This window comes from Metopolophium dirhodum, chromosome 5 (assembly GCF_019925205.1).
Source record: "Metopolophium dirhodum isolate CAU chromosome 5, ASM1992520v1, whole genome shotgun sequence".
In the NCBI taxonomy this organism is placed as follows: Eukaryota; Metazoa; Arthropoda; class Insecta; order Hemiptera; family Aphididae; genus Metopolophium; species Metopolophium dirhodum.
In genome coordinates, this window is record NC_083564.1 from 30,557,264 (window position 1) to 30,629,352 (window position 72,089).

The following is a 72,089-nucleotide window of genomic DNA, read 5'->3' on the forward strand; positions in this document are numbered from 1 at the left end:
AGTACATATTATAAAAAACACTAAAATTACTCTAAAACTGCAAAGTAAAATGTATATACCTACAGAATTATTGTACTATAGTAGGTATATTATGATGTACCTAAGGTATTAAATAAGTAATATTTTCTCCGAACAATAAAAAATATGCAAAACTATGTAAGTGTTTCAGACGGCCAACTGTCCCAGAAACAGAATTAAACTAATTAGTTAATTTAAAATTTTTATGATAAAGTGTTGTCTTTAATTTATTAATAATTGGCTGACGAAATCTATTTTAAAATTATTTTTCCTGGTCGGTGTCAAATATTATTGACCAATATTATGTTCGTTGTTTTCCTGTTTCAATATTCTACAAAGACAAGTTTTTCCTACCACATACTTATCAGTATTATCACTAATCAATAATTTTATCAATTATTCATTCCGATTTGTATAACTTGATGGGTATTAGGTATTCAGTATTAATATGTTTGAATAATATGAATAGGTATAACACGGCGTGATAGATAGACTATTTTGCTACATATCTGTGTTGGAGTAATGTTTCCGTGCCCTAACAGTATTATTAGCAAGGCTGGGCATAAACGTGTTAAAAAGTTTAAACTTTAAGTAAAGTTAATTTCAACTTTTTAACTTAACTTTTTGAAATTTAATTTTTAATTGATATAAACTTAATAAATAACGAGTTAATTTTAATCAAATTTAAGTTACGGTGTTTTTTAATTAATTAAATAATAAATTATATAAGTAACACAATAAATTATTATTGATGATACATATTATATTGCGTAAACATTTACTTTTTATTATTTTAAACCATATGACTGGCTATTTATAAATAAAAAAAAACTGAAGTTATTAAGTTAATTGTATGTTTCCATATAACTTTTAACTCAACTGAATGTAAAAAAAAAAAAATAGGATAACTATTAACTATAAACTCTTTTAAATATTTTCTTTCATTTTAACTTACTTAATTAAAAATAATCATAACTTGCCCAGACATGATTATTAGAAATGAGAAACGTAATATTCCAAAAAATATAATATGTAATCTGCACGTTATATGACATGTAAAAGCATCAAATATAATTTTTTTTTCAAGATTAATTGAATACGTATTCTGAATATTATAAAACGTAAATACTTTTTACAAGTCTGGATTCAATTAGCGTTTTATAAATGAGTTCTGTGACTTTTTAAGCATACCTATATATGTTGAAATTTATTGTAAATTTCACTAGCTAATCTAATCATCTAATATTGAAGGTAGCCGAAATAAGAGTAAAATTGTATTAAACTACCTATAGTTAATACAAAAAATATAGATACATTGATAAACTGACAAATAATGACGGTTTTTTGATTGGAATTATTTCTCTAAAACAATTTAATGAATGATATGATTTCTATCGAACCATTGACATAAAATATGCATATAGGAATAGTATAGTTGAATTGGTAATAAATTATTCACAGCGTGTCTTATATGCATTTGTAATAAATGTAATGTGTTGATCTGGTAAAAATAATAATGTTTGATCGAATGATAATTATTATGTCATTTCCGGTCATTTAACTTTTGAGTCATAATTTTACCACCCTAGAGGGTATTATAATATGGTTCATGTCCTAAGCAACCACAGTAGCTTCAACACAATAGTTCGCATAACAAACATTTTAACTACAGACGCCGCCGTACTGTGAACATGTCTACATCTTTTGTAGTGGCCTTGAGGCCATTCTTAGTGATGTCAAAAACTTTGGGACTCATAAGCATTATGTATACATTCGATTCCGGGTTATTGTACAAAAACTCGAGCAATGCAATGCATTTTGTCTGCCTAGAACTGATTCGAACAACCGTGTTGGTAGGTTTTACGTACGTCTTCCACGTAAACAACACGTTTTACTTCCGAGAACTGGTATTGTTCAAATTTTGGACTACCATTTTCATGGCGAGGATTTACGAAATTTGGATCATCAGGTTAGATAGAACATACAATTGTTGCAATATTATTTATTTTTTATTGTTATATAGTTTATATTTTATTCTATTAAATACGTTAGTAGCTATTAATATTGCGCTATTTATACCTACATCGCTGGATAAAGTGTACAGTTTAGTTTTTTGTAACAGCATTATGGACTATAGACATGATACTCTAGTGAATTTCAAAATATTATATTCTTAAAAACTACGATTTATCTTGGAATACGGTTCCATTATAATATGGTATCCATATTATGTATTAAGTGACATAAATAAGATTAAATCCATACAATATCTTTTTTTAACTTTAATTTCTTTCGAGATAAATAATAATGAAATTAGTCATGATAATTTGCTTAATTATCTAAAAATGCACCTTCATTTATGTAGAAGAAAATGTATTGATATAAAATTAACTTAAATCTACTAAATAGTAAAACTGACTAGTATAAACGTTCCTCAAGTGTCTCTCCGTTCTTATCCTATGTTTAATACACCTATAATAATACTCACCTATATTGTGCACAGTCTCACAGAACTATAGTGGAAACTCGCCGGTTATTGGCATGCTGAAATGATGAAACAAAATTAACAATTTTGATCTTTTTCACGATTCTTCAACAGTTTTACGGTCTATAATATGTTGTAATACTTTTAATTTATAATACTATATTATTATGTATCTTATACTTTTAACCATACTAATGATATTTCCTTTGGTACTATTTAATTTATATAATTATTTTTACAATGTACCTACTATTATAGATATATTCTAATATTATTCGATCTGTACATGTTTGCCTTACGTTGGTATAATAATCGTTTTTTTAAACGCAACGTTAATTTTTAAAGTCATATGTATAACGCGTATTATAGTAAACGAAAAAAAAAACCATTTTGTTTGTAACTCGCCGAAATGGAATATTGTATTATATATACAAAATATACACTGTTATAGGTTGATCAACGGCATAATCAAATTCGACAGAAGACTCGGCGGACTCTCTCTGACGATATCGGGAAATCCCATGGCACGTTCGACGACGACGACGACGACAAAATACGGTTGGAATACATTTTTGGCAGCGTTACTAGCGTCGTACATCGGTCTGCAAATATTTTCAATGTGGCTGTGGCCTCCGGCAAGGCTGGACTTCGGCACCGTGGTGAAATATTTTTTCGAAATCCCTTGCGTGACGGAGTTCGTGGTTTTCGCCACGGGGTACTTCTATCTCCACAACTTAGGGTCGAGATTCGACACGCTGAATCGTTTCTGCGAGCAGTTGCCCGCCGGACTTGTCGCCGCCGCCGGCACGTGGACCCAATCCGAAATCACCGAGGCGATGGACAGAGTACGGTTGCTGCACTCCGAACTGTGCGACCTGTTGCGCGTCTTCGGCTTCGGCTACGGCGGGGTGCTGTTGTGCTATTTAATGTTTAATTTCTTCGATCTCCTGCGGAATTTTTACTACTTAATACACGTGTCCAGATATGATTCTTCGTCCAGTGCGAGTTCTTACAATAACACTCTAAACGTCATACTAACCGTTGCGTTCTGTTTACAAAACGTCGTCTTCGTAGTGTGCCTGCTAATTACCGTGGCTTGGATAAACGAAAAGGTAACGTCGCAATACCCGCGCCCAGTTATTGCGTCATTGATTACTGTCGACACGTAATTTATTATTATAAACGATTTTATTCCTATACGATAACGACAGAACGGTTCAATCGTACGATTATTTATTGCCTTTTTTAAGTATTACCCATACGAATATTAAAACGAAATATCCTATTAAATAAAGCGTAAAATACTTAACCTATAATGCACTTACCCTAACTGTCAGATATGTCAGAATGTATAATATATAGAAAAAGCACTGGTATGTATATAATAGGTAATATTATAAGCCCAAATTCATTAATATTTTAAATGTATTTATTCGTCGATCGTGATACTCGGTCATTGTTCAAACACAGAAGCTAATTTTTAAAGCCTGAAAATATTTGTAAGTATACCAACCTATATTATAGTAGTAAGTAGGTATCTAAAAGTCTAAAATATTGAAAACCTTATCAATAAACTAGATTTCATCTAGCTTGAGAGACCCCAGACCCTTATGTTAGCTTAGAGTAGATATATAATATTTTATCACAATTTTAATCAATCGTTTTTAGATTCTAAGTGGAGCGATGAATGTATTGATTTTACAATAATGTGTGTTCTTTTTTTTGTGTGTCTTTGTAGGTACTCGATAAGTAGTCAAAATAATGCTTTGATTTTCAACTTCAGTATCTTGTTCGATGGGAAAGTGAATATTGTTGGTGCATTGGGAAGGTCAAAATTTAAAATTCCTAAAATTTTTCAAAAGCGCCAGAAAAAAACAACATAGAAATTAAGGAAAAACGGGAATTTTTACGCAAAATCGATTTTGGTTTTTGGTGTAACTCTGAAACAAATGAACGTGTATATACATGACAATTTTCACTGTTCGTTTATAGTTACATTTCCAATTTTATTAGTCTTTCTATCTATGGATGTCAATAAAACTTTATTTGTTGGGTTAAAAAACTTGAAAATTGAATACAAGGCTCCTAATATTATATTGTTACTACGACATTTGGAAATATTAAAAATCCTTAGTCACAGTTTTTATTTATAAGCATTTAAAGTTCAAATCTTGACAAAATAAGGAAAAATCACAAAAATTAGCAAAATATTTTAAGTTGAGAATTCATAAAAATGTTTCTTTTTAAATCTAAGATTTGAAAATGTAATACAAGATTCCTCATAAGTTTGTCTACCTTTATCAAAAAAAAAATGTCTATAAACAAATCAAATTAAATTGTGTTCTGTTTAAGTAAAGTTTTTTTTTGTTATAGATAGAAAATTGTACGTTAAATATTCTATTAAAATGTTTAAATTTAGCTATAAAAAGAAAAACATTTATGAATTTCTATCTGAAAAATAATTTACAAAATTTAAATAATTTCTTATGGCTATAAACAGCTTAACAGGAGTCAACATTTTTGGTAAATGTTACCGTTTATGGAAAATGGTAATTTTAACATTTTGTGAAAATTTCAAGTATCTAAGATTATTCGTTTTTGAAAAAAAACACACATAGTAAAATAAAAACACACGTGTTAATAAATAAATTTTTTTTTTTATTGATCGTAAAGCACGGCAACTATGGCCAATTAGCTGTTTGTTTGTAGGGGAGCGAACTGTAGGTGTGACACGTGTGTGTAGTTTTGGCAGATTTTTTTAGTGGGTATCTGCCATGCCCGGGTGGGGGTTGGCGGCACTTATCTCCGGACACCGTGAATTGTCTGAAAAAATGACACCCGTAAACCGAGGTTTGAACCAGCGTCGGTGTACGTCACAACCGTCGCCTTAGTCCGCTCGGCCACTCCGTCCCCCTAAAATAAAAATTATATTATATTATACCATGTTTTGTTTTCAGAAAATTGAAATAATTTCATTTCTAAGATTAATACATATTTCAAAACTACCGATCGACACGAAGTTCCAAGTAAGAATGCTATTTTTGATCAGATTATAACACTGAAAATAATACTATACTTATAATTATGCTAAATGTATATATTATGAGAACTTTATTAATTCTTTGTTTTATTAGGTTAAAATGTTTATGAATCAATTATCAATTTTTGATTGGGATGAATTTTCAACTTTTGGATTTTTTCACATCAATTTGAGACTTATAATGTCAGTAAGTACAATTTATTAAGTAATTTATTAGTGCATAACGGTTTTATAACAGGAAATAATTTGAATAAATACCAGTTTTCACATTGGTTTAAGATGATCTAAATATTACTGTATTTACAACAAATGTGATATCAAATGTCTTAACACAAACTTTGTCAAAATCTTATCGATAATATGATAATGTTGTATAATTACAATTTCTGTCCATCAACATAAATTCTAGTAGAAAAAATACACATTATGTAAATGCAATTTTGTTATTATTTTATAACGGATCAATTCTGGAACAAATAATATACACATATTATATAGGTATATACATATAGATAAAAAAAATCGTATTATGGAGAATTTAAGTTACAAGTTGACGTATAGTAAGATAATATTGTTATAATTATTTTGTTTTTACAGATTTGTATATTACTCACGACAACGTTAGCCACGTCGGTACAAATGAAAGAACACCCATACGTGGTCAGATTTAACAACGCGTACCATTCATATTTACAATTCGAGTACAAAATGAGTTAGGTCTTAACCATATAGCATATTATTTGGCTTACACCAGATTCTTCTTATACACATATTATTTTAATTTGTTCAAATATTTTAAATCATATTCCTATTGAAACATTATAAGGCATGTACTCGTGTTTTTTTCGATATTGATACGTCATATATCACATAGATTAATTTATTGATTATTAATACTGTAAAGATTTAATATACCTACATACGCATATTTATGGCACCTATTATATTATTATTTTTTTGTAAATTAATTGAATTTGTGATAAGTGTTAATGAGGACATTGCCATGGTAACATTTGATTATTATACACCGTTTGAAACAACAAGGTAGAAATTACATTTAATGTATTGATGTCTACAGATTGTAATTATAAAAAGACAAAATATGCTATTTAGATTTCTATTAAACAACGAATGTGCACATTTGATCGATATAGCATAATATTTTAGTTGGGTCGATAAACCCACGTGTATCAAAAAGTGGATTTTAGCACCTTTTTTGTTATGATCCCACGCAGTGTTAACTTCAATATCTCTATACACGCTCATAAAGGCTAGTCCTTATAATCTGTCTTTTTCGGTCCTGTTTCTTAAAAAAGTTTTAGGCGTTTTACCCTCATACGGCACGTCTTATCCTTACGTTAAATAAAGCCTTCCCACAACAATATTTAAACATGGACGGGAACATCGTGAGCATAACTATCCTAGTTTTTACTGAAACCACTGTTACCGTTGGTACTTTAATTTAAAATTGCATTATAATATATTTAAATTTTTACAAATCGTTCATACAATTTACACGAATATAATAATATTAAATATATATATATATATACACACATAAACAAATACAAATACTATAATAATTATATTATAATGTGTTCGTAACATACGTGAACTATAGGTACTAAACATAAATAATATAACATAATACATTCATTAATTAATAGCAATAATAAAACAACATTGCTGATAATATGATTAAAAAATAATAATAATAAAAACGTAAAAGAAAATTAATTGTCTGGTATGCGTATGGTCCTTTTTTTTGTTCAACGACTTTTACGCAATAGGTTTATAATATTATAATAATATAATATCGAAAAACGAAGATTAATTATTTAATAATTGTAATAATATTAAATATATTATACACAAAAAGAATTACGTAAATAGTATTTCTATAAATAAATATCACAACATAAAAAAAAATTAAAGACATTTAATATACGAAGGTATTTTAAGTACTGTCAACAATATTACATAATAGTTTCATAGAACGACCTAGTTTCGTAAAGTAATATTATAATATTATATGGGCCGTTCGTTTAATTGTTAATTTTAATATAACTTAACATATTTTTCGTTTGTAAGAAGTAAATAACATAATACTGGTATGTGTAAATATTTTGCGAACGACAGTCGCCCCTTGCACTAAGTTTTGAAAAGTGACTTCGTTCGCGCGACAGTCGGTTTCGTTTTTGAAACGGAATGTTAATAATATTCTGATCGACATCTCCTCGCCCCCTTTACTTATATCATGCACTTAACGTGCATGTCCTATAACTTGATGATGGAAATCGGGTGCACCGCCGCGGCACTAGACGGTCTCTTTTTCGGCTCTTCCAACTGCTTCCGTCCCTCGACACTGTGCTTCATCCCGTAAAAGACGTATATGAACAGTCCGATCAGCAGCCAAATGCCGAAACGGATCCACGTGTGTATGTCGAGTTTCATCATCAGGTAAATGTTCAACAAGATGCTCATGCACGGTATGAGCGGCACCAGCGGGACCTGTGCAAACGGGACATGATCATTATTATATTAATTCAATTTTTGTGTTTATGTATATGAGACTATAGTTGGCTGTTTACGTAGGTATGTACCACTTAAAAGTTGTGGTCCACTATTACGCTGATCCGAATTTCAAATTTCTAATTGATAGGTTAACAACAAAATTCTTCGAAAAATGTTCTGATCTCGTATTCGTTATTAAATTAAAACCATAGGTTATTACAGGACACCGGTATAAGAGAGAAACGAGTAAAAAAAAATATTTTTGTAAAAGCGTAGTAGAATGAAAACATTGATAAAAATATATGTTATTATAATTATTACACAAGTAGAGATCAATAATGATGCATACCTTGAACGAAAGTTCTTTGGTCGATTGTGGCTGTCTGGCCAGTAACAGCAACAGAAGCAACAGCCCTATGGCCAAAATAGCGCTCGAGTACGCTGCGACGTCACTGCTGTTTTGGGTGCCTTCTTGTTGGACGGTGATGAAGCAGAACAGCGCCGACGTGCAAACTGCAAAATGACAAACGAATCGTTCAACAATATTATTATAATAATATTATAACCGTCGGCGGGAAATTCCGTTTAAATATACGTACTGAACCACATAGTAATGATCGTGGCCACGCTCTCGGTCTCTTCGTTGGCGTATTTGATGTTGGACAGGTTAAAGTACTTTACCACCGTCTTGACGACTATCTCAACGAATCCGCTGGTCTCCAATTCGTCGTTACCCTTGATCACGAACTCCACGTCTGAGTCGTTCTTGTACCGCAAGACCAGCACGCAAATACACACGATCGAGTACGCTAACAATGTGCCGATCGACATCATGTCGATCAGCTGTTCCAGGTTGAAAATCGCTGACATAATACCTGGCATAAACCAATCGCATAGGGTGAATATCGCACACGCCTATCATCGAAGGTGGGCATTAACTTGTTAAAAAGTTATTTTTTTTTGAACTTTTTAACTTAACTTATAAACTTATTTAGTTTAGTTGTTATTGTTGTAACTTGACTTTTTATTATCAATGTCGTGCAGTTAAGTTAATTTTCGTTTCGTGTCACGCAGAACCAACTAGACAATACTGAATAAACTATTTTTTTACACAGCGTAAACTTCTTGATAAATGTTTTTGTAAACCAAAATACTAGGGCAGATTATGACTTATATATTGTAACTTGAACAAAATGAACTTTTTTTTTAACTGAGTTAAGTTAAGTTTATTTTCTATCTCAACTTTAAACTCATCTAGTTAAATTTTTTTCGTTAATTTTTAACTTAATTGAAGGCAATTTAATTGAACTAACTTAACTTTCCACAGTTAATTATTTTCATTAACTTTCCCACCTTTACCTATCATAATATATCACACAGTAGTAATTTTATTATAATGTTTACCCGCGAGCAGGCCCGACAGCAAGGTGGCCAATAGAGGTGTCTGATATTTTGGGTGAATGTCGGAGAACATGTTGAACAGGAGACCGTCGCAGGACATGGCGTACAGAATCCTCGGCAACGGGAACATGGTCCCGATGAGACTGTAAAATACGTGGTTTTTCGTGAGTAAAATTGGATTAAGTTTCTAGATTAACGTGTGCCTACCTGGTGAACAGTGCGAATATAGCACCAGAAGAAACAACCCATTTGATAGTCGTCCAGCCGAGATGATCGTAGACGTACGGGAACGGTGCGTCGGCGTCCTATAATGTGCGAAATGTCAAGTTACAAACGGTTTGAAGTTAAAATATGCCAACTTTGTTCGTCATTTTGTTACAAATCAAAACATCGATATGAATTGTTGACGGTTATCTTTGGACAACACTTTTTCAATTTATATTTCAATAAATAAAATAAAAATAAATATCCCATTATTCTTATGAGATAAAAAAAAGAATATACATATATAGTAGGGCGTGAAAAAATTAAGAAAATAGGTGTATTATAATACAGATGAGGTACCTACCTAGTATATACCTACTTGCCATATAATATACATATTTCGTTATTTTGAAAATAATGGGTAAACAATAAATTATAAGGGGGGGACGAGGTGGCCGAGTGGTCTAACGCGACGGATTCGGCACAGCTGGTCCGAGTTCGATCCTCGACCACTGGGCGGCATTTTTCTCCGTGCAAGTCACGGTGTCCGGAGAACAAGTGCCGCCATCCCCCCACCCCGGGGCACGGCAGAAACCTACGGGTGCCCCATTAGAAATTCTGCCAAACACAACACACACGTGTACCAACCTACCCAATATAAAACCTACCAAACCTACCCAATATAAAACCTACAGTGCCCTCCCCACACCCAATGGCCTATGTTGCCGCGGGTTACCCAATAAAAAAAAAAAAAATAAATAAATTATAACTAACAATGATTTAGTAAATATACCTTATAAAAATATACCTATCTTGTATCTAGCTAATTTACGATGTATAACTCAACAAAATCAAACTCAGATAATATCATGGACGTCAATAAGCCGTCTTCAAACAATTATAATATAAAATATCGATAAAATATGTGTTTTACATATTGTATATTTTACTTACGAAATATCATACTTGTATGACGTCCTAATACTGGTTTTAAATATTAAAAAAAATTGTTTTGGGTTATACCACATACTATAATATGACGGGAGAATTTTGTTTTTGAAAACAATGATATATAATGGTAATTTCACCTGTTTATAATACGGCCACATCAGAGTTAACACCGAACTGATACAGCAGTATGCGAACGTTATGATGGACAACGACAGTATGATGGCCAACGGGATGTCACGTTTCGGTTTTTTCGCTTCTTCTCCTGCACACGGAAAATATTTAGTTTATAATATATGTTGGTATAATATTGGTTACGGAATAAATAGATAATTGATTATTTTTTTTTTCATTCGTCGATGCTCACCCGTTGTAGCTACGGTGTCAAAGCCGATGAACCCGTAGAAACATTTGGCAGCCCCCGCGGTCACCCCGGCCCAACCGAAAGGCATGAAACCGCCTTCGCCGCCTTTCACGCCCTTCGGGATGTCTTGTTTCGGTATATTCCAATTGTACAAGTTAACTATAACAAAACGAAAATATTATTATCAACAACTCAGTGTCATTTTATTGACGGGTTAGTGGATGACTACAACAGTGCTGCAGTTATCGACACCGATGGCGTGCAAAATTCGCGTTAAATATTTGTACGTTACCTTTGAATAAACCGGTTATAACGACGGTGGCAACGGTCAGTAAATTAACGACTGTAAACACGTTGTTGATCATCGTTGATTCACGGACTCCCCATGACAGCAAAACTGCAATTTCCAACATCGGTTAAATAAAGGAAATGATTTAACGTAGGCACATAAATATATAATATAACGGTTGTTGCAGTGATTCGATTTTAGATGTTACCGATGCTCCTGATCTTTTAAATTGTATACCCTTTAATATTCCGGCCTACATTAACCGTTTCACATCATTGTTTTATATTACTGTACATAGCACAAACTATTTAAAAAACTCACCTATTCCTAGGGCTATGGCTCTATGCAATAAACTTTCGACAAGAGTTGATTTTTTCTTCTCTTCGCAAAGGGAGATATTAAATGCTCACATGAACAATGTTTATACGTAATGCTGGGTTTGCCTATCAATTTTAATACAATTTGTCGTTTTTAGATTTTTGCAAACTTTATATATAAGATATTTATTGTATGTAATATTGTATTTCTTTTGTATTTGTACTTAGACTATCTGTACTATTGGGTTTTGGCAAGTTTTATTCAATAGAATAAACTTTAATTTTTATTATTGTTATTGTTATTTTTTTTTCTACTCACTCGATAATAGCAACACGACGCTGAATGACAAAAAGTCTGGGAACTCGGACAAAAAGCTGACATTCATAGGGAAGAGATTTGTCATCGTCCTTTTCATGGGGTACTCCAACAGCGCATCGATGTAGTTACTGAGACCTTTAGCGACGCTTGCAGTGCCTGTAACAAAACAAATTAATGGGTATACTACTGAATTATAACACATTTCTCTGAAGCTACTCTGGAATTCTCGAACCGAACCTTTAAGTTTACATAACGTGCATTGTGGTGTAATTGTATTTCCTAAGTTTTAAGATTTAGTTTAGTTTAGTTTAATATAAATATATTATAATATTATACTCTTCATAAACTTTGTAAACGTATATTCTATCTAACTACTGTATGAATTCGTTATAATAATTGAAATCCCTATAACTGAAAGTTTTTAGACTTAATATTATGTTTACACGCACTTAATCTTTTCTTTTTTTCCTTATTTTTCAATATTCCTGGTAAAAGATTGTATAAATTATATCATAAAAGTGGATAGAAGAATTAATTGTATATGAATATAATATATTATATTTTATAAAGTTATTTATACAATAATATGTGCAAGTATAACGTAAACGAAGTACTTTTTTTTACAACTATGCAATTTAAATTACTATATATTTCAAATCACAAAGTTAATTTTTGTTATTTTTCAAATTTTAAACCAATAATGTTTCCAAGAAAAAAACGTTGGCTAATATTAAGGTAAAATATAATATTAACGTGTGGCCATGGGTAAAATTGCCAATGCTTTATAATCGTTTCAGTTAGCGTCTTACAAAATGTTTAAATAGGTAATAGCCAATAGATAATAATTATAACGATGTACAGGGTGATTATATTATTAGGTGTTCCTGCAATATCATAGGAAATACACACAAGTTTTATTATCATTCTAAACATCTAAAAACACATTTGTCTATGATTATAGATACCGAATAGCTCTGGAAACGTACGGAAGAGGTGTGCATCTGGTACCATCTGCATATGTTATCTCAGTTTTACAAACGTACATACTACTTTCGTGTTCAGTAGATCCGATTTTTGTTGATTTTATGGTTAATATAGGAGTGAATTGATTTATCATAAAACTAGAAATATATCTATTATCTCTTGATGGGTTTTTACGATATTTTTATTTGTATTCGAGTTATGAGTATGTAAAATATAACAATTAAAAAATGCTTACAACTCGTATATAAATTAAAACATCGTTGAAAACTCACGAGAGATAACTGATAATTTTCTTATCTTTAAGTGTTATACTTCTGTAATAGGACAATAAATAAATTCAGACTAATATTAAACCTATTAACACAAAATCAGTTATAGGTACTGGACGCAAATTTCCCATGTTGTACGTTTTTAAGACATCAAGACTCATGCGGGTCATCTGTAGAGGATTTGATACCGACCGTTATTTAAGGAGTACAGTTTAGGCAACTTTATGTGCATGTCTGCCGGTCGTGTAAAATATGTATACGTAGTAAACGATCATTAGGATGAGTATAAAATAATATAGCGATTATTGTCAATAACGCCAACTACACGAATATTAATTATTTTATTTTAATTTTGGTCAAAAGTTTCAATCTTTGCCAATAAATTGTATGAAACATTTATCCGATAAAATTTCAGAATACATGTTTGAACACCTCATGAAATTTACTTTAAAAACGACAATCTTACATTTTTAAATTAATTTTTGAATCACAAAATTAATAATTATTACAGTTCTTAATAATATTCAAAATTTGAAAGTCTAATTTTAATAGGTTAAGAAGTTCAATAATTATTTTTAAAAAAGTGAAAAAGTCGTTTTCAACTATAGACTTTATAACGAATTCAAATAAATTTTTGAAGTCTATGACTATATGATAGAATATACGGTGACTATACATAGTAAAGTTGGCATAAGATATTCAGGGAGAAAACACGGACGGGATCGAATACCATTAATATAATTTTTTAAAAATATGCCTAGCAATTTATTGAAAAGACATTGCTATTGGTCCCCGCGACTGACTAGGTATTCACCCTGTATATAAGCTCGATGGGACTAAACTTGACTCACCGATGACGTATTCGAGTATCAGATTCCATCCGATCACGAACGCGACGAATTCACCCACGCCGACGTAACTGTAAACGTAAGCTGACCCGGCTTTTGGCACTCGAGCTGCGAACTCAGCGTAACACAGACCTGCGGATATAATGAGATAATTATATAATAATATATTATTAAGGTGTTGAGTCGTTAATAATGATATTGTTGGCATATCATTTCCGGTTCGGACTGTTTATAGATGGGGTGCTCGGACATCCCGTATTATATGTATGTACATATCCTAGGGGATGGTTTTATAATAGGTGTGCATTATTATACAATATATGTACATACAATGTCAAGTACCCATTAATAAAGCTATTTATGACGGGAAAAAAATTGTTTATCGATATGTACGCGATCGCAAAATTGGTAAAAATGTGTCCCCGTCCAATTTGTTTGAAAGTATGACATCATTGTGATGACGTGTGTATCGAACTTTGGTTTTATTTCTAATAGATATAAATGTATAATATTATATAAAATACGCGGTGAAGTTGAGTATTTACCACGGTTATATACTGGATATCTGGTAGATAACCGTGGTGGTATCTACCGTAGGTGATACCACGGATACGTGATCACAACCTAACTACTCGTTTTCACTTTGCGGATCAGTATTTGGTATTAATTATTCGTTCTTAAAAACCTGCCTATTTCGAACACAAACCGGAAACAGAAGTCGTCTGTAATTTGATAAGTTTTTTTTTTAACATTTCTCTTCTCTTCGTCTCACCTGCGAAAGCCGATGCAAAGGCGGCCAAAATGAAGGACAACACGACCGCCGGCCCCGCATCCGTTTTGGCAACGGCTCCTGCGAGGACGTACACGCCCACACCCAACGTGGACCCTACGCCGAGTGCCGTCAAGTCTACCAGGTTGAGGACCCTGGCCAATTTCTCCTTTCCTGGTTGGTCGATCAGTACGTCATCGTCACTTTTCCGTCTGGACATCACCTGGATCAGTTTTTCTCGCTGCGAAATAAAAATAAATCGTCAGTCTCGTTGTTGTTATTATTACATACTTTCATTAGCTATTGTTTACAGGCGAAATTGCGTCGAGTCAATATTATTCGTCGATTTATCGTCGAACTGGGTCGCTACATAGATATTCAACGAGTAATAGTTATAATTCTCAAGTGTAGTTTCAAAATTCAGAAGTATGTGGTGTCGTCTTTCGTGCCGGATTAAAACAATAAACTAATGCGCAATTACAATATTGTTATGTTTCAATACATCGGAAGTAAAAATTATTAACATTGCTTGATTGCAATATGCTGCAAGAATTGTGGCAAGACCATTATTATTTATTTAAGAGTCAACCGCAGTGAACTTTAAAATTTTTAACTAGTATGCTTTCTAATGTTAATTGTTGTATATTTGTTTAACTTTGTGGCGAGAAATGAGCGAATCGAGTTCATGGGCCCGTTACCGTTAATTATATTTTTGCAATCACAGATCACTTCTATATTATGTTATAATGATCAGTGATGACTTTCATGAGATAATTATTTCCTAACTATGGTAATAATATTTTCAGGAAAATAATATGATTGTCAAAATATTTTAAAAAGTTGCGAAAATAATTAGAAAATATTTTAGTTATGACTCATATTCTTTGGTCAAGAAGTTCATATTTTTGAAAATATTTTATAAAAAACATTTTAATAATATATTTTCTAAAAATATTTTTACGGAAACTTTATAAAAATATTAAGTCAAAATATTTTGTTATGCATTTGTTAAGACCGTGCATTAAAATTACTATTTTTTTTTGTTTCACTATATTTAATGCAGTATTTTTATTTCCAATATTACGTTACACGACTTCTCAACCAATAACGGAAAGTGTACCGAATATATTTTAAATTGTGTATAAGCAACTTTTCGACGTTTTTAGTAAATACTACTATTATTCCGGATAATAAGCTAACCATTAAAATTGAAACACATGGAGGTATGTAGTCAAATTGTTGAGAATTTAATTTGCGCAATACTACATTTTATACTTTTATTAAATGATAATTTTCTTGAGACTTTTTACTGGGTATTTCTCGATGTGTTTACAGAACTAAAGCGATAGATTATTTTAAGTATTCATTTTATTCTTCGTTTTAGATTATATTTTGGAATTCTGGAAATGCTGTATATTGTATAGTTATTTTTCCCAGAAAAAAAGTTATTTTAAAAACAGCGAACTCATTGGAGTTGTCCATAATTTTATAATAATTTATAAATCTGAACTATTAACATACCAAACAATAAATTGTACAGTATTATTAAATTGCATTCAGTATTCACGTTATATGCATATTTGTTTTATAATAATATGTACGATGTACCTAATGATTTCACGAGCTCATAATTTCATAATAATTAGACAAAGAATCTGAAATCTGATATCTATAATTATGAAATTAATATAATATTTTATTCTATAAATAATTTGTACTAGTATATTATTATACAATATATTATAAAAGTTTCAATAAGCTATTATTAGATTGCACACAAACGTACATTGTTAATCGTTTTTAAATAATAAATAAACAATAACTTCCTATGTAATATAAAATGCGTGCTAGCACATATTATTAAAAGTAAACTACTGTTATATTAGTAGGTTTGGAATATTCATTAGTATAAAAATAAGTATAATGTTGTATAATGCAGTAAATAATATCACAATTCACTATCGATGAGTTTTGATTGTGAATTCAGATAAAATACTTTAAAAATATGGGTCATGTGGCCTAATGCATTTGTCGGAATTTAACTGAAACGATTTAAATTCGATTAAATAAATGTCAATTGAAACTATTTAGTGTGTACAATATGTAAAATATTATGCAAACTTATATACTATTATAGATGTATATCAAAAAATTCTGTAAAATATAGTTAAAATACTTAAAATCATTGCAGTGCGGATCAACTATATTTAAAATTAAAATGCAAACGTTTTTATACGTTTCAAATAAGTAATATAATTTAGAACTGTTTGTCGGAATTAGAATGATCGGATTTAAATTAAATTAAAAAAAATATTTAATGAATATGACTTTATAGTTAATATTGTATTATATTACTACCTATGCAGACTTATATACAAAAATATAAAATACAATATGGCTTTGTAAAATATAATTAAAATACTTTAAATCATTGAAATGCGGATTAATTAAGTTTAAAATTTAAATTCAAATGAATTGCAATAGTTAATGAATTTAAAGAATACAAAATTATAGATAATAACGCGCTTTATTATAGCCGTTAATTATAATCGCGATTTAGTGTAAGTTCTAATAATTTTTTTTTCGTACTCGATAGCGCGAATATGCGATATATGACTATAAGTTAAAAATAAATTACATGTGTTAGAATGTAATTATAAATACAATCGAACAATTAAAACAAAATATACTAAAAAAATATTCAAATATTTTGTCCCAGTAGGTATATCGCGCAACGTACGTGTATATTGGGGGACCTAAGTAGTAATTATGAAGTCTATAAAAATGATTTGCCTAATCAATATTACATAATATGACGTGTTTGAATTTAAATTTAAAAAAAAAAGACATTAATTGTTTAGGTCAAAATACACCCAAGTTTCATGACTTAATGTTTCTACACCGTTTTATAATATTGCTGCTAATATTCACTACTTAATGTGTACACATCCACGCATAAGGCAAAATGCATAATAGTATAATACTCTAATATACTACAGTCTACAGGTATAGTAATTAATAAAGGCTTAACAAGGGTTTGTTTTATCGGAGCTTTAATCAATTACAAGTGCACGATTATGCAAGAGAAGAGTTCACGTGTTTAGCACAAGCCGTAGCATTAATCATTATGAATAACACATTTTATTTATTTAATTATTCAATAACAGATAGTATTGTATATCCATCTAACTAAACCTGAAAACTCGCTAAATTTATAACTGTTCAAATATATTTTATTAGAGAAGGCGAATTTTTTTAAGCTCAATACCATCGTTGATTATAATAATGGTATTTAGCGCACTATGATGTAACTTAATAAACCTAATTGAATTTTAAACATTTTATAATTAAAAAGTTTTTCATTTACTGATGACTCTTCAAGAAAAACTTTTGAACAGATCATATATCATTAACAACTAGGTATATATATATATTATTTATGTGTAGAAAACGCATGGGTACTACAAAATGTGGCTTCAAGTTAAAAATAAGATTATATTAGCTTGTAGCTACCTAGAAGTATGTGCAGCCAGTATATTTTCTAAGGTTTCTCGTACATTTTACTTTCCAGTAAGATGTATTTTAATTTAAAAGTCAATGTAACATAATATAATGTTTAATATATAATTATAAAATATAAATATTATATTATACAGAGTGTTCCACAATGTTTGTTTTTGACAATGGCTAATGAGTAATGACGTTTTTTAAAATTAATTAATTTTCCAAATCATTATCAAATAGGTAATAATACAAGTCAAGTATCTAGTTATAATTGTATAATTATCATTGACCATAAGGCGCAAGTATTTGTTATTATTTTTATTTTATCATACTTGCACCAGGTTTAAGGGATTATTTTAGCTTCTATTAAATCGAACTAGTTTTGCGCAAAAACCTAAAAATTGGCTGTTTGAAATGTTTGAAAATATTCGTAACATAGTTTGATAAATACGTACTTACTTATATGTTTAAGAAAAATAGATTACTATAATATTGTATTACCATATAGTTACAATGTTTAAAAAAAGATACAATGTATGATGTAAAGATGAGTAATGATGTAAAAATCGATAATTAATTAGTAAACAAGTAATGACAAATATGTATTTGGGTATAAAGTGTAAATCGTAATATAACAAATTGTTTATAAAAATATTTTTATTTATTTTGTATATTTAAAATATGTATAGTGTGATTTTTATATATTTTACGCGTGATAAAAAAATGGCAAGAGCTGACCTTACTATGTCATCGCGCATGATATAACTATATAGACTCCAATCTATAAATTGTAAACATAGATTTTTTCTTATACCTACACATTCCGTTCAAAGTACACCGTTATATCACAATTTATTCGTGGACCAATAAATAAAGATTCCTATAAACAAAACGTTGCAATAATAATGTTATAAGTAGGTATACCTACACTATATTTTATCGTCTAATCGTATTCTATAATAAAAGACGTATGAAATACCACTATTATGTTTAGCCACAACAAAGATGGTCTTGCATAGTTGCATAAATAAACTAAACATTTTGAAAATACCTACGCATTGATGAAATATATTATGTGTATCAATGTGATATTTATATTTTGAAATTGTTATCTCTATAAAAGTAACGCACGATGAGCACAATATTAGATTATTTTTTTTATATATTTATGAGAATCCCTTTATCTAAATATAATATTAAAATAACATTATTTAACCTAGATTGTGGAAAGTATTTTAAAATTACGACCAGTTAAATAAACGTTTTGTTGAATAAAAACTTATATGTTTACACATTTTAATACTTCAATGCTTCATATTTTCATATAAATACATATATATTGGAGTTTATAAAATGTATACTATTGCAGTATTGCATTTAGATTTAAGACGTGTCATGTCATAATATTTGTTCAATGAGTCAAAACAAACACGAATAGAAATCTCTCATAAAATAACCATTTTTCAGAGTGATTCTGAAGAATATACATTAAAGAACATTTGTCATCAAATAATATTTGCGTAATAATTTCGGAAAATTTACAGGAAAACATTTTAAAACGTTATAATATTATATTTAAATTGCAATTATATATTCATGTATTACATAAAGCGTTATAGGTACTAAATTTCCTCATAAGAATTTTTTTTTTTAGATTTTTAGCACTAATATTAATATTTCCACGAAAGAGTTTCATGACGTATCAAGTGAAATATATACACACAAACAGCTTTTTATAGCAAGGCCATTTTTGGATTTTTTTTTAGAAATTTTTCATATTGTTATACTATCAGAATACCACGAAAACCACTGGACTTCATAAGGTTAAAAGTTTTATAATTTTTGGTCTGAAATGAGAATTTATTATAAAATTGTTTTTTTTAATATTTATACAAAAACTTCAAACTTTGTGCGTGGATACAACTAGAACTTGATTAATTGTCGTTCTGCTTAAAATAAGTGTATTGTAATTGAGTATATTATGTGTAGTTTATAATCGATAAATTTGAACGAACGATAGGTTTGAATTTTTTTCGAAAAATATTTTAATTTTTTTTTACAGAGGATTTTAATATATATTTACATTTTAATATAATATTAAGTATTAGGTATGGTCATTTTCAGAATTTGACGAATGTTTGCGAATAACACCGCGAAACCCGATGCCAGCGATCGATTACAATTTATTGTATTTTTCTTGACCGTATAAGCGTAATAATCACCTTTATAATATTATAAACTATTATTGGTATTTGGCAAATATTTCTAAATCGTTGTCATCGTATAAACAAATAGTAATTTACCATCATGTTCACTTGGTGTATAATAGTATAATAATAATATATTATATTAATATAACAAATGAGACTATTATACAGCAGCGGTATTGACGAATCTCCAAAAATGACTCGTTACAATATTATAACCGACAACATCGTCGTAGGTATCGAGTTAAACATTCGTCTGGTCTCTGTCTATTTTTATTTATCGCCACCGTAGACGAAGTGCACTCAGACGACCGGCGGCGACGGCTGATGCAATGACAATGACGCGCGAGGACGTCGGCCAAAAAACGTCCAAACCGTGCCGGGCTCGACGACGTTGTTGTTTTGGTTGACCGACGGCGAATAATATAATATTATAATATTATTGTGACGTATAAGAATACAAAAATAAACGATTAAAACGGAAGCCACGCTTACGTCTTGCTATCGACCGATCGACAATGACACAATAATGATTTTATTAATATTTATTGTAGGTGCTATAATATAATATGATTGAGGACAAAATAAAATAACGATATACTAATATAGTTTAAACAAATCACATTATATTATTTATATACGTCAAGCCTTCTTGTTCTAACGGGCAACAGACAAACTCCATACCGGGCTGTAAGAAATACAAAAAGTGCAGTTGACCCGAGTACTTGACAATATATGATTAGGTTATAATAAACTTATATTGTGTAGTTTGAATAAAATAATCATGTTACCTACCTATTTAATATTTTAATAATTCTTTCGATTTATACCGATGCGATGCTACCGACCATAATTATTATACACAACGAGAATAATGAATTTTCAGGATTTTAGTATAAATACTTGTTGATCTTATAGGAGCTATCTTTGCTTAATTGTTCAATTGGAAATACTCGTTAGAATAAGACATAACTCCTTACTCCTTGAACGCTATAATAATAAATATTATATGTTACCTATATAGTATAATTGGTATATTTTATTGTATGTGGGTATTCGATTCAACGCGTCGGCTGCTCTAAAATAATAATAATATTATGAATCCTTGAACTTTGCGTTTTTACCGATCGTCTGTGTTCATTGTTTACATAATAAAAATAAAATGCACAATAATGTGTATTGTGTATTATAATATTTCAGCGTCGTTTAACATCCTCGATACATCGCGATGAATTCGACTGAAACGCTCGCCGCCGACTGGAGCCAGACGAATTAATTTTTAATTGCCACATTACTCAAGTCGTATAAAAAAAAATGTTACATATCTAAGTATATAAATGTATTATATAGGTCGACGTGGTGGCGCCTAAACGATTTCTGACGCTTTAATTACACCGAACGACCGATCTCGGCCTGTTGTCGATCTCCACCGATATACTATACGATCGACTTGCAGGACATAATGTATAGTATTATTATTATTATTATTTATCAATATAAGTAGTATTAGTCTGTGTGTTGGTGTTCGGTTTATTTATTTTTTGTCGAGCATTAAAACCGTACATGCAGCTAATATCGTACACGTGTTTTCTGTATATGGCTATATTGTAATACGACCGCGATGTTCCGGTTTCCTTATGTATCGATCGATCAGCCGATGCGTAGTACCTATTCACCAACAAAACATTATATCATTGCATCAAAACATTGTAATCGTTATGTTATACGCAAAAACGAGAGACACAAAGTAGGTCAAAACTTTTTTTTGAAAATGTACAACAGAAGATCTCATGTATTTTTGGTGCTGTCTCTTAGTGTGCGGTTTACTCTAAACAGTAGGTATATGATATATTTTGAAATAACACTTAGATTACGCTGATATATCGCCGTGCAAATACCAATAATATTTACGATTTATTGCCATTATCAATAGTCATATTATATCGGTACCTACATTTCAACATTCGATTTTATTGCCGCAGTATACCGCGGTACAAGGTTATCAAAGAGGTATATATACTAATAAATAGGTACCATTAGCATTGTTAGTAGAGTTATTTCAGTATGTTCCAAATTATAAAAATCTAGGAACCTATATATTGTAATAGGTATATTTTATAGATTCAATTTCTTCATCTTTATAATATGATAGTATACTTAATCGCATATATATTCGTACCACTCGTATTATAAAGGACAGCCACTTTTTAACGACTACTTATAACGATATTTTTATTACCAATAACTATTATAATAATATAGTCCTGCTATAACCAAAATTGAATGAAAAATTATCTTTCCAAATATTTACAACAAGTATACGCTTTATTGTCAATTTATTGTTTGAAGTGTCTGATTCTCTTGTCACTACACATACGACGCATACCTACATCTAATTTACGACGTTAAACAATTTTATTATTTTGAAGCCCAATAATAATCTTGTTGTCTTCCGTAGTCAACCTAATAAAACGCACACGTTATGGAACAATATAGTTGCAGTATGAATTATTGTTCGTACATACTTAACACAATAACAGTATTATTATAATATTATCATTGGGCAAAATCGTGGGAATGTACGAAAAATTCGCTAATTATTGTCTCTAAAAGGTATTGTTTTCGTAAGTCGTGTCACGAGAACGCTGTTATTTAATGAATAATAACTACAATCGCTATCGCGATATCAGCTGATGTATTGACACGGTTCAGCTATCTGCGGATAATATTATAATATTGTCGTTGATTACCTATCATAAATTCATAACAGTTAATATTTAAACGATTAGGACAATGCGAAACAACAACATGAAAACAACGCGAACAAAAAGAATGCCAATTTGTCTATAGCGTTTGCGTTGTCACTACGTGAAATCAACTGATAAAATATTGACAACGGTATATAAATATTGTTTACCGACAAAATACGATTCGATTATTGCGTAACGAGTTTTCGTCGAAGTCTCTTGCAGGCGAAATAATCACGTACCGTTACCCGTTCAGGTGATTATTGTAAATAACAATATATAAATTCGTCGACTAGCAACAAAAAGTTCCAACTCTTAAATTTTCAAAAAATTAAATTAAATACAACTGCGAATGATTGAACTGCGCACCTGTTGGTCTCGGATTGGACGCGGCATACTAACCTAAAATATTATGCATAGAACGAAATGGTTTTATTCTTTAAACAACATAAAAGCCGTTTTGATTTTAAAAATACGTGGAATGAAAAAGCTCTGCAGACCAGTAAAATGTATAATTGTTATTGGCGTTAGAATGAAAACATTTTTAAAAGAGAGAGAGTCAAATTAGATAAAAGGGTTATATATTTTGTAGAACTGTTAAAAGTTTGTTTTCAAGTTATATTTATAAATAATTGTGTTACTTAGATTGGGTTATGAATTAAATCAGTGCACTAGATGACGAGTTGTGTAACTTTACATCTATTTTCGATAAAAAAAATCATAGGTTTTTGAATCTTAGAAAAATTAAAAATGGGATAACATTTTTTTCATCCCGAGCCGGCGTAATAATGTTTAAATTAACGAGTCGAAGTCTTTATATTTTGATAACGTCTAGGGTTTTACCTATCACGCGATTGCTAAAAAACTATCGGTGAATAATTTACATAGTATTATATTTTATAAGCCAATTGCGTTCTTTCATCCGTAAAAAATTTACAAACGTCTGAGTGGATCAGAACAATGTAAGTACAGTACCAGCTGTATATAGATGGGTAAATAAAATTACGTACATAGGTACACCACACATGACCGGTTTGTGGTGCTTAGCAGTCTGATTAGCGAATACCGAGAAATTGATACCTACTAAAAAATTCTCTAACCGTAAACGTATAATTATTATATGTTTTCTTACACGTACCAATTTATTTATAATTATTTTTTTTTCGGAACTTTTTCTGCTGCGCAGTTGTTGTAGATATAGGTATAAGACGTTTCGCACTCGAAACGAAGACAACTGGCGACCGACATGGTCGTGATGATGTGTGTTTGATTTTCGCAATAATATAATGTTACCCATGTTGTTAAGATCGAACAAAGCGTCACGATGGATTAACATAATATTATATCGTATATAGACGACTTACCTACGCGTAGTATAGCGTAATAATTATAATAATTACGTTTGTTGCGTTTGTACAGGATAAGTACCTATCTCTACCTGCAGCTGATATTATAACGATACTTTGGCTTTGTGATTGTATTACTGTGGTATCTATGCCGACAAAAAATAAATATATTATAATCGTTACACGCGAAATAATAAAACGAGATTACGCGCAATACGTCATCAATTTGTTAATTAAAGACATATTCCATCCCTCCCGTCTTACTCTGGTTGCGGGCATTGATCCGCCCCCGCTAAACTACGTTGAGATAATCTGAATTTTATATTATATTTAATAGGTGTTTATAAATCTTAACAATAATTATAACGAATTGCTGATTGCTCGTCTTTACGCGTGTTATTGTCAAATAAAATTCCGTCGCACCTTTTTAAAATTCCTAAGCTTATATAAAAAATTCCACTCGTTGAACTATGTATAATATATTATGTTAACCCGCAGCGGTATCCAAGTTTTATTGACTCTGGTTGAAGGCTATTATATTATTATGTGGTGAACAGAGATGTCCTTGAGCCTTGACGACTTCAACCTATATATTATTATTTCATACTATCAACGATTAAAAGTATACGATCATATTTAAATAAATATTAACACAAGTTTGGTGTAGGTAAACATATTATTTTATAAGTGCATAACACATTAAGAGTATATTATATTTTTTATCAACAAACAGAGCAAATAACTGAACGACGTTGTTGAAAGTTGATGCGATCATCAATTATTATTGTCTGCACGAGTGATTATATTTTCCAACTTTGGACAGCTATAAACAATATCGTTGTGTAACACTTGACGAAAATAAAGCTCATCGTGTGCAGTTCCCATTATTTAAACGATGCCATATATATTATAAAAAATATATTCAAATCATTCAACTGTAGTTTATCTATTATACGCGTATACATTTAATAACAATTTTAAGTGTGAAAATCGATCAAGTCTTGAGCTCTCCGTTTCGACTTCACCACTTTCTTAGTAGGTACCTATTTCTCATTCAAATTCTATTTATTTGTTTTACAACATAAACTTTTAAATTTAGACGGTACTATGCCACAGTTTTACAATGAGTGTAACAATAATAAAATGGATTTTTACATCAGGATAATATTGTGTGTAAATCACAATAGTATATTATCAGACGATGTGTCTATTGATCCACATGCATGACGTTGTATGATGACACACCAAACAATGATAACGCACTCCAAAATTGTATATACTACGAGGAAGAAAAAAATTCACGAATTTGATATTATGTCGACCACTGTCTTTAGACATACAATAATATTATGCGTGTATTGTTATTTTTTGCGACCTTGAGCTCCTACTATAAATTACAAATCGTATAATGGTATTGCGATGATCAATTTATATCACACCTCGTCAATATAATATATTATATAATATGCCAAAAATATAAGCAATATTGACAAATGAGAGTAAATATTTTAATATTATGATGTCGTTCGGGAATAGTTCAGGCAAAGTCTATCATCGCTGAACAATTTAAATAAGAAATATACAATTAATAATCCATTGCATTACGCATGGAGTACCTAAACTGTACCTATACAAATGTATACAAACCCGGGCTTTAATCAAAATGCTATGCTACTAGATAATTTTTCCTCTGCAATGAAATTGAGGAATCATATAGATATGTTTTTGGGTATATTTCGATGGACAAAATATATCTATATAGTAGCATGCTACATTTTGTTAGGAATTTAATTAAATTTTTTTTTGCGTGTTTTTATTGTTGTTTTGCGTTTCTATGACAATAAGCAAAGCGTTACAAAAACTGGCCTCGCAAAAAACGGTTGGAAAAAAAAATGTTGTACCCAAAAACATATCTATAATACACCTACCTATATTATGTTAAAAAATTGCAAAAACGCGATTTAGCGCTGCGTGCTACGCTACATACGCGATGAAATAAAATGGGTATAACAATAATAATATACCCACAACCTACAAAGACAAACGAATTTATAGAAGACAATAATATTATGCGTTACGTATTGTAGGTATATATGTATGATGTATGATTAGGTACAGTAATGAACGGTTTTCAAAAAAAAATATCTTCTACCTGTCTCCTGCAGTCTGGCGCAACTGCATTTGCCGCTGCCGCAATCGGGCAAGGGATTAAATAACAATTATGTCTGCAACGTCAGGTCAATGTACCTACCGGTACGCACAGTGTTGTACATATCATGCGAAATGTATGTACGACGGTAATAACCGCGTGTAAATATAGTTGGATACGAGACGATTCCATCGATTCCATTGATTTCAAATGTACGTTTGAATGAGACTTAGAATGAGCCATGGAAACTAGAGAATACAATTACAAATTTCCTATCACCTAGTTGAAACTATCAACCCCGAACCCAACATCGTCTTCGAGCTCATACAGTTCCTATCGGAAACACTCCTTATAAATAAATTGTAATATTTGTATATAATACTTATAATATTTAAATTCATTGTTTTTCGTATTATATGTTATTCCTTTAAATGTTATTTTCTTTATTACTAGTTTAGCATTTTATGTAATGTATAAATAAATGTAATGTTATACTTAACTGAACCCACATTTTGCACACGTAATCGTTTGAGAGTCGAGGAGTGTTTGTAGCTCCATGTTTCAACCCTTACAGGTTTTTATAGGGTGGCTAACGCATGAATTATGTTCGGGCACACGAAAATCTAATATTTTTTTGTTAATACAATACAGCGCTGAATGCGTTGCTATGGGTTTTGATTTAAATAAAAGATACCTAATAGTATTTAATTTATTGTTTGTTATTAAAATAATATGTACATCAAAAGCCAATGCTCTCTCGTATGTTATATAGACTCCAAATTCGACTGATTTTGACGAACATTTCAGAGATTGTCTTGAAACATAATATCGGAAACGTTTAGAGAGTAGTTTGAACAACGTTCGAAAACATACCAAGTGGTATATCCCATGATTTCCGCGATTGCGCATCTAGGTCGAATTAGTTTACAAATCGAAGTACACTGATTCTGATTAGTCCGTGAACTGAGTTATTCATTGAAACAGTGCGATAAACCAACATAGGTTCATGTTTGTTAGTTTTTTCCCGGGCTGAGTCGGGTATACACATGGTCTTATTATACGTTTCAATTTAATATAATTTTTCACTGACGGTAATAGTAATACTATAAAAATCATTCAGTACATCATTTGCTTTAGATGTAGGTTTAACTGCAACCTATATAAACGGAGTGTCGAAACAAAATATCATCGGATGTAAATATAATATTATTGTTTATTATGTAAGTTGTAATTGTATTATAATATTATTATAATCTTTATTGTATAACCGAACGTCGTTATCTATCCCACTGTATTTGCAATGTTTGTACATTACAAACACATTGATTGTGTAAATTAAAAACCATCGTCAAATAACAAAATATACTGATTTTATAAAATTCTTATTTTGAAGTCCCATATCTACTGTTATATTATATTACACTATTATTTATATTTCTGTGCAGGTTATCGATTACGGTGTCGTGTATATTATACTGAATGCGCAATACACGCGTAACTTCCTCTTATATTGTTAAATATTTCTAACGAAATTATTGATATTTTTCGGACGACACGTAGGTATAATACAGCAATATACTTAGCGCTATGTAAAGTAAACAGTACCGTTACAATGTTTGAATAATACTGTGTTTATATTGTTATTAATATTAACTGACTCCGCGAATTGCGAATTAGTGTGTATTTCCAACAGACACCCACTCGTAACGTTTTACAAATTTATATTTTCAATAGGGCTTTCTATAAAATATTATATAATATAATATATTAATATTACTCTATATAATATCATTACCAATTACCATAGATATATTGTACCACGGCTACATAGCCGTCGCCTTCTTATCATTGAAGGCGGTCGCCATTTATAAAGCAGGTAGTGTTTATAAAACAATATGTATAAAATATGTGTGTGAATAATTAATGTAAAATAAATGTGAACATTGGCAGCTTTATAAATGACAGTCAACTTCAACATCGGTCGGAACTGTAGTATAAAGACGGCCAGCTAGATGTTGTATAGGTGTATCTACGATTATTACAATTATTTAAGATTTATCAATGCAATCTCAAAATATACGTCATGTTACTTATGCCCGTATATGCATAGTCAGTATTTTGTGTGTCACATTGACCACGCATATTGACAATAGTTTGTAAGTTCTTAGAAACTAAGTCGTAACCGAAATGTACTTTAAGTAAGGGCTAATAGCACGGTAGCGCAGTAGCCCGTTCCCCACCATGTGAAAATTGTAGGTTGTAAGTGTATTAAGTCGGTCGTCTGGTGTAGTTTAGAGAATGGTGGGAGGAGGGGTTTGGTGAGACAATGAAGTAGCCTCTTATGGTGTTAATTTATTTGAACCAACGAACTTACAAATTCAACAACTTAAAAATTGAGCTCTTTAGCTTCCCATACAGCATTTGGGAAATGATAATATTTTGTGAATATTTTAAAGTACTTGAATATTGAATATTAGACTAATAATATTTTATAAATATTTTCTTCTCACGATAACAAAATATTGTGCTATATGATTGCATAAAAATTTTGAATTAATATTTTTATAAACTTTCCGTAAAAATGTTTTTTTGAAAATATTTTCAAAAATATGGACTTCTTGGCCAAAGAATATAACTAAAATATTTCTTAAATATTTCCGTAACTTTTTAAAATATTTTTATAACTATATTATTTTCCTGAAAATATTTTTACCACAGTTAGGACATTTTTTTATGCTGTGTGGGTTACAACTTAACCAGTGTGGTTTGGACATAGTTTGTGAGGAGGGGCAACTACACACACATAATAGAATAAACGTTGTTTATGTTTGTATTTTACACGAATTGAACTAAAAAACAAATTCAGGAATTTAATGTTCACATTAATATTGTTTCATGACAATATATTATGAAAAAACAACTAAACACTAGAAATAACTTGAACTTCTACGGCACGATTTCTAATATTTCCAATAAATTACCGATTTCGCTTAAATTTTAATACATCAATCAATGGTCAAGCGGTATTTACTCTTTACCCTATTGTTATACGCTCGTTTATCAAAATACCGTTATTTAGGTATAGATAGGTACAACAACGTTACGTGAATTTTTAATAACGATTTTCATCATGTCATAACAAAACTACGCGTAGGTATAATATGTAATAATACATAACATGTACCTATTAACCGTAGGCCATATTATTGTTATAACAGTTATAATAGTTATTACTGTATTATGTCTATTACTATATGGCGCGTAATAAATATAGTTTGCCGACAAATCGAATCTCAAAACATTATTTTTATCTGAGTCATGATGACTATAGGGTTACACGTTTGGCAAGCATGCCCTCTCGCATTCCAAAAAGTTCATATTATTATCATTTGGCGCCCGAGTGATTGACCCTGGCCCGAAACTTTTCTGGTCCTGAGAGGATGTATAGCGATAGGGATTCAATATAGGTACCATATATAGGTACCTATACTCACGCTATTCGACTATCACGTTTATACTGCATGCTTACACACACACACATAATATTATAAATAAATATGTGCATACAACATGTACTATACGTCATTATAGTAAATTCGATTGAAAAAAATTCAGTCCGACCACCTGCTGCAGTGGTCCACGGAAGAAACGGTCCACGCTCTGCCGTCTGCACACAAGCACATAACAGACAATTCTTATATAATTTGGAAAAACGAGTAAAGTGATGATAATATTATTATAATGAGTATATAGGTAGGTATCTACAATATTCTACTTACGGCTAACAATTTATACAATAACATAAACTAAAATGTACAGTACACTATTCAGAAAAGTTAATAAAATACTTTAAATTAGATTAAGTCGGTTTCGTATAATATTATGTTACATATTATTATATATTATTACGACGTGTTACTTGTCGTTAATTTAAAGAACTAAACGGTCGATTAAATAATTTTATGACATAATCACTTATACTTGTCCTACAATATTTTATAACGTTATTGTGTACATGATTAAGTGGGTGGGCATGATTATATAGATTGTCGGTGTAGGGCCAATTATTAATTTCATAACAAATAATAGGTACCTGCGCAATTGAGGCGCGGACGATAAAAGGTGATTTTAATTATCTGTGATAACAATTATTATAATATTATAAAACACGAACGTGTTATCTCGTAAGCCAAACATGTAACATTATTATGTACAGAGAAACACATCGATTTAAGATTAAACAGCGGCTATTGGGTGTGGACAGGTGTGGTGGTGAAGGCAGTAGTGGTGTTAACACATTCGATATCGGGAACAAATTGTAAGGAAAACTTATTACATATCTACCTATACCATTATATTTTAACCGGTTGACGTTGAGGGTTGTGTTTTTTTTTCTGTTGTTGTTTTTACACAACACATGACGATTTTCTATACATTTTCACTCGTATCTAAGCACTGTCGTTTTTTCTCTTGTACCAATACAAAACATAAGCCCGTGTAAAGCTTATCGCGTGCGTTCCATTATTTATGGCTAATCATTTTGTTTAAGGTCAGACGACGACCTGCCGTATTATAGCGGACTGCAGTGGCGATGTTTATTTACATTTATAGAAATAAAAATAATAGGCGAAACGATAAAACGCGAATACATTATATAATACACCTACCTAGTACCATTGAGTATATATAGTCTATACGCAATGCTAGTACTTATTGACTAATTATTTTAAAATTTAAAATTTCTATTCATTCGGATAGGATGACCCTCATCCGATATTTTTTCAACGAATATTATAAATTAATTGTGACTATAATCTAATATATTCATATTATGTTTTATGTGTGTAATTTTATTATGATAACCATTAACTAACAATATTGAATCTTTCTTTCATAAAAAAAAAACATTTCATTTATTTCTATAAACAATTCTACCTTTATAATATCGTTGAATTATGAATATGTTGGTCAAAATAAAATACAATATACAGTCGTCAGTAATGGTAACAAAGTCGAAGAGCTAAATTAAGAATAGATTACCTTACACCAATTTGTATTACATATTTTTTAAATTCCATATTATATTAATTGAGTACTTAATTTGTTTATTTACATAATTTGACAAATGTATAACAAATTAGGTACACTATTTTAAAACCAAAGCGAAGTTCATCAATTATCATTAAGCCATAAAATGTACCTATTATGTTCAGTTAAATCGCATTCGTTTATCAACTACTCAGCTGTAGCTAATTGTATTTTAATAAAAAAAAAAAAAAATGTTGTGCTCGTTATAAATTATAATTAATAATTTGGTATGTACATTTAAATAAACCATATTTTATGATAACAAACACCACAATTGTTGTTAATTATATTTTAGTGTTGAATTTAAAATACCTGTTTGGCTGTTTCTTTCTAGTTTCGATGCTTATTTATTATAATGGGTATAATAACTATTAACTATTAAGTATATTATAATTTCACCGACTAAGAGAAAACTGTAAAGGTACTAGTATATTTATAAACAATAATTACTATTCTTATTATAATTATGCAGGTAGTTGGTATCAATAACTAGAACGAAACTACGAAACTAAATTTTGTTCCAACATAATAATTGTTCGAAAAGTTGAATAAACCTTAATTTTGTGTTATGCCCGTTTTTTTTTATAATATATGATTTTATGTTTACCAATAAATGTGTTAATTGAGACTATAATATTAAAATGACAAAATAAATACAAAGGTATGTCAGCAACAATACGAGTTTTGGTCCTGCTGACATATCCCACCTCCATATAGTCATTATCGTGGTTCGTCTCATTTCACTGACCACGAGTTATATTACCGCCAAAATATAATATTACATTGTTATGTACAGCAGAAATTGCTTAATGCGACATTTAAGGGACCTCGTAGTTTGGTTGTATTAACAGATAGGTTGTACGGAACAGTACAAAAAAAAAAAGAATTTTAATTGTTTAAAAATATGAGATATAGTGTAAGTATATTTTATTATAATTAAATTACGACTATAATATAATAAAATAATATATTTTATTCATTTATATTATTTAAAAAAAGTATAAGAAATATTAATTAAGTTAAACATAATAAATGCATACACTCATTTTATATTTTGTTATAAAAATTAGTAATTTAAATTAGTTTATTTATTTTATGTATAACATAATATTAATTTTTAATTTAATTTAAAATCTGATAGGAGGGAGATTTTTGTTATTAATTTTCAATCAGACAAAATGTTTTTACTTATGGTGGCGTCAACAGATAACAGCTCTTATTCATTAAGACGTATATTAACAAATTTCGTTGTTTTATCCAATTATGTCATACTAAACATTAATTTTTACAGACTAACAACTTAACATGAGAAATTCAGCTGGGACATTGTGCATATTAATCGATACGACGTAATAACCCATTACGTACTGCTTAAACGATTTATTTTGTATATTATATGCATTAATATATTATTATGATATTATATTCTATCAATAAGCAGAGCCGAATCAGGCGCGTATCCAAATTCTGCTGACATTCCTATATATTTTGTCAAGAATATTATGGTATGGAAATACATCGTAACCAAATCACATGCGCAAATTTTACAGGAGAAACTGAGTGACGATAATATCAATATGCAACCGGAAGGATGTAGGGTTCTATTTCTACTGAGTCAGTAAACAAGAAAAAATCAACGGTCAAACAGCAGCGGTGCATCAATCATACGGTAAAGTCTTACATTTTCGACTGACCTACTGTAATGATATGCTCACACACTATTATAATAAACTAACATTTTACAGAATAATAAACAACGGCCAGACTGTCGTTTGTAGAAATCTTTCACATCAAATAAAACCATTAACAACGACAAGTAAGATATCGGCACGCACTTATAACGGTATTACGTAGGATGTGTGTGACTTCATCTTATGCTGACGCCAAAGAATAATCTAGTTCCCAGGCTCACTATAACTTTTTGATATAGCCGCCTACCACTCTCTGGTCAGCATCCTCGCGTCGTCCCTTAAACTAGTGCATGAGCACCAACCACCAGAGTAACAACCTCTCAAGTCTCAAAAAACCGATTTCAACGAGTGTCAACTGGACTCCTTATGCGAGCAATAATCAGTGCGTTCTTTAATTCAATTTGTGTATTTGGAGTATTACTTTGTTTCATTTAAAACCTCAAACTCCTACAATATTATCTACAAACAACTGCGAATCAGGTAAGGCATATAATATAATATTTTATGTTGATTGCAGTTAATACATTCTATGTGCTTTTTTTCCATAAAATTATATTGTACGGTGTATTTGATCTAATTCTCGAATACACGATCTCGAGAGCCCTCTGAACACCTGGAGGAAGGTAATAGCGTAATTTTACTACTCTAACTTTTACTATTTTAATATAACTATCGACAGGAGTCGTATTTATATTTATCTTATTTCTACGTTATTACACTCCATAATATTTTAGCGAGAGTACACTAATTATCGCAGTCGAAATAATAATATAAAATAATGTAGGATGGTGGACCACCCTTCACCGGAGGGGAGAGGGTGGATTCAGGGAGATAGATAAAGGTTTTGTTCTATTATATATTATGTACTTATAATTTATTTATATAATAAATAGTTCACTGCACGTCTAAAAATTCATAAATTTAAAATAAAAAGTGTTAATATTGTTATTAAATCTTATCTATAGTCGCTGTTATGTATTAAAATTATAGTTGTATTTTTTTCTGAAAAAATTTAGCCCCCCTGCCCACTTCAGATTTCTAAATCTGCGATACATAGGTACGCGAAATTTGTCGCATTTTGTCGTATGGGTACCTATCGTATCCTTTGACGAACATAAACAGAATCTATACGTGGACAGGAAATAATTAGGTCGCGACAACCCTCGAACGACGACGACGACAACGACAAACTGTTTTTGGCAACCAGACAAGCGCCGCCGCTGATATATTATAGGTATGCACAAACGGCCATGGTCTCGTGGTGATATATACACTCTCTTTCAAGATCATTCAGCATGAATATAAATATTATGAATATAAATAATATTGTATAATATATTGTGTTATATACAATTACTGGCGGAAGTGCGTCTTCAGTGGTTATATTTAAACTTCGAATTACTAGGTAAAACTAGGAGGATGAGCTGGACAGTCCTGAAATGCTAAAAGATCAAGAAAACCATTTATTTCACCTTTCATCATCACTATTTTATCGATATCAAGAACATCTGTAACGCTAGGTAATGATTATAATATTAATAATTAATATAAACAACAACAGTTCTATAAAGAGGTGATAACAGACGATGGGTTGATTACTGCAGTGCACCACAGTATATTCTCTAAATTGTATAATAAAATAAGCAAATCATTGGCAAATATTATGTCCTTGTGGAGAGCTTTGAAGAGATAGATAGATATATCTATATATATATATATATATATCAATAATAACAAAAATTGAATATTAAAATATGTAGTTTTGAGATAATACGCTAACGTTTACAAGAAATTATAGTGTCAATTCCGACTTTGGCGTCGTGTGTAATCGTCCAAACTCTAAAGTGCATCAATGGGTTTTTATATGAAAGATAAATATTTTGTCTAGAAATAAGCTCAATTACTTGACCAACTAAACGTGATGCACGATATTATTTGAACAATTTTCATCCGGTTTATAATAATAATAATTATGCTTAAAAAAATCAAATTCAACGTTTTGCAAATTTCAAATCTAATAAGTACATAATAGTTTAAAATACTTAAATACTAAAATTTTTACTAGTCATACATGAGTAGGTAATTATACAATAATTATACATCCAGGTATTATACATAATTGTCTAATATTATTAAATATTATGAAAAAACTAAGTTATCTGTTGGATCATTTGCAATTAACAACGAAAAGGCATCGTCGATTATATTTTTGGGTAAAAAACCAAGAACGTATAAAACATTTTTTTAATCGAATGCCCATTTCTAATTTTGAATTATTTTCTTTAAATAAGCTATTGGTGTTCTAAGCCAACTTTTCGTGTTTATTGTGTCGTAGGTAAAAAACGACAACAACTATATTTTTTGGTGCTCAATCGTGTCGGGTTTTTCACAGGTAAAAAATATAAAAAAGTTCGTAATTGCCTACAGTGCTGCCACTAACATCATCACGTTTCAAAAATAAATTTGTCGTAATACCGGTTTTTGACGTTTACATTCATAGTTGGGTTACTCGTACAACATCATAATAATAATATTATTGTAATAGTAGTTTACGCGTTGGCCTAGGGCGAGGTTTTTCGAACTACTGTATTATACAGCGTTGTATTGTACACATCGTGATTTTGTATTACGATGAATGTAATCACTTTGGTTTTTTCCATTATCGCCAAATCAAACGGTATTTTTTTTTTTTTGTAAAATACGACGCGAATAATGCTCGTATTATAGTATATTATGTTAATACAACACAGTCATTAAAAGTACAATAGTTGCTGTCGCAGGTCATAATTTCATTGATAATGACGTAAAAAAAGGATACGTAAAAAAAAATATGTAAAACAAACACTAGACGCGTCTGATAATATAGTAATACATAATATATACCTATATATAATATATTATAGTCGAATGTAGTGTTTTTGTTGAAATCCCACCTATATTATAATAATATTATGCTACGCATTGGAGATTCAGTTTTTTTCCCGTATGAATACCGTCGCGTCACCAGATAATCAGTTTCGCGTATTGTGATTCATAGATTTATTTTATATTTATTTGTCATAGTCGTGTGTGATTTGTCACACTGCACTATATTATAATGCTAAACAAAATAGCGATTATAGCGATACAATATTTCAGCTTTTTAATGTCCTGAAAATAAATTTTTTGCTTGTTGGCTATTTTGATTAAAATATGAAAAAAAAAATACTGTTGATATTTACCCTATTAGCTAATGATGGTTACATTGCAATATTGTTTTTACATTTATCGAAAATGTATATTAAATAAAAAAAGGCTTTCAACAATATTTACCGGCTTAAAATATAATATGACATTTATGAATTATTTTTTGACCAAAATTAGTGGAATACAATTACTCGTTGTGAATAGTATATTCATAAACTATTTTGAGAAATCGTCTATGAAAATATTATCAACATCCCGAAGAACGCAGGACAGGTTTGTAAATTCGCAGTGTCGTCGAATTCCTGCCATCCGCTTTTACGAACATCGTCGCTTTACTAATCAATTAACCTGATAGGTATAACTACCTAAATAATTACTAGTCTTAAAGTAGCAGATTCGCGCGCTGCTCAAGGTGATTTCGGTCCGTCCTTGCAGGCTTTACGTGGTATAAATAGTAACGTATAATGCCAAGAAAACGAATAAAATTCCGTTTTTTATTCACGGCCATTTTTTTGAATAATATTGTACCTCGATGAATATTATAGGTAAAAGTAAACGATATGTTGTTGGTATACACACCCATAGGTAATAATAATAATAATATCTTATCATGGCTACTTAGCCTACTGTTTTATGTTCGATTGCTATAATTGTATATCAAAAGAAGACGATGGTCAAGCTTCGTTTGAGTTGGGTTTCTCAATGCAGATTTATACCGAAAAAAAAATCATGCGGATAGTTGATTCAATAATTCTTTTATTTAGCCAACACTCAACTTGCGGCTGGATAACTATAATATTATAATACTAATTATCGACGTCGCGCTTGTGTATATGAAAAGTCGACGATCGTAATGTGTAGTTATTACGGACGTTAGTATAATTATTTTTTTTTAAATGTCAATCTGCAGTATAACATATTTTTATGACCGTTTAATTATGATTAATATTCATTGAAATCGTTACTATTTTTAAGTTTTGGTTAATGTTTTTTTGTCCTCAAAATCTTACTCAATAGAAATAATGGCTGTGTGTAATAGAATCAACCAAATTTGATTTTTTTTAAATTAATATCGAGGGAATTATTCTACAACCATCATTGAACTCAGCTTTTTAATATTTTTATCTCAATGTTTTTATGTTTTTTTAAAGAATACAACGAAGAAAAAGACAGTTTTAAGCTTTTTTTACAATTAATTATTAAGATCACTACTATACAAAATAAAGAATTGGAATTCAATGCAGTCTGTAGAAAGTTTTCTTCTTTCAGAAATAAAAAATAGTTATCAAAATCCATCCATTCTACGAGGTCTGGCTGTCTGAGAGTTTTCTTATGTAAAGTCATTTTAATTAATATAATTTGCCATAATTTCCTAAATAGGTATCAGAAAGTAGATAAGTGGAAAAATATTATAATTATAGAAACAAAAAAAAGATAAAATATATAAATATATTATAACATTCATGTTTTATAGAATCGCGGAAAATTTAGAAAATCGTTAATATGTGTAGGTAATAGGTATACATTTTTCCAGACATAATATTATGTTTTTAATTGTCTCGTGACAATATTGTATACCATAGAAATTACCTACTTCTTGCGATTATTTTGGAAAGCTTTTTGTGAAAATATTGTAATAGGAAATACAAATTTTATTGTTCTGTTGGTCAATTTGTTATATAAATAGCCATAGAAAATCTATATTATCTATATCTATAATATTATCTTTGACGATTCTAAATCTGTTTTATTCTGACGCAACTCACCTACTGCAGGCTATAGGTAGATACATTTCAGACTATGATTAGTACCATGTACTTGTACTTGACATGTGGATGTGGGTTAGGGTAGGTTATACGTGTTTACAAGTCGTCATCGTATTAATATATGGCCTCAGAGTATAATGTGTCTCGGACGTTAAACCTCCTACACGATTTATTGTGCAAAAATTATTTTGCAGCGTTGATATTGTATATACATTCACGGACGTAAAATAATTATTATAATGTATAATTTAGATTTGGATAAAACCCCCACAGCTGAGGACGACGCGAATACTGACGATTGCGGGAATAATTTAGCCATTTTATAATATGTGTGCAAAAATACGTCATTCAATTAGAAAAATTTAAATTAAAAAAAAAATAGTGAATGAGTTTCACTTCATATACTGTAAATTTGACGCGAAAATAACATGGGTTTGATCTCTTGTATATATATTATAGAAACTCGAAATCTAACATTCGCCAACGATTCGATGACGTATCAATAATACCTGTTTTTTTACAGCTAAATAATTTCCAAATGTATTTTTTGTGTGTATATGTGCGGTTGTTTGTGACACGTGTAAGTACGAGTTCACGATACATTTTTTACAATCTACTTTGAACAGATAAATGTTATTTTTCGATAAATTTGAACCGCATTTTTGTTTTAAATAAATGTATACTTTAAGACCATGTTTTTACTGAAACTGGACATACTTGAAGCAGTTAATCTGTCAAGAATGTATCGCTAAAACGCCTAAAACATATTTCAGTAGATCTTTATATGTAATTAAACACATTATTTTTATCTGATGTGATAAGTACCTACAACATAATATTGTGTAACAAAATATGTCCACAAATATTCATTACGCAAATTAATTATAGAAAATTTTCTCGGGGAAAAACATTTTTAATATTACGCGTAGTGTTTATGAATAAATTTCTTTTAGAGAACTTCATAGATCGGTGTATACTCAGTGCTACGAGAGAACCCAACTCGGCCGCGCTTGCGCATTAAGATATAAATAAGGCATATTATACAAATTTCTGTTATTCAAATAAAAGTTTTTTCTATCTTAAATTATTTAGTGGATAATTTTTCTGAAAATGTTCTCGTATTATAATTAAATTTTAAACGAGTAGTTTTTGAGTTATTTAACTTTGTGTACCTACCAAGGATAACACTATAGGTTCATAATTTAAAAGATATTATTATATGAACATTTTACATATTATTAATTTCAATCTATCAATATTTATAATAAAATGTAAAAATGGTTAAATATAATAAATTCTAAATAGTAGACCCAATAACAGAATTAACCTAATCTAAACACATTTTCGCAAGACACTTTGTAAGGACTATTATCCTAATAACTGAAAAACAACTCGTAAAAATGTTTAATTAAGTACACCAACATTTTCAAAAAAAAATGATCTGCTAAATAATTTACAGTAAAAACTAAAAAGAAGGTTTATAAAACAGTCTTATCGAAAAATAATATAGGTATTAAGTGTTTCACGTCGAACCATTATCTTAATATTATACAATGCCAATATAAAACATATTATTGTTAATAATTTCGTTATACGTACAGCATGTTATTATGATTTTAAAGCTAAGTTATTCATTTTTACTAAACGATTGAAGATAAAAATATACTGCGAACAACACACCTGTATGCCAGAATCAATGGTTCATTAAACTACAATAATACGGTGTATAATATTAATTATTTATCTTGTTTTTTATGCGTTTCTGACCACCAACAATAATTACAGTACACTATAATAAGCGACTTATGTTTGCATTATGTATCTGTACCTAATCTGTTCATAATCCCACATCTTGACTCGTAAGAGATAAATAATACGAATATGGCAAATTTTTTTTCACTTATATTCCTAAGTCGACGACTATTATAATAATAATATTATGTGGCGTATGAAATAACAACTCGATCGAAATAAAGTCGTACGCAAGTCCGAAAGTTTAATACCTATTGCGAGCAGCTCAAAATGATTTCTATACTTTAGAACTCAAAAGTTTTTTCGTTTGCTAAATTACGATATTTTGTAACACGTCTGCAGGAGTTCGCCATATCACGTGTAGTACCTAGTTCAATTTAAAAATTATTTTTGCTTGTGTAAAATGTATTGGTATTTGGTTGTATACTTGAATGTTATCATGATAATCCTAACTCAAAACGACTGCAAGGTAATATTCTTTATTTTTTTTGGAAATACGCACATGAAAACAATGTTTAAAATATTTTACAAAAAAAATTCGATCGGTCAATTAAGATACAAACGGAATACGAACGTAAACGTTCTAGAACAAGCATAGTTTATACATAAAAAAATTGGATTAGTTATTTGTTATTTTCATTATGGACTACAATATGACATATAAAATAAAATATAATAAACATGATTTTTAAAAAAATTGTTTTTAATTATTGTTGGTACGTTGCAAAAAATTGAAGACTGAATATTATAGTAAAAAAAAATATTGTAAATAAATTAAAATAATGTATTATAATATTTAAATAAATATATTAATATTCAAATTCATTGAATTATACCTACTCCAATTTATATGTATTAATATTGCAAGCAATGCTCTAAAGTGTTTAAAATATTTTTTTATTTACCTAGCATTAACGTTGCCAATACTTGTAATTTATTGAAAATCCGTACTTGACTTTTATCGTATTGCATGTATATAGTCAAAAATAAATAAAGTTGATCGTTAATACTTGATGTTTGAGATAACAATGCATATATATAGAGCGCGTGGCATATTTACACGCAATTCTCTCGCAAATAATATTATGCCAACAGTTTAATAATATTCGTTCAATATATTATATATATTTTTTAAAACGCTGTTATAATGTACTTCTTATTATGTAATATTATAATGTATCCATTATAGTGGTTTAGTTGAGAATATAATATCAAAGTCAGAAACTAATCTGTTTTTTTTTTAGCTAAAACTCAACGTACGCGACACACGACCATATTCCCAGATTAACCTCTCAACGAAGTTTTATATTCCAAGGGATTTTCCCTATCGACAAAGTAACATGTTTATGTCTTATACTCGGGTGGACGAGTGTTGCATTTTTAGTATTGACATAATAGTTTATTATTAATTACCGGTATTTGACGAGACGTTTTAGAATGAGATTACGATAATGTCAGAGTTGAAAAGCTTTGAAAGCTAAAGTGGCCCCTTTAATCCGATGACGAAAAACATAAAGCTCATTTTTAAAATTCGTGTTTTAGCGGCGTGGTGCGGTGCTGTTAGAAGTCGATAGAACGTAATATTATTACAATATGTGATAATTGATTAAAACATTGTCTAATTTTGATTCAACTACTCAAGCACGTCAGAATAAAGCCGGCTGGCTATTATCCACCAGTTCCTTGCGCGATAAACGATTAATATGATGTCGACGAGAATCAAAATATATTTCCAAGAGTTTTCCGGTGACTTTTTTTTAGCGCGTTGAACACAATTATACGTATTTATACAGTTAAACATCCCCTAACGTACACTCCGAATTGTGGCATTTTTTGTCGGGGGTGACAAACTACAGATTTTCTACAAATCAAACCTTCTAAAGCAAACGAAATTTCTGTAACCGAGTGTGTCCGGTATTTAGAGGTTTCACTGTACATTATTCCGATGTCACGGCGATTATCGATAGGCGGCAATCGATTGAAATACGTATCATAATATATGAATATATAATACTACAATATATACATACCGAGTTCCACCAAGAGCCGTCCATGATGTCGTCGTTGATCCGGCGCGTAGATGACAATCGGTCGGATGTACCGATCAGATGACGGACTGAAGACGACTATGATATTATCGTCTCTCGGTCAACGGCGAGACGACGTCCGCGGCGGGCTGATTCGCGAGACCGGTCGACGTCTGTAAATTATCGAATAGGGGGCACTCGATGGACGGCGGCCCAAGTCCGAAACGGATTTGTAATAATAATATATTGTTTACAATTAATATTATTTGCGGCGTTGAATCGACGACGATGATCGGACGCGACGTCGGCGTGGTGCAATACGATAATATTATTATATATGCACCGTGTTCGTTGCAGTTTACGATTCGCCGGACGTGAGACCTGTGATTTAAATTATTATTATTATCGTTATTATTATTTTATCACGATTTAGGGATTTTTGTTTTCTCTGAGATAACGTCCGTGATCGTCGTCGTCGTCGTTAACCGCGGTCGAACGCGCGCGCGTCCGTGTACGAGTAATTATGAACCGCGTGCACGCGTGCTCTTCGTTTTTATTATCCCGCCCAGCCATCCGTCTGTAGCGCTCCAGGTGAGCAAAGGATTCGCCGAGATTGTTGCATTATGACGTCCGAAATGCTAGTCCATTCTACTATGCTCATGTCCATGTATACATTATTATTATTATTATTATTTATTATTTTAATGCTGGCGCTGCAGAGACCAAGTGATTTTTTTAAATTATTTTTGTTTTGTTTATATACGAACAAGAAAAGAACCCTTCAATAAAACGTATCGAATTCGCGTACAACGCGCGCGTTGTCATTAATATAATACTATAATTTTATCGTACAAATGTTTTTTTTTAAAGACGATGTTTTTTTTTGCATGAACCACGACATTCTAATACGTTATGTACTTATGTCAAATTATTGCGAATGCGGTCGCGCCGCCTCGTGTACAAATCATCGCACGTGGATTTGACTTTAACTGTAAATTCATTAGATCTCTTCATAATTTAAAATTATACAAAAAAAAAAAACAAAACAATAACATATGATTGTGTATTACCACATTATTAAATATTATGCTAACACATCAACTTTCTAAACATTTTGTTTTAATTCATCGATCGCAAAACTAATAGATACAAACAAACATTACGAGTTTATACATTATAATTAAATTGTCAGCGATTGTATAATAATTAAGGTGGATGAGCATTATGATTTATATTTAAATAATTTAAATAATTATTATTGAATCAATATTTCTAGAAAAAAACTGATTATATTATAAATGCCTGACAAATTAAAGAAAGTTAAAAATTAATAAATAAATAATAATCATCAATCAGACACTCATCCTATACACACAATGTTTAATAAATATATTTGAATTTATGTACGAGTATGTTGAGTAGGTAAAAATTATACTACTATATGGTCCATTATGTCATAACTTATAACCAATATTCACAAGTGTTTTTAGTTTTTAGTTTAACTGTCCAATGAAGTGTTTACAAAAAGTCCATAAAATAACGTACGTTATCTCAATTGTTATCTCACTGCACTTTAAAATCCAATAATGGTAAATGTTATACAATATAGGTATTCATTTAATGCAATTAGGTACAGACGAAATGCATAGTTGTTGTATTTAATTATGATTTATTATTATGTTATAATTCAAAAATGAATAACCGTAGATACTTTACATTTTGACCAAATGTTTATTATTTCCTGTACTTGATAACATTTAAAAAATATTATTTTTACTAATTTTAAACTGTTAACATTAATGAAAATATTCATTTTGGTTAGTTTTTTTCTATAAATGTCGATAATTTTATTTGTTGGGTTAAAAAAATTACAATTTAATACAAGGATCCTCACACATTGTTACAATAGTCTATAGCAGTTTAAAAATATGAATATAATATAATTAAGATTTTTTTTATAATTATTTAAAATTCAAATGTTGAAAACGTTTATCAAATTGAAAATTTGAAAGTTATTTTTAGTTAAGAATGTATAAGATGTTCAATTTTTATAGCGAAGCATTGAACATTTAAAACAAGGTTCCACACTTTCAAGCAATATATAATATTATATAATATATACATATTATTATATTTTATACACACCATGACATTTTCAAATGCAATTATTTTCAAAAATTAATTTAACCTACCGCAGTATAGCAATAATGACTAAAAGTACCTAAAACAAAATACTTTAAACACTATTGTATCAGAAATATACTTAGTAATATTATAGGTCTTCGCTTAGAAACGTTTTTCGCTTAAAATTTTTTTCGCAGATTTTTTGCTCATCGATTTCCTTTCCTAACTGTGGCCGACGTCGTTTAACAAATATATCAATAACTAGCTGATCCCCTGCACTCCGTTGCCCGTTAAATGTACCAACTCTATATGACTCAAACTTTGTTCAATTCGTTATTTAATATTCGGTGTATGGTGTTCAAAATCTATCTTAACTTTTCTGTTGCCTGGAATAAAAATTCTGATTCACAGCAGTATATTATCAGGTAGGCAATCTACCTGTGGTAGATCGCGGACCCCGTGCTGTTTGTACGTAACTGTATGATTTAACTCTAAAGTATCAAAGTTATACCAAGTTTGTCATTTAGAAAAATCCACCGGAAAAGTAGGAAATCTGGTTGTAAAAATACAACAGTGGTGCAACAGTGTATTATATATTAGTTGCTATTGGTAATCGGACATGTTTTTTGATTTGTATTATTATTTTATGTCAATATATATATATATGTATATAAATGAATGTTTGCGTGTAGATTAGACCTCTGGGAAGAAGACAAGCTAATTTAAAAATGGTTAAATTGGGTTTTTTTTATTCATCTGATAATTAGTACGATTAGGTCAGGTTAGGATTTTGTATTAACTGATTATATTAATCCACCATAGGTGGAATACGACAAAACTTGGTATAACTTTGATACTTTAGAGCAGGGATCGAAACTGGTATAACCGGTTTTCTGAAAAACCGGTTAAAACTACGGTTTTTTAATATTTCAACACCATAACCGGAACCGAAACCAAAAGCATTAAGACACCGGTTAATAAACCGTAAATGAAACCTAAAATCTTAAAAAACCGTTCTTGAAACCGATTGAAATTTAAAACTAATATCGGTTTCTTCGAATTTTATAAAGTTAATTACCTATATTATTTATAATTCTAGTTAAAACGAGTATTTTTATGCCAAGAAAATATTTTGTTTGAAACCGATGCTATAATTGATTATTACTAAACATTAATAGGTAATACGAATATTATTCTATTTATATTTTATAATATCATTACTATATTCACTAATTCAAAATTAAAATGCAAATATCACAATTATTATTTTGTTCGCCCTTATATTATATGTGGCTATGCACGTCTGTATTGTTGATATTTGATGTATTTGTGTATATTATTATTTATTAATGTTATTATAATTGTTTCGTGTTCGACTGATCCGTATCCGTCTCGCAGTCATCAATTGCTTATGAAATTATTATCATTCTCCACAGAATCTCCTAGATTATAAATGTGTGTACCAAATCTTATAACGTGTATTTTTTGAATCTTAATACTAAACCTTTTTAAAATAACAATATTTTCAACAGTCCTATACTCTTTTTCAGTATCCATTTAAATTAATATTTTGTTCAAATATCATAAGCATTTATCACATAACAAGAGATTTATTATATACTGTAATATAGTGTGATGTTAATGTAAATTACAATTAAATATTAATATAATCGAATAATGATCTCAACCATATGTTGCATGCAAAAGTAGGTATATAACATATTGAAGTTAACAACACGAAATTAGTTCTGCTATATTGTATGTACCTACTATAGTTATACAAATCGGACATATTTTAGGGCTTTAGACGCCGCTCAGTTATTATTAAATAGATAGTAAAAATATTTTATATTATTAGGAAAAAGAAAAAAAAATTTCAAAAACCATTCCAAAAACCATTCCAAAACCGGAATTTTTCAAAAACCGTTCTTGCTACCGATACATTTGAAAAACCTTTTTTGAAACCAAAACTAAAACCAAAAAGTTTGAAAAACCGATCTTAGAACCTAAACCAAAATCATAAATTGTAGAAAACCGTTCTCAAAAAGCAAAACCGTAACCGTTCAAATTTGAAACGGTTTCGATCCCTGCTTTATAGTTAAATTATACAGTTACGTACAAACAGCACGGGGTCCGCGATCTACTACAGGTAGATTGCCTACCTGATAATATACTGCTGCGAATCAGAATTTTTATTCCAGGCAACAGAAAAGTTAAGATAAATTTTGAACACCATACACCGAATATTAAATAACGAATTGAACAAAGTTTGAGTCATAATATAGAGTTGGTAAATTTAACGGGCAACGAAGTGCACGGGATCAGCTAGTATATAATATAATATATTTATTTATTTCGATTCAATCGATTCCGTTTAATTCATTCCGCGCTTCACGTTGCTCGTCAGTTTGACTGCTCTTCTATATCTTTGACTCGCAGAATTGCGAGTTCTGCGACTTAAGTTTGTACGTGTAATTTCTGACATTTTTAAAAACAACCATACCAAAACTCTTTAAAAAAATGATTAACAGTTATCAATAAACTTACTGTACTGTGGAATTCTGATGGATGCATCTATGTTATTTTTGTTTATGATTATATTCAATCATAACCAATACCGACCTTACAATAAACAAAAATATATTATTATTTAGTTTATTTTCTTACTGGACAGAAGACGCCACTATTGTTGTTTTTTTCATCCATATTTCCTACTTTTCCGGTTAAGTTTCCCAAAAAAATTATTACATAAAAACCTTACAATTACGAACACAAAAAAAAAAGAATTAGCAAAATCGGTCCAGCCATCGACGCGTGATGCGATGACCAAAGAAATCAGGATTAATTTTTATATATGAAGATATTATAAACATTAAGAAAAAAAGATTTATAAAACAACTAGAAAGGAATCAAAGAGTCAAGAGAATGTTAAATATAAGTAAACATTTAGAATTATTATTGATATACGGAAATAAACTTAATGTATATAGGAAGTTTTGGAAATTCATATTTCTATAGTAATTATAATATTATAATATTGACTCTCATATCTATAATTAAGAAATTAATACTTAGGTTATTCACGTTTGACGTTTTTACCAATCATAATATGTATATAAATGACCTAATGACCTCCGCTGTTGAAGCCTTTATTCTTAATAAAAAAAAAAAAAAGTATGTCTATAATATAATAAATGCAGTAACATTGTTTAACGATTTGCAGTCATAGTTTTATAATGTTCTACTTAATATTATGTACCTACTATCGAATATGATACATGCACATCGACAAGTGTTCACATGTCACGAACACGTGTGCCGATCACTATATGTATACTAACGTAAATTATTAATTAAACATGCCAGGTATATACGACAATGTATTATAATAACAATGTAAACGGTACACATTTTTGAAAATAATGATAATAACTCCATACAATTTACGAGGTGTAATCACTGTGAATAATATATATTACTTGATTATACGTATTTGAAATATATTAGCCACACTCGTAATAATCGGATGGTTGACGTGCAATTTACTCTTTGAAAAACGCATGCAATACGTATTATACTTTCACGAGTTTAACGCACAAGTGTTTACGATATAATATATTTTGATTGAAAATATAAAGCTAGAGATACTAACCACACATGAGCCACACGATGAACCTTAATCAAGTCTTGCACTCGAGTTCCGTCGTTAGGTAAACGTTTAGTATGATACTCAAGGACCAAATAAGAACAAAAAAAAATTTTTAAAAATCAAACTAAATTATTGTTGTTACTTTTTATTGTTTGAATTTTTAATCTATCATAGTCTGTATAATATTTGTTTAGAACATGAATTTCCGGTAGAATTGCCTTCAAACAATATTTTTGAGACTAAGTATGCAAACCAACGTAGGTATTATTATAGTTATATTTTTTTTATCAAATATTAACTATAGGTACCTATAATCCCTAATCAAACCTTAAACGATAGATCTCGGCGAGCTTTCTGAAATAGGTCCAACATTAATAACCTGACGACAACACCAAAAGTGATATTACATATTTGATAATCATGATGGGTAGGTACGTTTTTCGTATTCATATTCACCTAGGTTTTATCCAAACACAACCCCACATGCGTTAATATTAAAATACAATATTGAAATTTAATACACATTTAAACTAACCACACTTAAAAGGTTTCTAAAGAGAAAAAAGTGACCGTTTGCATTTGTCCGTTAACAGTGAACGCAGAAGTTGTGCTTCATACTTAAATAAAAAAAACACTCTCAAAAGGATAAAAAAATAAAGCTGAAAGTCGACATTTTTATTAGTTTTTAGCACTTTGGGTCTCAACTTTGAATAATATTTAATAATATACTGGTATTATGATCGAAAAAAATGATAAATTTATATAATTTTAATATCATCGACTTCGGTCTACATCAGTAGCTACTTCAATACTAATTGTCTCTATATCAGCGTTTAAGATTGAATTGACAATATCGTATTATAAAACTGCTGTATAATATCATTAGATTTAACACGTGGCTATAGAAAAAGGTAGATGTATACATAATTGTATGAGATATCATTATAATACGTATATTATACATAATATTATTATCTACTAAAATATTAAAATATAGTTATCAACGCCCTTGAAACGTATAGGTATTGAGAGCCAGCGTTCGGCACTTTTGCGTTCGACGAATTAAAAAATGTTCAAATCTTGATTGTTTTCTATTTTGACATTATGTTGTCTTGACCACCTATTGTCTATGCTGCATCTTAAGTTTCAAAATAACACTTATTATAATTTTTGTGGTAATTACAATTTTCCAAGGATAACACGGGATAATGACGTGTCAGTGGCTGATCATTCTATTTTTCCTCAAGGGTTCGTGCTCCATACAACTATTGTATTCCAGAGACTTTTACCCATTTTATATCTATAATATACGTTTATACCAACGGTCGAATAAAAATTAGATTAGTTTGAGTAAATTTGTTTAAATTGCTTGTTTCGTCACCATCGAAATTGTCGCTTATCGTTACACAATACTATTAGCGTTCTACGTTTGAGTTAGAATTTTGCATATAACACTCTCATCCATTGTAAAACCGTTAAAAATTTTGTCGAAAAAGGACGATTCAAGAATACCAGAAATTTATAATTTTATTTGATTATAATACTATGTAAAATAATCCAATTACTAAAATATTTAACTTGCTTAAAAAAATATTATTAATATTATAAAATAAAATAAATATAATTAATAATTAATAAAATAACACGTTATTAAAGATTAGAAATATCTTTTTGTTCTAAAAACGTTTGTAAAATGTTTGATAACCATTCTATAATGTTATTGAGATTAATTACTGAATTGACAAATTATTCAATAAGGTTTTAGATCTATTCAAATAACGTTATAAAAATTGTAAAAATAGGTAAAAACTATTTCATGGTAATTTGTATATTGATCTGTAATATAACATATTATATTATTACATAATAATATATTGAAAGCAATTGTTTAAGTAAATATCTTATCAGTACAAATTACTATAATTTCCATTAAGTGGTTCTTATTAATAGAAAACTAAATTATATATATTATTTATGTTCTACATAACTATTCTGCACACTTGGAATAATAATTCATCGTTCATATATTCATAGATAAATAATACTTAAGTTATTTGTATTGGTATTGTATGTGTTTGATGGCTTTATGTAATGATTTTTAATTCACTGTGTTATGTTTACACTGTAAACTTTGAGTGAGATATATTTTTGTAATTAAAACAATATACAAATATAACTGCGTAAATAAAAGAGAATTTTTAATATTATTAAATAGGTATTATAAAATATGTAAAAGACGTGTCAAAAACATGACGTGTAGGTATTACACTAATTATTTGTCACCAGTGCTTCCTTATATTTAAGGGTTGTGGTGGTCGTAGAATAAGACAGCAGCTTTATAACTTTGTATACTTGACATATTTTTTTAAATAAGAATTATCATATTATATTAAAATAGGTTGTGTAATGTGTTCGACAAATATCTGGATTTAATCATAAAAGTATTTGTTATCCAAGTTGATATATAATATTGATATCAGCGCTCAAATTAAACCAATTTTTAGCTAGGTATTCCTCAATAATTGTCGACGAGTTCATTCTCGTGATGACGGTATAGCGCGTTTACCAAACGCGGCGACCAAACGAACGAATGAGAAAGTCGATACCACTTTGTTAGAATTTAAAAATCATAAATTTAGAGCGGTGTCTTCGTTTAACAGTTAGCGACTATTCCCCAGATTATTATTAACTGGCTGACGATATATAGGTACAATGAAATGCTTCTACGCCAAAGGTATAATATATTAATTTCTTTTTAAATCATTTAGAAATTTAATTTTAAACGCTCATTTTTTGATAACTTTTCACTTGAATTGTATTATTTATATGAGTATGTTTATTATGTTTATTTAAATGTTATACCTTATACGTATGTCGATCCTCAAAGTAAAAAATATATTCTCAGTAGATTTTGGTCAAAAAAATGTTGGCCACCAAGGACTATAAACTGTTAAGCCTATATTCTGCACACATTATCCTCATAAAGTTGTGCAACCATTTCTGATAATTTGTCATTATTATAACAGTAGCGAGTAACGATATATTAGTAAGTAACAAACAACTATGACTTCAGAAAATAAACTGTGAGCAAAGAAATAAGCAGTTATGAGTAAGAATATAAGAAGTTAGGGTCATTATTGATACTAGCCATTAGACGTTTGTGCCAATAATGACTCTATCTTCTTAGATTCTTATTCATAACTGCTTAATATTCATAATATATTGATTACTAGCCGACACAGCAATGCGTTGCTATTGCTAGGTTTTTGTGACTATGCAAGCAGTATATTATCAAGTAGACAATCTACCGCGTACGTAAGTGTAAAATTGAACTCTGAAGTGTCAACAAATTCAAAAAATTGGTCCACCGACATCGAACTCGATACTCGACAACCGTAATTGAATGTCAATAGAGAGATAAACTCACATACCTACCGAGATTTAAATCACAATAATAATATTACATTCGTGACATATTTTATTTTTAAGACAAATTTAATCGTTTCGATCGTTGTTATTATATGTAAAATCCAGATGCATTTCAGTAAACAAAAAACAATTTATAATATCGCGTTCCCCATTGAATGATGGTTGCGATGCGTTAAATTGTACCACGTTTCATGATCGCAGACGAACAAACCTATAATATATATAATATATTTTTAAAGTCTAACTGATCATAATACGCACGGTTTCGACCTATGCCCGTTGTGTGAATCCGTCCCTCCCACCGAACCCACTTAAGTCAATTCACATCTATCCTTATATCCAGTTGTTTCATAATGACCTGCGGGTTTATAAGATTCGCAAGAGAACCTGCGGACTGAGTGTCTGAGTCTGCTCGCCCACGCCATTATAGGGTCATCCGATTTCGACTTTCACACAATATCAACAGACACGTTCTCGACGAAGGAATCCTCCCATAATCATAGCTGTCGCTTGTCACGCCAAATGCCAATCACCTATTCTCATTAAGTAGGTATACATCATGTAATTTCTACCACTGCACCTCGTATTCTCTTCCGGAGGGTAGGTTAGGTTTAAATAATTATTATTACCAGTCACCTACGTGGATTTCGGCAAGCAACTATAACTTGTAAGCATTATTTTAAATATATTTACAATACCATTTTTTTTAATTTCATATTTCGTTGTGTAATTATTTTTTTATTTTACACACTGTCAGATTAATTATTATACACTTGTAATATCGTTGAAATTATATACATTTATATTATACCACCCATAAGTACCTTTGGGCTATAACACTTATGCAAACACTAACATTTACTTGCGATTACACCGATCACCGATGAATGACGTAAAGTCGGGACAAGTCCAGTCAATGTGCATAGGTATATCTCCTCTTCGGGTTGTGTAGTTAATTAAATTGATTTTTTTGCGTAATTTGCGTAATCTATAAGACCAAAGTAGTACCTATATTATAATGAAATTAATTACATATTATTAAAATTACATGCCCTGTTAAACTAAGTGAAATGAGTACATGACAGTGTTGTTATTTCTATCGAGCGATTAGAACTAGCAAGAAAGTAAATTTTCCGCACGCTCGAGTGTCGAATGAGTTACATACCCGTCTCCCCGCGTCAAATGCTCAATGATTATCAATAATAACTTCAGTTATTTTTGCCTAGTTAAGGCCCCCTGCAAACGTGCCATTTAAAGAGTAGTGCTTAGGTAATTATTTCGTTTCTTGTGCTCACTGCTTGTCAGTACTGTATAAAGATAGTTTTTTAAATATCTAGATAAAGATAAATGATAATTGCTAGAATAGTTATCTAGATGAAGATAAAAGATACATAATAATTTAATTATCTAGATAAAGATAAAAAAATCAACATTTATTATCCAGATAAAAAAAAGATAAAATTTTGTTTTAATATGCACCTCTATTTATTTCAAACCTAAGGTGAATAAAATATAATAGATAATTCATAATATTAGGTAACACATCTTAATTTCATAACAGTTGTGAATTATGTAACTTTATATGTCTTATTATTAAAAATATACCTATCTAGATAATTTATCTAGATAAAACACAACACTGCTGCTTGTGTTTAGTAAATTATCATTAGTGTGTGTACTGTGTATACTCTTCACCAATCACACGCATTATCATTGGCGCAACTGGGGGGGGGGGGGCTAGGGGCTTAGCCCCCTGACTAAGATTTAGCCCCTCCCCACAAATATTCCTTATTGATTTAGCCCCCTATGGGTTATTTTAAACAAATAATTTTGTTAGCCCCCCCCCCAGAATTTTAACCCTAGTTGCGCCTATGCGCATTATACATATTAATGTATCGTAATCAAAGATCTTGCATTGTTAGAACAAATTGTTAGATTGTTACTTTCCATACTTAGATTGCTATGCATTTTAGTTATAGTGAAATATTACTTATTATCATTGTTACAAAATATTAATAAATAAAATAAATAACCGTATTATAGAGCGTACTGTGTACTGTGTTGTGCTTAGATAAAAAAAAAATTATGTATATATAGATAGATACTGTAGAAATTTATTAAATTTATCTAGATATAGATAGATAAAATCACATATTTTGTTATTTGTATTGCATATTTTTAGCACATATATTTAACGATTTTGTTGGTGTTAATTTAATAAATCATTAATTTATAAATGTTTCCGTCGAGGACCTGTTCAATTAGCAGCCCGATAGCCGCCCAACCCTGTCCGACAGCTAACAATAAGTCAGTCACTCAAGGAGGGAATAAGCGTGACTCTACAACTGCTCATCCATTTTGGCTCGAACGAGTTCTTGTCAACCAAAAACATATACTGTAAACATTATATAAATATTTCATGTGATAATAAAGCACCGATTATTCAAAAGAATATACTCAGAGTTGTGTATCATTACAAACTGAACACACTCCATTATCCAGCATATCGAACAAACAATAATTTATGTAATATTTCAAACCGTATAAGTAAGTTAATAATTATGTATACTAATTGACCATATAATATTATATACATTGTGGCTAATTAATAATTGGGTAGATGCTTGTACCAAATCATCAATTTCGGTGGTTTGATCACGGATTATAGTAGATTATAAATTTACAATTTCGTTATACTTTGATCTTAAAATATAATATTATTTTAATCAACGAATACAGTTCTTATTTTTTCGGGTCAGATATTAGGTTAGTATTTTGATTATAAATTTATTTTTAATAAACCAAAATCAAAAGCTTCACTAATAGTATATTTGTTCTCATGAAACTCAAGTTAACATAACTGGCATCAGATACGAAAATTATATTATTATCTTATATGTTGTATAAAGTACGTGTACGGTGTACTTATTAATAAAAATTTAAATATTCTAAATTGCAACAGTTAAAATAAATATCCAACAACTGTTGTACGTATTCACTATCTCTTTGGTTATAACACCTTTGATAATTAATGATTCTTGTACCTATCACGAATACATTTTATTCTGATATAATATTACAATATTTTTACAATTAGGTACTATGACGTATTATCATCACACGGCGTAATAGATAGACGATTTAGCTACGCCAGTGGTTTAGTTAGTTTTCCGTATCTCATTTATTCTATTAATACTGTAAAATAAAATAATATAATTAGAAAATAGTTTCGTAAAGATGTTCTGTAGTACAAACGTGTTGGATATATTTAGACTTACAAATTAGTCCAAATATGCAGGATTAAATAATTGAAAAATACATTTTCTTGTAATTTTAAAATTAATAGGTTTTTATATACGTAAAGGGGATATAAATGTGAAATGGATATGTTGTCACACGGGACAACTTTTATTTATCAGAGTAAAGTATATTTAAGTTTTATTATGTCGATTTGACATTTAAGTAACGATTATTTTTCGAATTTTTTGTAAGAAACTTGTGAAGAACATGGTATTAAATGGGTTCATTATTTTTAACTCACATGAAAAAACAACAACTAAGAAAAATCGAATCCATCACCTGAGTAAATAATTAACAATGCAAATTATTCACGCCTAGCCATTTTAAACAGATGTATATACAACATTACATACGTGGCCTAGGAGAATATGGCACAGAAAAAACTGTTTTCGACAAAATGGATATTTTTTTTTTTATAATTAAAAATTGAATAATTGAATAGGTACTTGAAATTGTCCCCAAATTTTAGATTCATTTAGATGTTATATTGTTATTACTATATATGAATATAAATCCTTACAGTTACAGTAATAACATGAATTTAGAATAAATATAAACTTATAATTCAAAATAAGCTTAATTTGTAATTTTGTAATATATGGAAATGGTGCGTTTTGAATATAATCGATGTACTAAATTTCTATTTTAACATGGGCAATAGTACGTAATGACGAATTTTGGAAATAGTACATTTTGAAATTAATCATTGAAATAGTTCAGTTTGAGATATTTCTATGGTTTGACTTTTTAAATACCATGGGCAATAAAAAACTTTGGACAAATTGTTAGATAGAACGTTTTGACAAATTTTCGCAATGTCAGCAGGGCATTTTGACGTAATTGCGATATTTTATATTCTATTAATGGGAAATAGTACAGTTAGGCATCTGATGGTTTTAATCGATTCCCCACCATTTTTCTATATAATGTGTAACTCATTTTTCGATTTTTTGGCAATAACACCTTTTGGAATGTCACCCCTCAACTAAGAAAAATCGATCAACTGAGTAAATAGTTAGTATGCAAATTATTCACTCCTAGCCATTTTAAACATATGTTTAAACAACATTATATACATTTCTATAGGTACCTACATAATGAATACTTATCAAAATATTTTGATCCTTTTTGAGATAAATTAAAAGTTCCTTCTAAATTGTTTAAATTGGTACCAATTAACATGGCTGGGAATTAACGAGTTAAAAGTTAAAATTAAATTAAAACGTTAAGTTAATTAACTCGTTACTTTTTTTTTCAAATTAACTTTTAACTTAATAAGTCAATTTTTTTAAGATTAACGTGTTAATTTCAAGTTAATTTTATTTCAAAAGTATCTAAATGAAGTTAATTTTCGTCAGAAGAATAATGCAAATTTTTGAATGGTTTTTACTTTGATGTATCATTTTAAATTTCCCCAGTAATTTTCTTGAGTTTTTAAGAAAAACTATCTAATAGACCATATTATATGTCTGGATTTTTTTATTTTTGCAAATTAGCAAATTTTAACTTTACACTCAGTTAAGTTACTTTTATTTTTCAAAGTTAACTGTTAACTTAACTTAACTTTATTATTTTAAAATAACTTAACTTAACGAGTTAAAAAAAAAATCATTAACTTGCCCAGCCTTGCTAATTAACTACAAAATAAAAGATATTCTTCCGGAATTTAATGGTAATGCACCAACGAATTTTTCAATAAACTCACACTACTATTACTCAACCTCCGTTTGATTTCCATCACTATTCATATCTTTCGATTTTACGCTGTAGATGAAACCAGTTGTTCTGAGTAGGTATACACTGAAGACGTCGAATAATTATCAAAATAATTATTACGCTTTCAATAGTGCCGCAAATAGTGACGATAATGAATATAATAATGTTTATAATTTACTTTAATATAGTGATAACCCAAATTATCTATTGGTGTTTTCATTATCAAAACTCAAATCACAATGAGATGTATGAGAACGTATAGTTACTGTAATGCCACTCTTCGGATTCCACCTGATCTTCTGAAAGTTTGTTACCTACTGGTTGTTTACTTGTTTATAATATGTTGTGACGTTTTTTTTGTTTCACTTATTATTGATAATAGTTGCATTTGTGTCCTTGAGTTGTGGCTATTTCTTGCACCAAACGTTTTTTAAGGTTTTTCTGGCTTCTCTTTTGAGGTCATATTTGGGAAAATGTTGTAAGTTTCCATGGATTGGTCATTTGTGACTTGTTTTGCTGTTACGCCTGTACTTTCGTTCTCTTTTACTCTGATAGGGCTAGGTATCCATGTTGATATTTTATGTTTATTATTGGTAGTCTTGTTAATATTAGTAATATCATTGGTTATTACATTATTCTTTCAATGATTTTGAATGCTCTGTATTTCAATAAATACATATGGATTTTTTTTTTTTTTGGGGGGGGGGGGAGTTTTGTTGTACAGTAGGCGTAAAGTACCTGAGCAAATATATTTTACTCAAAGTATTCAAATAATTTTAAATAACTATATAAATACGTATTTTAAATACTTTTACTGGTCTCTCCCAATAACCCGGATGGAAAAAACCAGTTAAAAAACAGTGGATTTCCATAACCCCCAAGAGATACAAAATATATTCGAGATACCAAACGGGAAAACCAATAGCAGTCAGACAGTTTTTACCCGAACAAACAATTATCTGACCACGAGAGTGACATCACGCAGAACCAGAACCACAATGGCGATGACGGGGTATTCCAGTCATCCAACGCAGGGAATATAATATGGTAATCCGAAATTATGTAATTTGAAGAATAAGTTATATACTACAATACTATATTTTAGAAAGTATTTTACAACCGATAAAGGCTGATTTCCACTGCTAGCCGTAGTGAGATTAATAAATAAATCCATGCATAAGACGCGTGTGCATTCATATTATTGAAGCGTAACCTTTTCCTGTCTACCATAAGCTATTGTGGCATGCATTGAATTTTATGTGAAATACCCATTATTTATACTGTCATTAAAAAAAATAATAAATATGGCGTTCACCAACAAATAGAGAATAATATCATTAATTTGTATAGTAAATAAATATAAACAACTTATTGTGAACATTATTTATTTTGTGATGAGGGGGTATGGAGCAGGTAAAGCTAAAAAAGGAATCGAGAAAAATTATTTTATTTCATTTATTGTTCAACGTTCACATTATTATTCTTATCTTCTTATATAACATCAAAATGATTTTTATTAAGCATAGTTTAATAACGATTTCAATTCTATTTATTGCAATTTTAGTTATGCCAGCTACTTCAGATACTGAAGTGGAATACGGACGACGTATGGGTTAATTTATTTATATAATATAATGATTGTATTTGTAGTAGTTTTTATTGTGTTGATATTTATCAGCAGTGAATTGTAATTTTTTTTAGAATTAATCTTTAAGCTGAAACCAATTATTACTATGGTATTATAATCTTACAGAACCATAAAATGTATGCCATTTATTAGATGTTAATTGTATAAAATATTATGATCTAGGTAGTAAAAATTGTATGTTTTTAGATTACAAAAAAAACTGGCATTTCTTTAATTTTAGAGGAAACATTTAATATTATTCTGTACATCGCATTTGTATTAACTATTTTTAGTACCTATACTGTGCAGTTGAATTGTTTATTTTATTTTATTTTGAAATGATATTATCCACAATAACTTTATTTATTTTTTCCACACAGGTTTAGAAGATAATTTATATAGTTGTTTTATAAAATAAAATAACGTATACAAAATTACCGCATAGATGGTTGAATTTTATTTAGTCTATTATTATGTAAAAGTTATTATATCGTAATTTTTTGTAAATAAACAAGATGAACTAATATAATTAATGTATTGTTTTATTTTTAGAGTGTTGTGAAAGTAAACCTTTTAATAATTAATACTTAATAACAGTTTGCATGATATTCCGCACAATTAAAAAAAATTATTAAAAGTTTGATATAATATTATATAGCGTTTTTTAAATTATGGTTTAATACCGGATCATATAAATAAAAACAATCACTATTTACATTTAATAAGTTAATTGTAATTTTTTTTGTACATAAAACAAGATTTAGTGGCTCACGTGGTTGATTCATTAGAGATTAATGAATCATTAAATTAATTAATTGTATATGTTATGCAAGCATAGTCTTGTATATAAATATATGGATAATATATTTTAATGTTATAGATATTTTAAAAAAATACTGTGGATTTAAAAGTAAGTTAATTGTAATTAACAGATAAATAATTTTATTTATATTACATCCATTTTTGAAAGTGTATTAAATATAATAATAATCATCGTCTATTGATTTTATGATCTTGAACATAAATTATTTAGGCTATTTAATTTTTCAAAATATTTGGAAATTTATTTATTATTATAATTTAACAACATTTATCAAAATCAAGAACATAAGCAAAATATTTTGAGTTAGAAATTCATTGAACTTTCAATTTTTACATCCAAAAAATTTAAAACTAGGATCCTCATAAATATTTTATATTGAATAAAATAATTAAAAAATTATATATAATATAAACAGTTTCATCGCTATTCGCTAAGTCGACTACGTGTTGGTGTTAAAACTTGAACTGCTTAACTGAAAAACCTTTCTGTGTAATACGTATAATCGAAGTGCAGTTCGACCGGAAAGCAAACTCGTATTATAAACAATATTTTTATTGTAAAAATACAAAATCAATCCATTGATTATACATTTATAAATAAAAAAACGTAAAATTATCGAACTTATAATAAGATTGGAATCAAGTCGATAGGTACCTACTTGGGTAATGATTGGCTATGTATTTCAAAATATTATAAGTATTATATTATTTACCTTGATATATTACCACAGGTAACCATTAGATTTCTCTAGATAAGATAATTAACTGATTTAACATTTTTTATCTAGATAAGATAATAAATAAATAATTGTATCTAGATAATTCCCAACACTGGCTGTAAAGTGTCATGTCGTAGCCATAATGTGGTGTGCGTCATACAGACATAATTACTATTTGATAATTATTTCTACAATATCATGTTATAATATACATAACTTATTATGGTGTATATTTTGTATCAAGCACAAAAAGCATTGTGTTATCTGAATTTTTATTAATATGGAAAACCGTTTATAACTAATGATGGCAAATTATGTAGGTATAACAGTTATCTTATGAAAATGATTTTACGAAAGATTGGATACCTCTTTTACTAGTGCATACTGCGTTGGATAATGCTGTTTATATAGTAGGTATTATACTAATAAATATAATACTAGAATTATACAATTTCAGATAAACCGTTAGATTACTTAACAATTCGCTATAATGGTATGTATTTGAAACTAAATAATTAGTATAATTTTAAATATGATATATCGTTGCTGTATACTTTTATTTAGGTAGTTAATGTGTATTGTGTATCCCAAAGACCGACGGACGATGACGTCGTAGTCGGAGTTATTATAGTAGTAGCGGCTGCACTCGGTGCCGTCTACAGCTCTCGGCGCAATAGCAGTTTATTAAACAATACATAAACTGTGTCGCAATATACGTAGAAGTCCTAATAGACGGAAATAGAGGGATAGACAAGAAAACGGGGAGGTGTCCTTGGACCCAGTGTGTCCCTGAATTTCGTTTCCACGTAATTGGAGAGACCGTCAGTGACACTGCAGGGAATGATGAGCAAGTTTTATCCGAATGTATAAGGGGTGGTAAAGACCGTCTCCGCGATACAACTGTTATAGGGATTGATCATTGCTGTGGGGTCAAAGGGATTCTGAAGGTTACTGTTATTTGTTTGGGTTCTACCATGACGTATACCAGTGGTTTCAGACCGTCTGGCTCACACCTCCCTATAATAGTAATGGACAGAGAGAATCGTCAATGAACGTAGTGACGTGGCAGTATAATATTATAATATGGGTTTTGGTCCGTAGCCATGATGGTTATATATTGGTTTATGTTTTTCGTAGTAGGGGTTCGTGCAAGAACTAGGCAGCTACATTTTTTTTTTTATCAAAAATCAGTTTTTTTATTGGATATTACTCGTGAAAGAAATGTCTTTATAATAAGCGTAGACCTTTTACGTATAGACTGGCCCATCCTATAAGAAAAGCATTGATGGTCGCAAGCTAAAATAGCGCAGTAATACAGCCCGTTTAATATAAATATTTAGTATGAATATTTGGTTATACTTTTTACCTATTAGAGTAACCCACTAACCAAAAAGCGCCACCTATCGTGACTCGGCGGAAACATGAAGTGGGCTGGTCTATTAGTAGAAGCTTGTGGTGTTTTCCGGTTTGGTTATACCGTGGTACGAAATGCCGGTAAAACATTACTTTTTTTTACCAATATCAGAAGGTTTTTGTGGATAAGGTTAGTAAGGGCACACGTTGTGAAAATGATCAATTATTTATTTATTTACAGAAAAACAACTAAAATAACAATAATGCGGTGATACAAAAATTAGGGTGCACGTACTAATGGTCGAGTCGTCGGTTCGGAGAGTTGAGACGTAGGGCTGCTCGAGTCGGGTCGAGAGCGAAAAAGTCGGCGCGCGAGGCGGGAGAAAAAATTGTGGAGGCGCGTCGTTACGCGACCAAAGACGATACAAAAAAATATATAGCAATTCACAGCTGATTAAAATATGCGGACAAAAACAACATGTATAATAATTCAGTTAGGAACAAATGTTAATATGGAAATTTAATTAAATCGTGTTGGGCGGTGGACAGACACCAAGACGGTGAGGCAGTGCGCGCAGTATAATATATTCAATTAGTGTCCGATATTTGAGTGATACGCAATGTTGATGTGAAATGGGGCACACGACTGCACGAGCATCTGTCGTACCTTTTCCAGCTACAAATATTATTATATTCGTAAAAAGTCAGTTTTTGATGAAAATTAATAAAATTTATTAATATAAAAACAAATTAACTTTTTATAACTGATTTAATTGGTTTAATTTATTTTTTAGAGGATCGATGTAAGTATTTTAATTGTTTTTTTTTTCAACTAAGTTGTATCAATCCAATTTTATGGATGCCGTTTGATATAGTTCTGTAACAGTTTACAGATTACTGTATTATCATTTGTATATGAGATGGGTTAATTAACTTATTATAATAAACTGTATTAAATCAACCAAAAATTATAATTTAAAAATGTACCAGGTACATTGTACCTACAGATAACAGCTGTTACTTGTTAGTGTCTATTTTTTGATCCAAACTACTAACTACTGTACATGTAAATTATATTATATATTATGTACTTTTGTAACGTTCCTGTGTTATATTGTCCCAGTGGCGTGTATCATAAAAAAAAAATTGATGTTGCTCAAATAATTTTAGGTGACTTACCTCATAATTCTGTTATACCGACCTATAAAATGTCCTATTTTTCTTCTATCAGTACCCACCCACTCATATTTAAGATGTTGTCTGAGCAACACTTGGACCTTAAGTTACACGCCACTGTGTTGTCCAAATGTTTAGGATCAAAAGTAGGATAAATGTATAAATGAAATATATTCTTATATACTCACGTTTGTCTTATTAATGGTCTTTTGTCAAATTGTTAACTACCACTCTTAGTCAATACAAGCTATATAATTTAATATAATAAAACAGAACGTCTTAAATAAAGAACACAACAACTATTTTTTTAAGTAATGCAAAATCAACTTGTTGTGAAACAACAATTGATGTGAAGACATCAATTAAATTACAGCATATGATCGCCCAAAAAAAGTTAACGCGCTAGACTTTTGACTCGATAACACAATGACATTCGGCGTAACGCCAAACATACCTAACTACATATTATTATATGAATTATTATATTATGACAATTGACTACGTCACACAACAGTTTAGCCAACCGATGTAAGTTATCGCAATAATGTGATCGTAACAAAATATATCGTTAATTTTATTGTATACTGCATCACTGCAGACATGCCTATAAATGTAATAGTAAGAGCTTACCCGTTTCTTTCTTGCTTTCTATTACAATAAATTGAGTAGTTTTGGAGAGCTTTGCACGTAAACTCGTTGTATGTGAGATTTTTATATAAAATAAATAGATATATTATATTATATGCAATATAATATAGACTGTAAGTATCTAAAATATTCGTGTAGTGTTATTAATTAGGTACCTATATACGTCTAGTAGGTATATAGGAATGAGATTTTGATAGTATTGTATAATACCTACCTATAATACATATCCCTATAAAAATAACTCTGAACTGTATGTTACTAACAATTTAATTGTAGAACGTGAACATAGTTACAAAGATGTAGATGTATCTAAATAAAATTATAATCAAATATAAGTACCTACTTGTAGTTATGAATTGTAAAAGGTTATTAATTATTAATATTATGTTGTCAACTAAATATTATTTCTAACTTTTTATAGACGCAAAGGTTGATAATACTATACTGAGTACGTAATTGTTGTTATTTTTCTATTGTATTACGTATTTGTGTGCTAGGTATGGATTTTTTTTTGATTATTATCATTTTTGAAAAAAAATACTGTTATAGGTTTTGAATCAAAATTTGGAGGGGGGGGGGGGGTGCTGGGGACATGGACCTGGAATACAGTTTTCTATAGTAATTCATTATTATTATATTTTTTTTTTCTAGCTCAGCTTGGTACGTACTTTATTGATTCGTTTTTTAATATTATTAAAATGTAATATTTTATTCTTTGTGAGATTTCAAGATTGTTTTAAAGTATTTATTATTTCTCCCATTGGCTTCAATATCAATTTAAAGATAAATATACATTGAATATCAAATGGTATCTCGTCAGTTTATCGAAATCAATTGGTCGCATGACAATTTCTCGAAAACATTTGATCAAAAAACAATTGCTCTCAAACGAAAACTAAAATAATTAAAAATGTATGTAATTAATTAAAAAAATACAAAATAAAATTGCTACATGAATAACTAGTATAAATTAAAAAAATATATCAGGTATTATTTAAAATACATTAAAAATGATGTCTATTAAAATGACAAAATAAATAACTAGTGTAAATAAAAAATATAAAATACGTAAAATTAAAAATTAAAATTCAGTTGAAAATTATCGGTGGAAGACATGAGCACCAAAGTGAGATAAGATAAAAAAAAGTCATATCGTATGAAAGGGCTGAAATCCTAGGTAAATGTGTGCCATGGTTAAAAGAAATAAAATCAAGGAGTATCATGTAGATATTTCATGTAGATATATGGGTACATGTAAATGTCTTGTAAATTTAATATTATATTCATCACTATATGCTCAAAATCTAAAAAAGTATTATGAGGTTGCTAGAGTTGTAACTAGGTTGTTATTATAATATTAATCATCGGTTGTTAGTGGCAACCTAGGAACTTTATAAGATTAATGTCATCTATTCTTTGTTAATGCTTGGTTGTTATGGCAACTGTAACGTTTACTATTTTGTCGTGATGTAATTGATCATTTGAATTATGCAATGTCTAGTAATAAATTGCTTATATAAATATTTGGTGAAAATTAAATAAAACATAAACAATATTAAATATAAAACTTTTACAATATTATAGATTCACAAAAATAACATATATCATAATCGAATCAATATCTTTCGTCGCTCTAGTAAAACTAATAACAAAAAATGTGTCAAAATATACCTGTTCTTTAAAAATACTTTGCTGACTTTATTCTTTACAACTGAGAAATATAGTTCTCGTCATTTTCAATGACATGTTTTTAAACATATCTTTTTGATACCAATTATAATTGTATATGTATTCATTATTTTAGAATCAAATCGTATAGTATTCAAGAGCAATGATTTGCAAAATAATAATTTCAATCTTTTATTACCTACTAAATATTTTTAAACCATACAACCTATAATTCATAATATACCATAACTTATCATATTTTATAAATTATACCTATTTAACAATACCATAAAAACAATTTGTTTGCAGTAAAAGAACGTAAGTAATTATTATGTTATTTGACTAATTAGTAGTGTGGAATGTAGAATAATTAGTACTGAATTAGTATTTTTATTTGTGTGGAATTACAAAATTTGAGTAAACGATATATTTTATGTGCTCGGAACCAAAAGCCATAAGGTGCTAACCTTTTAGCTATTTATAAATAATTTTTTTAATAAGCCCCTCTTTGTGCGACGTGTGTATGACAATTTCCGAATGTTTAGTAATTATTAGGTCAGCTACATTGTGTGTATTATATAATCCTAACTTGGTGAATTCTTGAAATTCCGGAAACAATTTCAATGTGATTGATAAGTGCAAACATTTAAGTATGTATTATTATTGTACTCTACTATATTCAAAATGCTTTTTTTTTAGTAGGTCATAGTCCGTCGTCCTCATCCATATTATAATATATTTCTTAGATTGTGAATCATAATGTATATTTTAATATTTATTACTTTATTTCTAGTGGATGATGCAAGTAAGTGAATATTGTATTTTTGTTTATGTGTTTAGTTTTGCAATTCAGTTTATGTAATTTTTAATAGAATAGGTACAGAGTTCAACCAGAGACTAATTGAAGTCTATAGATCGGTACCTTTACAGAATTGGATATAGTGGGCGGTGTTCCTAAAAACCAATATTAGCTAATCCTTTGTATAAAACTTGAAGTTAATAAACAACCTATTGGTATTTAACAGTTTTAAAATGAATTGAACAAATGCGGATATTGCTTAATTGATTCTCAATTTTTTTTTTTTATGATGATTTAATTTATGTCAAACGCTATGTTAATATTTTCATCTTATATAAAAAAAAAACTTCATAGATTTTTCACTTTCAAAAATCGATAAAATTACAATGACTTGTCTAAAAAATTAGTGTTCATGGATTGAATAGTTTAATTATTCACACAAAAATATAAAAATACTTAAGAAAGATGCACATAATATAAACAAGTATAAATGTGTAACCGTACAAGCTTTAAAATCTAGAGAGGGTCATAATTGGAAATAATGCGTAATTTATCCAAAAAACACAAAAAACATGAATAATCCTATACTACGTGGGTTAAAGTGCAATTTTAGCGTACGCATTACAGCCTGTCACCGCGGCCGTATCGTATTACCAATTCCGGGTCGCTTTTTTATGCAGGTGATTGTACGAGTTTGGTCTCTTTATTCAAGTCCTGATGGGTAAAACCATAGAACTATAGAACAATATAGAAGCAACACTCTGCTTGGTAGCCGATCTCTGGTGGTTAAGTGTTGTCGTGTTGATGTTGTGAATGATATAACTGGTGGTTAAGGAGTGTTGTTATGAACTATTTTTTTTACAATAAACGGTTTGTTGCTTGTTTGCGTTTTAATTCTATAACTTAAAATATTGCTTCCGACTATACAACAACTATAAACTTATAATTTTTCGCATTACACGTTAAAAAATTATTTTTATTTTAATTATTATTAGTAAAATATAATATAATTTTTTATCATTTCTGTGTTATCACAATGGTTGTGGCGACTATTGTCCCACAATACTAGTCCCTTACTGCCGTAATGGCGTCACTACGTCACTCCTACACAGTCTCCAGGCGTTTGTTGTTCCGCGAACCTCAGATGCCGCATGTTCGTCACCGACACACGCTCCGGCCGATAGTTTTCGATTGACTCGGGCGCCAACATCTGTTTATCCCACCTGTCGCCGGTCATCGCTTCTCGTCTCGTTGGATTGGATCCTCACAGCCACCAACGGCACTCGGTCACGACGCCGTTCGGTTTGTACGAGTTTATAGTCATGTTTTTTGGCCTCAAGAACGCGGCACAGACTTTCTAATGTTTAATTAACGGCGTTATCCAAGGTTTGGATTTTGTCCTTGCCTACATCGACGGTGTATTAATCACTTCCGCCACCGCCGACGAACATGTGACCTACGTGCGCGAAACGCTTCAGTGCTTGCAGCGCGCTGGTGTTGCAATAAATCCGGGCAAGTCCGTGTTCGGCGTTTCGGAGCTCACTTTTCTCGGTCACCTGGTAAATCAACACGGATACAAGCCACTTCCAGAGGGGTGTCCAACATTCATAAGTGGCCACTACCGTCAACCAAAAAGGGACTACAAAGGTTGTTAGGTTCAATCCACTTTTATCACCGGTTCACCCCGCACGCTGCACAATTACAAACCCCGTTGTACGCGCTCGCATCTACTGTACGGAAAAAAGACGGATCGCTAGTTTGGAACCAAGACACTCGCGAAGATTTCGATAGGTGCAAACAAGCTCTTGCAGACACGGTCACGTTTGCAGATCCGAGACACGACACTTCGTTGAGATTGAGTACCGACGCATACAGTATGGCGACGGTAGCGGTCCTGGAACAATTTACGGGCGGTATCTGGCAGCTGTTGGGATTTTTCTCACGTAAATTGTTACCCACGCAAACTCGCTACAGCACCTATGACCGGGAATTACTCGTGGCCTACTACAAGCCTTTGCTGTACATGTTTACGACAAAAACTGACAAACATAGCGATCGACAGTCACCCTATATAAGCTTTTTGGCGAAGTTCGTGCATGTTGTCGAGCACATTTACGGGGCCCATAATGTAATTCCGGACGCGCTGTCCAGATTGGAGGTTTCATGCAACAACACTACGGTTCCTGATTTGAGTCAGTTCGCGGCAGATCAAGCACGCGATTCAGAATTGCTAAAGTTACTGGACGGTTCCACCCCTTACTCGCGTCGTTTGGTACAACAGCAGACTGAACACGGCGTGGTATACGTCGACACCGCGTATGGTAAGGCCCGACCATACATCGGCGCAACATTGTCACTGCGCTCTAGAATCAAGCTCATCCGGGTATCAACGCAACCGTAAAATTGGTAACTAATCGGTATTGTTGGCCAGAGATGTCACGACCGATCAGAGCTTGGACTAGGTGTTGTCAAAACGGCCAATGTGTATGTGACCGTAAAAAGACCGTTAAAAGACCGCCGTTTCAGGCATATTCATATTGATCTAGTCGGCCCGCTACCTCCGTCGCGCGATCACCAGTATATTTTGACGTGCGTTGATCGGTTCACTCGTTGGCCGATAAAAAATATGTCCACATACGCCGTTGCCGAACTTCTCGTGACGCAGTGGATTGCCAGGTTCGGAATTATCGATTTAATAACCACCGACCAAAGGAGGTAATTTGAATCAGACTTGTTCAACCAGCTGATGACGTCGTTCGGGATTCAACTTTGAAGTTCGCCGTATCATGTGCAGGCCAATGGTATGGTCGAACGTCTTCACTGTCCATTGAAGACTGCCCTCACAGCTCACGATTCTCCGCAGAGGACGCTACGGTTTCCATCGTTCTTCTCACGTTCCGCCACTTGGTAAAGCTGGAGCTCGGTTGTTCACCCGCGGAACTGGTTTACAGTACAACACTGCGATTGCCCGGTGTTTTCCACATCTCTACTCCCACGATTAAGGAACTTCTCGAACTACTCAGATCGCTCTGATCTCAAATGCAGTCCCTTCAACCAATGTCCGGCACGAACCACGGAAACCGAACAGTGTTTATTCCTAGCCAGTTTTCGTCTTACAGCCATGTTTTCGTACGCGTCGACGCCAAACGCCCCCTGCTCCAGTTCTGAGCCGACGGGAAAAGATTTTCAAGATCCAGATCCATTCAAGGCAGCCACGGATCTCAGTGGATCGGCTGAAACCTGTTTTCATCCTCAAACACAACCCACACCTACGCAGCCAGCGAAGTAGTTCAACCTGCACCTCAAAAGAAACCCGTTCATTTTTGTTTCGTTGGAGGGAGTAATGTGGCGACTATTGTACTATTATCTTTAGTAATAATTGTATTTTATACGATATATTAGATGCACTTTAAATGTGTATAAAGTTTGATCCAGTGTTTATATTATATTAAATACAATTTAGATAAGTGGTGTAAATTAATTTTTTTTTTTAAATACCTGCATTCGATTTTCAGGACTCTTCAAAAAAAAAAAAAAACTGCTAGCAATTACTTACTATAATTAAATACTATTTTTAATCACCGTGATTATAATGCTTAGTTAAATTCATGATTTTATACTAGAAAATTGTTATGAATATTTTATTATCATAACTATAATTTCTAATTTATTACAGATACAGATGGTACGTAATCAATTTTATTTAATTTTTCCGTAATGGCCTTTATTATTATATATTCCTGACTTGATTGTTTCTTGCAATTCCGGCAATGTTTTCAATATGATTGATAAGTGTAAACATTTGAATATATACTTAACTATTTAAAATTTTTTTTTAGAAGGTCATTCTTATGATAATTTATTTCTTAGATTGTGAATCATACGGTATATTATAATTTATCAAATAGTATGTTCTTTATTTTATTTCTAGAGGATAATGCATTGATGCCTCCTCTGTTGAAGAACTATAATGTAGTGAGATAAAAATAATTGAGTGATTGGTAGTCGGGGAAGTGCGGAATAAGGCGGCAGATTATAAAGGGTAGGTATGGAAAATTAAGATGGTCACTTATCGGCACTTGTATTAAATTATTTTTATTTCTACTACAGAATATTTGAGTTGAGTACGGAATTGATCATTTATCATAGAGTGTAAAATGTATGTGTGTTCACTTACCTCGTATAGCTGTGAAAGGTACTCGTTGATCCTTGTTAGAATGGATGTATCTCTGATTGGTGTGGATCGATGCACGTTACTATTATTTTACGACTCATATTACAATAATATCAGTTATAAGTTATAAGTTCATATTTTGCTTATGCACTGTCGACTCTTTGTATTTGCGATATATTATAAAGACAGAAAGGATTTGATAGCATGTAAAGATTAAGAGTGCTTTGAATTATAACATTGATTAGTATTTTTATATATGTGTTATTTAGAAACTTTATTTTCCTGACACATATGTGTCTTTATAATTTTATAATTATTTGTTTGCTAATGTTATGGATTTATATATTATAATAATTTATTATGGTGTTTATCCGATTACTCAAGCAGGACTTGGAATGGATTTTATTACTTGTTTTTAATTGATATTTATACAACACATAATTCAATTACTTATATATTTGAAGTCTAGTTGCTTAAGAGGAAAGGACTTTCGGTACATTGCATAAGTCTACCCGGTCCTTTTCTCGGGATCTAGACTGCAAATATATTTTGGCAACCCAACGTCTAGGAGAGAAAATGAATTGACAAGCAGTATTGAAGTGGAGTTTATTATTTGTCTTTATTTAGTATTTGTATAACACGCATTTCAATTACTTATATATTTTAGGTCTAGTCGCTTAAGAGGAAAGGACTTTCAGTACATCGTATAAGTCTGCACGGTCCTTTGCTCGGGATCTAAACTGCAATTATACTTTGGCAACCCAACGTCTAGGAGAGACAATGAATTGACAAGCAGTACTTAAAATGGAGTTTATGTAGGTTTTTATAGATTGACGTACATTATAAGTGTATTTATATATAAATCGGATCTTTGGGAACGTGGATACAGTCATACAGATGCATGGATGTTTTTTTCTACATAGCTAAATATTATTGAAGGATCATTGGGTTTATAAAGAATTGAAATAACAATATTGTCATGGTAGGATAATAGAGTGAATATATCAAAAGTGAGATCATACCTGGTGTTAGAACAAACGCAATAGTTAAGTTAATTTCGTGGAGAAAGATTAATTTCAGATTAAAAAAAACTGTACGGTAGCACGTAATTTTGCTTTAGGTGGCGTTGACGACGTCATGTATGTTGATTGTAGCAATGTACTGCATCTACGTGGCACATCGTATGGTTGTTGTGAGTGGCACCGTCTCGGGATGATGATTGATTGACGTATATGTGACTTCTGAGTTGTTTGTGAGTGATGTGTGCACTGTGCGTTGCGTTTATATAAGGAAGCTAAAAATGTGTTGTGTGAACTGCGCATGCGCGTGCATTCATGTTGTGTTTTTGCACATTGTCGATGGTTTTTTGGCAATATTGGTACAATAATGTTGTTTTGTATGTTAAGCACTATCTTATTATTCTGGTTGCGCATAGTTTTGGCATTGATATTTGGTTGTTTAACCGAATGTCCGTACAGTGCGCATGTGCGTACATCTTATGTTGTATTTTGCACATTGTCGTTGGTTTTTGGAAATATTGGTACGAGAAAAGTATTTCGTATGTTAAGAACTATTGTATTTTTCTTGTTGCGCATAGTTTTGGCACTTATATTTGGTTGTTGGACCGAATGTCGTACAGTGCGCATGTCTAGGTATAAATATTATATGCTGTTTTTTAATGTGACAGAAAGCCGGTTGCTTAATGATGTATTGGTGTTGCGTAACGTTCTTTTTATCTTTATTATTTCTTTATGCCCAAATATGGGCATGTTTTAGTGTGTGTCCGTCTCGTAATGTTAATCGCCTAAAATTGTGGAGATGTGTTGTTATTTTTAAATGATGATGTAATCGTTAAGGAATGTATGGTTACCTCATATTATTTTATATTTTGTAATATATTTTAATTACATTTGAGTTTTAACACCCAAGTATGTTCGTTTTGGTATATTCATTTCTATATTTTGGTATATTTTGTTTTTATAAATATTGTGGAGTGAACCAAGTTGTATATTACAAAAAAGTAAAAATAAATTATAAATGATTTAATTAAAAACTAAAAATTACTAATTAAGATCAAATTTAAATAAGTTCTTTATTTCTATCAAAATCTTTTATATATCAAAATTGGTCTTCTTATGAAAAAAATGTAAATTAATTGAACACTATTCAAATAAAACACTTAATTTTCCTCATTAATTATAACATTATATAATCAATATTTTATAACTTTACTTATAAATAATTACCGGGTTTTTTGCTTTCTAGTTGTCCGTAAGTTGATTTTATTTTTAGTCATAATTTTTTTTATGCAATATATTAGATTAACCTTAAATGTGTATATAGTTTAATCCAGTGTTTATATAATATTAAATATAATTTAGACAAGTGGTGTGAACTATTATTTTTATATTCCTGCATTCAGTTTTTAATACTCTTTAAAAAAAGCTGTTAGCAAATATTCATTATAATTAAATATTACTCTTAATCTCCGTGATTAAAATGTTTAGTTCAATCCATGATCTTATATCAGAATAATATTATGAATATTTCATTATTATAACTACAATTTCTAATTTATTTCAGCTGAAGATGGTACGTAATCAATAATATTTTTTTTTAAATTTTTCCTTAATGGTCTTTATTCTAACAACGT

General features: G+C 30.2%; 2 protein-coding genes across 2 annotated transcripts; one reads left to right on the forward strand and one right to left on the reverse strand.

Annotated features, from left to right (window-relative positions):
• Positions 1-1,860: 1,860 nt before the first annotated feature.
• Positions 1,861-6,470, forward strand: LOC132944954 (uncharacterized). Its single transcript, XM_061014525.1, has 5 exons — positions 1,861-1,987; positions 2,955-3,615; positions 5,461-5,529; positions 5,638-5,730; positions 6,141-6,470. The coding sequence occupies exons 1-5, from the start codon at positions 1,956-1,958 to the stop codon at positions 6,258-6,260; spliced, it is 975 nt and encodes a 324-aa protein (XP_060870508.1). The 5' UTR covers positions 1,861-1,955; the 3' UTR covers positions 6,261-6,470.
• A 594-nt stretch (positions 6,471-7,064) lies between these two features.
• LOC132944953 (cationic amino acid transporter 3) lies at positions 7,065-42,770 on the reverse strand. Its single transcript, XM_061014524.1, has 12 exons — positions 42,236-42,770; positions 14,773-15,010; positions 14,004-14,132; positions 11,900-12,055; positions 11,267-11,371; positions 10,978-11,133; positions 10,751-10,875; positions 9,666-9,763; positions 9,462-9,601; positions 8,657-8,932; positions 8,407-8,570; positions 7,065-8,054 (listed from the first exon to the last, which is right to left on the reverse strand). The coding sequence occupies exons 1-12, from the start codon at positions 42,257-42,259 to the stop codon at positions 7,821-7,823; spliced, it is 1,845 nt and encodes a 614-aa protein (XP_060870507.1). The 5' UTR covers positions 42,260-42,770; the 3' UTR covers positions 7,065-7,820.
• Between the last annotated feature and the right edge of the window lie 29,319 nt (positions 42,771-72,089).

Bases quoted from the DNA above. Each gene is read 5' to 3' on its own strand.
- LOC132944954 (XM_061014525.1), top strand. From the start codon at position 1,956: ATGGCGAGGATTTACGAAATTTGGATCATCAG. The intron at 1,988-2,954 runs GTTAGATAGAAC...ACACTGTTATAG, and splicing joins TACGAAATTTGGATCATCAG to GTTGATCAACGGCATAATCA. The intron at 5,731-6,140 runs GTAAGTACAATT...TTGTTTTTACAG, and splicing joins ATTTGAGACTTATAATGTCA to ATTTGTATATTACTCACGAC.
- LOC132944953 (XM_061014524.1), bottom strand. From the start codon at position 42,259: ATGGACGGCTCTTGGTGGAACTCG. The intron at 14,133-14,772 runs GTGAGACGAAGA...TTATATCCGCAG, and splicing joins CTTTGCATCGGCTTTCGCAG to GTCTGTGTTACGCTGAGTTC. The intron at 8,571-8,656 runs GTACGTATATTT...GTCATTTTGCAG, and splicing joins GATCATTACTATGTGGTTCA to TTTGCACGTCGGCGCTGTTC.